The sequence below is a fragment of the Tamandua tetradactyla genome, chromosome X (genome assembly GCF_023851605.1).
Source record: "Tamandua tetradactyla isolate mTamTet1 chromosome X, mTamTet1.pri, whole genome shotgun sequence".
Taxonomy (NCBI): domain Eukaryota; kingdom Metazoa; phylum Chordata; class Mammalia; order Pilosa; family Myrmecophagidae; genus Tamandua; species Tamandua tetradactyla.
In genome coordinates this window covers 31716096-31788184 of record NC_135353.1, presented here as the reverse complement: position 1 = coordinate 31788184, position 72089 = coordinate 31716096, and the positions used below count along the sequence as shown (strand labels likewise).

The 72089-nt window shown below is 39.2% G+C and overlaps 1 protein-coding gene and 2 pseudogenes across 1 annotated transcript; 1 reads left to right on the top strand and 2 right to left on the bottom strand.

The window, feature by feature from the left end:
• The first annotated feature begins 7810 nt into the window (after positions 1 to 7810).
• LOC143671762 (olfactory receptor 11A1-like) lies at positions 7811 to 8776 on the top strand. The gene has a single exon (XM_077146942.1). The coding sequence runs from the start codon at positions 7811 to 7813 to the stop codon at positions 8774 to 8776; it is 966 nt and encodes a 321-aa protein (XP_077003057.1).
• Positions 8777 to 23519: 14743 nt separating this feature from the next.
• Positions 23520 to 24429, bottom strand: LOC143671761 (olfactory receptor 11H6-like; annotated as a pseudogene).
• Positions 24430 to 28856: 4427 nt separating this feature from the next.
• Positions 28857 to 62201, bottom strand: LOC143671760 (tetratricopeptide repeat protein 14-like; annotated as a pseudogene).
• Between the last annotated feature and the right edge of the window lie 9888 nt (positions 62202 to 72089).

The following is a 72089-nucleotide window of genomic DNA, read 5'->3' as shown; positions in this document are numbered from 1 at the left end:
GGACTAAATTAATACAGGTAAATTTCTTAAGTAGCACATTGATAGCTCAGGTAGGAACAGTGAACTTGGATGTGTAGCTTGTGAATTTTCAATAAGTTACAGACCAGTATGTGAACATGACTATACTGACAATGAAAGTGGAAGGCAAAGAGAGTCATGGAACCTTCTGTTCAATGTATTCTCAAAAAATGAATGAAGAGTGGCACAGATAATCTTGTGTGAACACAGTGAGCTGGACACTAATGGTCTCTTATGACCCCATCTACCACCAGGACTTTAAGGTTCTAAAATGCCTTACGCCAGCACTAATTCTTCAAATATGTTTCTTAAGAACTTCCTTCCCTCTTTCCTTCTTTCCTTCCTTTACTCCTTATATTCTTTATATTTCTTCCTTCTCAAAATATTTACTAAGTGCACACTAAATATCTAGATGCTGTTTTGGAAAACCGCATGATCAATATAGACATGGTTCCTACTCTCATGGAATTGATGATTTATGATGTTATGTTGGGTACCCAACCTGATGACAGGAAAATATAGTTTCTCAGCTGTGCTTAAGCTTTATTTTATCTATATAAAATTCCTTCTGAATGAGTTTTTCTCCTCTTTCTTTAACTTGAGGGATTTAAGATATTACACGAAAGGAGCATTTTTAACTGGAGCCAATCAGGTTGAAGGAGCAGACAATGGAGACAAGGGTAGGAATGGGGCTGCTGACTTCTTGACTCTGAGAAAACCTTGTAATTTAAGAAGCTCCAGTTATCTCCTGCTTCCTATGCTCACTTAAGTTATAAAGAGGAGGCAAGATGCGTAGAATTAAAACAAACAAACAGAATCACCCCAAACCAAAGAAAGGCACAAAAGACAATAAAACAAACACACAAAACTCTTCTTTCTAGCTGGTGTTCCAGAAGTTTTCTTTATTTGGTTTTGAAGAACTCAGCCCATTTTTCTTTTAGTCACCTGATCTGGGGTTGAGATTTCAGTATTAATACACAGTGAGCACATGCGATGGTCAACCTACTTGATTTGTCTAAAGGAGAACTTAGGATAAGGCTGCCCAATCCCCACCAACTCCCCTCTCTAACAAAAACCATATCCCAAAGCAAACAGAAAACAATCTTGGCATCATGTAAGTGACACTGGCTTAGACAGCTCCATGGTGCTTTCAGTCCCTAAAAAGCTTGTTAAATTCCCTCTTCCCCTTCCAGAGAAATAGAGGACAAAGCCAGGTGCTCTGTCAGTGTAGACTGGGAGAAAAGCCAAGATCCCAAGACTCGTGATGTTGAAACCAGGGAACAGGACTTGGGAGCTCAAGGGCATCATGCTTAGGAAAAAAATAAAATTTGTGACGGATTTTCATCCACTTATTCATGAGTACATGAAAAGGTATTAAGAACTGATTTGTACTGAGAATAAAAGAGCAAACCCTAAACTTCTTCTTTCACTTTTCCAGACTTAACAAACATCATTTCCATGTGCTAACAACCTCAGAAGGGGACAATGGCATCAGTCAAGTAAACGATAATGTTGAGAGCCGAAGTACAAATCTACTGGTATTGTATTTTTCCTATTCTTTAAAGAGCTTCTCAGTTGATTAGTTTTCTTTTTTCCCAGAGAAGAGAAAACCTATGTGTGTGGGTGGAATAGGACCATGATATCTCTTTTCAATTATTTAAAAGGCTACATACAGAAAGAAAATGTGGTATATAGAATCAGTGAGAAGACCAAGGACAAATGGGTAGAATTTAAAGGGGTTATGAGTTTTGTTCATTCTTAATAATTAGAACTGATGAACTGCGAAATATGTGGTCTTGGGAGCTTATAATAACAACAATAATATTGATATTTGGTATTATTATAATTTATTTTATACAGCCTTTAAATAACCTTTAAAAACATTGTGTCTTATGTAACCCTCAATATTAATTTTGCGTATCAGTCAAGGAAGATGACATTAACCCTACTTTACAGATAAAAAAAACCCCTGAGGCTCAGAGAAGTTAAGAATATTACTCAAGGTCACACAGCTGAGATGAGCTGGAATACAAATCAATACCGTGATGATTGTTCTTGAGAGAGTGTGTAAGGAGATTTCCTTTCTTGGCTTGGTTCAAAGTATAAAGTAATTGTTGCCACACAGAAAGAATCAAATGGCAGCTCAGCCTTCCAGTGAGGCAAGACATTTATACCAGGTCAGAGTCCACTGTCGAAATATACTCTACAAAGTAATCTAGAACACAGTGAAATATTTTGCTTACTGTCATTTCTGTTTTAAAGTTGTGTTCTCTGATTTCAGTGTGAAAATGTGATCTGGGCAGGTAGATAGCATCAAGCACGCCCTTTGCTCATCACAGCTGCAATCCTGCCAGTCCCTGTGTGTCAAGTATGTTTACATATGCATATGAAATCATTTCTCTGTGCCTGTAAGCACACAGGTTTCACAATTTGCCTGAAGCAGAAAAGGTTGTATTCAGAAAAAGAAGCAGGTTTTTCCCTTGCCTGCCTAAAAACAAACAACCGAATCAATTCACTTGACTTGTCAATTTGCCCAGTAGTTTTCTTGGCATGGGGAAGACAACGTTTTTATGAGTGCTGCCTGTGTATGTGTGAGAGAGACAGTGAGGCCACCCTAGAGCACTGTTTTAATTTTTTTCTTTTCTTTTAATATGTTTTTTAAAGTTCTGCTTGATAATTATGAGTCATAAGCAAGTTGTAAGAGTCCAGGAGACCTGCAGTGATGACTAAGAGAGTGATTATTTGATAAAATGGGGAAAAATAGGTATTGGTTTGAAAGGAAGGCTGGAGGAGCCTGAAGAACTTCTTGAACAGGGGAAATAAAACCACTTGGAAGTTAGCTGGCAGAATGAGTGGGGACTGGAGAAAACCAGTCTTGTGTAGTAGGGCTCGCTGCTGCATTTTAATCACATCTCTATGTGACTTTTTTTTTCCTCTTTCTGCTTCTTCATTGAGAGAAAAAGGATACAGAGGGGGATTCAGAGAAAAAGGATACAGAGGGGGATTCAGAGAAAAAAGATACAGAGGGGGACTCAGCAGTAACCTAGCTCTTCAAACTTTGTACCATACTTATTCCCTTGCACATTTAAAAATTGCTATCTAGAAAATTTTCATCATAATTTCAAATAGGTGCCAATGGTACATTTTCTATCACCTTGTAAATATTAACAATTTAAAATTAAATTCCTACATCGCTCTTTTAATTTCTTCAATGAATTCTAAATATGATAGTATTTTGAGGTCCACTCTCACTCATTAAAATATAGTCAAGCTGTTAAACATTCAGACAGCTAATGTCATTTATTTTTCCTCTTAGACTTGCATTTCCATTCACTTTACCCACAGGATTTTATCCTAATGTCATACATATTTTATAATTAAAAGCCTTTTCTTGACCATCTTATCATACATTTTAACAATGAGATTTTAAACTAAAGAAAAAGTAACATTAGTAAATAAATAGGTAAATAAATAAAATCCTTCCCAAAGATATACAGCTAGTAAGTGACTGAGGGATGATTAGAACCTATGTCTAAACGCAAAGTTCAAGATCTTATCCATTCTTCTCTACTGTACTCTAGGATCTCAAAGAAGAAATTGATTCCTACTAGCATACAATTCTAAATGCCTAAGAGGTTGGCCTTTCTCTCATAAAGTGGGAGAAGGGTAATTGTGAAAGGAGAGGTGAAAAAGGAGACCCATAATGACATTGCAACTTCAAGCACATTCACAGCAGATCAAGTGTAGCACACAATCCATATATAAATTCGAAATTAATTGTCTTAAAATCTACCTATCTGGCAGAATTCTCTCCTGCCATGCCAGAGACCCAGGTTCAATTCCTGGTTTCTGCTCTTGCAAAAAAACAAAACAAAAAAAACTACCTATCTGAACTCCTTGGGAAGTCATTATGTACCACCTCTCAGCACGGTTTCTCAACAGCACCACTGTTGACATTTGGGACCAGATCATTCTTTGTTGTAGAGGGCTGTCCTGTGCATTGGAGGATGTTTAGCAGCATCCCTCACTTCTACTCAGTAGATGCCAGGAGTAGGCACCCTTCCAGTTATGACAACTAGATATGTTTCCAGACATTGCCACGTATCTCCTGGGGGGGTAAGATTGCTTATCTAGCATACAAGGAACGTGAAAAAAAAGGCCCAAATTAGTCAAATGTGTTATTTGTGCTTTATTCATGGAACAAGAAAAAAATCTGGTTGTTTGCATTTGATTTCTCTTCCTAGAAGTGTGGGCACTTATTGAGCCAATGGAAAGAAAGGGTTGTTGAATCCATCACAAAGGTTATCGGGCTTAATCAAGCATTGGCTCTTGAGAGAGCTAAAATTAGGTGAGGATAAGCTATTTTTAAGGCCAGGGAAGGGGAAGAATGGAGAGAAAGAAAGAAGTCACTAACAACAGCTCTCATAATGAAAGATGCTATTTATTTTCTGCCAATCACTATGCTAAGTGCTTTATCTGGATTATCTTGTTGAATAATCATGATAACCCAGGAGGTATTTATAATCATCGTTAAATTCGGCTGTGGAAACAAAAAGACCAAAAAGATTCAGTGATAGTCAAAATACAAGTGTATTTATCTCTAAGAAAAAAAAATGAATAGGCTGTTTAGGGTTACTCTGGCAGTGGCCATATACCATGTTGATGCTGCAAGATGCTTCTGTGTTGTTGCTCTAATATCTTCAATACCCACCTTCTATCTCATGGTCCCAGATGGCAGTTCCAGATTCCGCTGTCTGTTCTGCATTCCAGCTAATGGGAAGGGTGAAAAGGGAAAGGCAAGGATATAGGCTTTTATTTTAAGGGCACAATCCAAAAGTTACTTGCATCATTTCCACTCACACACCATTGACTTAACCTAGATGCAAGGGAAATGTGGGCCTTAGTTCGTCAGCCATGTATGAAGTTGCAAGGGTTAGCAAACTACAGTCTAAGGAGTAAAGGCCTTTTTTGGTAAATGAAGTTGTATTGAAACCTAGCCACTCCCATTCATTTACATATTTTGTGCTGTTTTCTAGTTACAAAGGCAGCACTGACAATTGTAACAGTAACCTCATGGCCCACAAAGCTTAAAATAGGTATTATCTAATCCTTTACAGGAAAATATTGGCAACCCTTGCTCTAGAATAAGGATAGAATGGATATTTTGGTACAACTAACAGGCTCTGCTGCAATTTTTATTTAACAGATGAAGAAATTGAAGCTTGTAGAGGTCAAATGAATTGCCCAAGTTCACATACTAATAAGTGGCAGAGTTGAGCTCTGAACATGATTGCTTGACTCCAAAGGCAAAGAACTTTCCACTATACCATACGGCCTCTCTAATGCATTCAACAAGTACTTATTGTTTACTATGTGCCAGGTAATGCTCTGGGGGGTGGGGAGTCAGTGATGAACAAACGAGAGGAAATCCCTGCTCTCGTGGAGCCTACATTAAAGAAGACAGACTATTAGAAATAATTAAGTGAAATGTAAGTTAAAAATGATGTGTTATAAATAAAAATAAATCAGGAAACAAAGGAAGGCCAGGATAGTATAGGGATGGGAATTTTTCATTAAAAAGGAACGGTTAAGGATGACTTCGATAGTGAAGAAAACAAGGGGGGGATGAGTCTGAACCAAAGCTCTCGAGGAAGAGGTAGGAGACTAAGGCTGAGGAAACCCAACAAAAAACTTGAGTTTCCCTGGGAAGGTGCAGGACCTCTAAAAGAAGGCAGAATGAAGGGTCAGAAATGGGCAGGAACTGGAGCCAAAGGAACAAAGAAAATAGTATATATGGGTACTCATGGTTTGTTTGTTGTGAGTAACTAGTTCAAGGGAGCTGTGTAGAGAACAAGCTTTCTTAAAGGGACATTAACATGGGAAGTTTTCCTTTATTTTATATTGAATTATAAATGTCCCTTACGTGTTAATAAAGATGAACATACATGTATGTACGTACATGCATTTTAACAATAGCAGGTAGTGAGTCAGCTTGGTGTGGTGGAAAGATCATGGGTGTTGGAATCACACCAAAGGGTTTGGATCTCAGCTCTACCATGTGCTTATTTGATGACTTTGGGCAAATTGTGGTTAGTACTATTATCAGCCATGATTTAGTGAGCATTTTCTATGTGACAGACACTTTATACACAAGATTTTATGTAATGCTTACACAACCCTATAGATAGGTGATAATGTCATCGTAAATTATCTTTAAGTTAAATAAAGTGGTGAAATTAAGTGCTAATAGGTAACAGTTACAAAGTAATGAGAAATGTACCATTTCCCTCATAGGCATTTTTACTACTTTATCTTATTATTATTTGCATGGGCAGGCACTGGGAATCGAGCCTGGGTCTCCAGCAAGGCAGGCCAGAATTCTGCCACTGAGCCACCGTCTCACTGTCCTACTTTATTTTATTCACGTATAGTGATTAGTAATGTTGGTTCATGCTTCTGTGAATCTGTTTTTATTGTTTAATTTTGTAAACAAAAATCTTTAATACTTTTATGCCTTACTACGTGTCAATCATGTCAAGCACTGTTCTAATTACTATAAATGTATTTATTCCTCAAAACAGCACTGTGAGGAGAAACTAACTATTATCCTAATTTTTTAGATGAGAAAATGCAGGCATAGAGAATTTAACTAATTTGCTCAAGTTGACACAGAGAGTAAACGGTGAGGCTGGGCTTTGCCTCTGGCTCTTTTGGCCCTAGTGTTCATGTGTTTAATTATTACACAAAACAGACTAATTACAACATTGATTGAGAAAGCATGCTATTTTCTTTCCCATTGCTGGTAATATATGTGGAAATCTGGTTATTTGGACTTTGCCATCCAACCCAAGGCTACTACCTCTCTAATGGCAGTGTATCAGAATTACAGGCAAAGTCCCATGGAGTAAATAAGACACTTCTAGAAGACTTCCCTGGGAAACCCAAAGTAAAAAAATGATGACAAAGATGATAACATATTTGCCCTTTGTCTATATATGTGTGACTACCTAAACCTGACTATGCATAGTTACATGGATGTGTGTGTGTGTGCTTGTATATGTTCAGATGTGTGCATATGAGGCTAACCTACAGTTCCAGATGTCAACTGCTGGGTTTTTTCTTTGGAGAAGCCTATAATCCAGCTTTTTGTGGGAACAGATTTTAAAAGAAATCCTTATTTTGTTTTAGGATGTACAACCGGTTTTCCAGAATATGCTCATACACCAGAGGCTGCTGTCCTGCTATCTCAGGGATACAGTTATCAAACAAACTTGGAAGCCCTGGTAATATCAGTGGAATAAGTCTCTTCTTCGGTTTTTGCATTTCAACCTCCATTACATGTGCTGATAACAGGAGGTCATAAATAAAACTTGTTATCTGGTGTGTCATTTCTTTGAAAAGTCTTAATATTAACAAGGATATTCTTGGGGATTTCTTTTGTTCAAAACAACCAAAAGGATTCCAAGCATGTGCTCTATGTTTCTTTAAATGTGAATTTGGAGGTCTACACTTGCCACCAGTAGGACTGTATCTGTACTGTATCCTTAGGGTTGGGGGTAGATTTTCACTGAGATATGTTCCCTTTTCCACTTAGTCTCCTCATCCCCACCTCACACACTGAACAGATGACAGGTTCAACTGGTTTCTATAAAACAGTTTTTCTGAGGAAAATTTTAACTTCCTGTGATGAGGACCAATATGAGGAAATGTCCTCATCAGAACAGAGCTTTAACAACTGATAGAACTGGACTATGCGGGAAATCTAGATGGTAGCGTGATTTGACATAGAAGTATGGGGAATCTGACACTTCCTCTGGAACGTCTAACTTCTGTGGGAACAGGAAATGCCACCATGATGGTAAATGAATTTATCATGCTAGGATTTGGAGATCTTAAGGAATTTGGTCCCTTGCTCTTTTTAGTGTTTGGTGTTCTTTACCTAGCAACCATCTTTGGTAATCTCCTCCTTGTGGTCCTGGTGAGCACTCAACGGCGACTACAGACCCCAATGTACTTCCTTCTGGCAAACCTCGCATGCCTGGAGGTCTGTTATACATCCAACATTATACCAAGGATGTTGGTGGACTTGTTAAGGGAGAACAAAGTAATCTCCATGGTAGGTTGTATTATTCAGCTATATTTCTTTGGGGCCCTGGGTAGCACTGAATGTTATCTTCTGGCAGTGATGTCATATGATCGATACCTGGCTGTCTGCTGGCCCTTGCACTACCCAACACTGATGCATGGGACTCTGTGTGCAGGGCTAATAATTGGCTCATGGGCTAGTGGCTTCACAGTTGCAGCTGCATTCCAGGCTGCTATGGTGTCCAGCTTGACCTTCTGTGGTAGCAACGAGATTGACCACTTCTTCTGTGACTTGAACCCCCTAAAGAAGCTCTCCTGCTCAGATCCTCATCTGGTCAACCTTGTCTGCATGAATTTAACGTCACTGGTGACCCTGGCCCCATTTGGACTAACTTTAGCCTCCTACTTGAGGATTCTTTCTACAGTTTTGCGTATACCTTCCGTGACTGGTAGACAGAAAGCCTTCACCACGTGTTCTTCTCACTTAGTGGTTGTGACCTTGTTTTATGGAACCTTGATCCTGGTTTATGCTGTGCCCTTGGCTGGCCAGGTGCCAGCTCTAAACAAAACCTTCTCCTTGCTCTATACTGTTGTCACACCCATGTGTAATCCACTTATCTACAGCCTCAAAAACAAAGATGTCAAGGAGGTCCTGAGGAAGCTGAGGAATTAATTGTAAAATGATGAGCTCCATTCAATCCACAAAATGATGGCAGTCTGAAGGCAAAGGCACCATCTCCAACCTCAAAGACTTCCAGTCTGATTAGGAAAACACAGAATAGATATTTTTTACAACCTCAAATATTGGCTAATCCCCAAATAATCTATTTTTGCTGATTTGGGGAAAGAGTTGGTCTATTTGTCTAGGCCAGGGTCTCCTTGAATTGATGTGATTTTCCTTGAGCATATTTACACTGTGGGAAGAGAGGTCTTCACAGTTGATGAGAGATGAGTCATTTTGTGAGAGACAATAAATAATTGCAACATACAGCCTCTAAGAAGCTCGGCAAGAGTTGGCAGGTATGCATTAGTTGTGTTCAATTTTCTCTCTGTTTTTTTTTTGTTTTGTTTTTTTTAATAAATCAAGCAGGAAGAAACTGGGGTTGGAACAGAAGTGATAACTGTCACTAAAGAATAAGATAAGGGAATTCTCTGAATAAAGGGGCCACATTTCTTTCCTTCAAAACACAGGCTTGAATTGCTGCTTCAAAGCTAATAATACTGCTATTTGGATTGGGATTTAGAAGTTTAAGATGGAATCTGATAGAATATTTGGAAACTCACTACAAGACTAGTTTTTGAGAAATGTACATTAAACACTTGTAGAAATTTTTTAGACGTGTGGATTGCTCAGGGCACTCTTTTTCTATAGAGTTTTCTCCAGCATTTACAGTTACCCACTGTGCTTTTATTTCTTTATTTCCATTCCCCTCCCAGATCCTCCTTGTACTGTACATCTGTGTTTGCTTTGCTGAACTTCACCCTTGTACTTTTTTTTTTTTACTAACTGTTACCAGCTACCTAACATTATCAACTGGTATATTTGAGCTACTCTCCAAGAGAAGCCAAATAAAACCCTGTTATGATAGGGGAGAGTATACATATATTCAACCAAAAATATTTATTGAGATCCTAACATTATCTATATATTGTGCTATGTGCTAGGGATAGAATAGTGAACAATGTAGTTACAGCCTCCAACTGCAATGTATTCACAGTCTGGTAGCCTTGGTTTTCAAATTGTTCAAAAAATAAAATTTTACATTGTATATAGAATATGCAGATTTTGAAGGACTACCTATGAAAAGAATCTCTGCATGTAAAATTCTAATGTTCTTACTTAGCATGATTTTAAGAGTAATTATATAATTAATGTGAAACAATGTACACATCTAATAAAGTTTTTAGTAGGACATATGAAGAAACACAGTTGCTCAGAATGTTCCTTGCTTTGTTAAATAGACCTCCATGTTGTTCTTCATATTCCAACTCAAGTCTTACTTTCTCTTGGAATGCACATAGACTGTCATGCTTATGTCATTTCTCCTCTCTGGAAGTACTTTATTCCACTTCAGTTGACATGTAGTATGCAAGTTCATGCCCTTTTTTGCATGTATTTCTATCCTCCCAGCAAGATTGCAAACTCTTGAAGGACAGAGACTGAAATTCATTTCTCTTTGCACCCTCAAGTACCTAGGATAATAGTCTGCACCCAGAAGTCATATGAAACCCATCTCCACAGGATAAAGTCCAAGCTCCAATTCATGATTTTCAAGGAATTCCATGTTGCTTCTCCTATTTTCTTCTTCAATCTCATCTTCGACCAGTGTCCATCTCACAATTTACCATATCACATTGTATGTCCTTAAATCCTTGGCCTGGAAAACGTGTCAATATCTGTTTTTCATCTGGTGACTGCCTCTTCATTTTTCAGTACTCAGATACATTATCTTCTTCTTATTTCTCCCATACAGTACATTGAACCAAGTAATGTTGCTCTTTTTCTCCATAGGATTCACCATGGATCTGCTTTTAATTAGTTATCACATCATCTGGTCATTTACCACTGTATATTAAGTGCCCAGAGGAGTGTTTGGCATATAGTTAGTGTTCTAGTTTGCTAGCTGCCAGAATGCAATATACCAGAAACAGAATGGCTTTTAAAAAGGGAAATTTAATAAATTGTTAGTTTACAGTTTTTAGGTTGAGAAAATGTCCCAATTAAAACAAGTCTATAGAAATGTACAATCAGAGGTATCCATCCAGGGAAAGATACTTTGGTTCAAAAAGGCCAATGAAGTTCACGGTTTCTCTCTCAAGTGGAAGGACACATGGCAAACACAGTCATAGTTTATCTCTCATCTGAAAAACATATGGTGAACATGGTCAGGGTTCCTCTCTCATCTGGAAGGGCACATGGCAAACACAGCATCATCTGCTAGCTTCTTCTCCTGGCTTCCTGTTTCATGAAGCTCCCCGGGAGGCATTTTGCTTCTACATCTCCAAAGGTTGCTGGCTGGTGGACTCTGCTTCTCGTGGCTATTTCATTCTGCTCTGCTCTCTCTGAATCGTTCTCATTCTCCAAAATGTTTCCTCTTTAATAGGACTTCAGAAAATAATCAAGACCCATCCAAATGGGTGGAGACATGCTTCCAGCTAATCCAGTTTGACAACCACTCTTGATTAAATCACATCTCCAGGGAGATGATCTAATTACAGTTTCAAGCATACAATACTGAATAGGGATTAGAAGAAATGGCTGTCTTTACAAAATGGGATTAGGATTAAAACATGGCTTTTCTAGGGTACATATGTCATTTCAAACCAGCACAGTTAGCATTTGTTGAATATTTGTTGAGTAAATGGTGATGTGTGATATGTCTTTCTCCTTTACTGAACTGTAATTATTTCCTGGCTTCAAGTTTCACCTGTATATTGATGATTCTTCAATAATAATTACTGTGGTAAATGCTATGAAGGAAAAGTACAGGCTGCAAGGAAGGCATAAAACATGGTTACTTAATTTGGATTTGGTTGGGAGTACAAGAGACGTTTTTTCTAAGAATGTCAAATTTGAATAGAGACATGAAAGATTAATAGGAGGACTAAGCCAGGCAATGATAGGTTATTAGGTGGGATGGAGTAAGGGAGGATTTCAGCAGAAGGATTAGCTGGAAGCAAGGTTCTTCAGTGGTAAAGATCTTGGAGTGTTTGGGGAATACAGAAATGCTAGTGTGGAATGTAGTGATCAAGGAAGGCAGTGTGGTCAGTAGGGCTGAGAGGGTAGGTAGAAATAATTCAGGGCTTCACTGGATTTAATTATAAGTGAGATTGGAACTCACAGAATGGTTTTAGTAGAATTACATGATCAAAAGTGTAAAAATCATAGCTGCTAGGTATTCAATGATTTTTGATGGGAATGGAGGGCTACTGTAAATTAGGATGCCAGTTGGAACACTAGAACAGTACTTCTGGTGAGAGATGATGGGTGGTGTAGACTAGGAGAGAAGTGGAAGAGATGGCAAGAAATGAATGACTTAGACAAATTCAGGGACACAATTGATATGGTTGGTGGTGTGTTTGCAGAGGGAGGAAGGTTAATGTTTTATGGATTGAATATGTGCCTGTGCTACTCATTGACGTAGGAAAACCCTGGAATAGGCCAAGTTTGAGGGTGAGAAAGAGAAATAATGTGATTAATTTTGCACAAGAAGATTCTGGTATGCCAGCAGATTTCAAGAAGGTAGTTAAATATCATGATCTGTAAATCAAAAGCAATATCTTCCCTAGAAATATAAATTTAGAAACCATCAACCTGTGGGTAGCATTTAAAACCATGGATGTGGGTGAGGTCATATAGAGAACCAGTTTAGAGGAAGAAGAGGAGAGAGCCCAAAATGGAGTTCTGGGTTTTCCACAATTCAAAAGTCATGTAGGGGAAGAATATCTAGTAAATGAGACTGAGGATGGATAGAAAGGGAGAAGGGAAACCATGAGTGCATAGGCCCATAAAGTGGACAGAAGAGAATGTTTTAAGGAAGTAAACCTAGAAATCTATGTTTAAGGCTGCTTAAGGCTGTGGGAAGGAGCAAATTGAAGAGAGAGAAGAGTCTGCTGTACCTGAAAACATGGAAGACATTGATGATCTCAGTAAAGCACTTTTGGTAGAGCACTGGTCCCAGAAGCCATATTGGAGGGAGATAAGGAATTGAATAAAAGTTGAGAAAGAGAAGACACCACGTATGTATAATTCTTTGGAGAAGTCTGGCTCTGACAGAACATAGATTTGGTGAGCGCTGGAGAGTGTGTTTAAGTGAAGAGGTGTCTTTTTACAATGTAAATATGTTTTGATACTCTTAGAATCAAATCAAAATCTTAGAAGGATTCATTAGAAAGAAAAATGATGAAGATGCAGGAGACAGGAGGGATATGGTATTGTATGGTCCCTGAGAAGGCATAAGGGTCCAGGAGCCAGAGTACATTCAAAAGCTTTGGCCTCTGATCAAAGGCGTAACACTTTTTCTACTGTGTCAAATATGTACTGAATACCTATTATGTGCTTGGTTTTATGTCTAGTACTGAGGATACAACAATTAATAAATCATGGTCCCTTCACTCACAGAGCTCACAGCCTTGTGGGAGAGACCAAAAAGTAAACAGACAATGTATAATCAGTTTGATTAATGTTATGATAGTTATGGGATCCTAGGAAATCATTGAGGAGAGGCACACAAACCATTCAGGGGGTCGTAGCCAGGTTAAGGGGAGATGGAAAAGTTCCCAGAGGAGATGATATGTGAGATGAGTGAAGAAAAATAAGCAGGATTACATGGGTGGTGCCTGGTGAGGCCTTCCATGTAAGGTGACCATTTTCTGTAATAACTTGGAAGTGAAAGAGACCATGCCTATCAAATCTGTTACAAGTAATTAAGTTTGGTTGGTTATAGACTATATGGGCAATAGCGGCAATAACTGAAACTTGAAAAACGTGACCACTTATGATGGGGTTTCTATTTCATGCCAAGGAATTTGGACATTATCCTGCAGCCAAGTAGGTGACCATTAATATTCATTCCCCTCGCTAACCACATTTTTCCTAGAAGCTTCTTTTAATTCTTGCATGCATTCCTCACAGAATTGTGAACAAAAACTTGTTTGATGGTCTCCTCCAATACACTGCAAACTTCTTGAGGGTAGAGGCTATGCTGTGTTTACTTACATATGGCTAGTTCTTAGCAAGTAGCTGGCAAATAGTATGTCCTCAATAAATGGCCACCTGGTGTGCTCCAAGGGACAGCATTGAGACTTTCTGACTCTCTTTGGACTGACAATCCAGGATGCTTCATGTTTTGATTTTACCCTTTGCTCCATTTCCTCCCTCTCACTGATGACCCATTATTCTGCACACTTGGGGTCTCAGCTCACATCTTCACTTGATTTTACCTGTGAACCAAGATTTCTGGGAATGTGTGTATGCTCTGTTCCACCCAAAAGCAGGTGTCCTCACTTCATGCAGCCTCACATGCATCCAAGTTCTTCCTGTCGCTAAGGAAGCCTAGTTCACACCATGCAAAGCCTTGCAGGCCAGTCCTGTCACCTTGCTTCTGCTCCTTATACTGCCAGGACAGTGCTAAGTTAAGCAGGGTCATTAGGTCAGTTTCAAGGAAGTATTTCTGGCCAAAATGGGCCAAAGAACAGGTGCCAGCTATAGCAAGAAGATGGAAGTTCAGGCCAAAGGATGGGGCAATGGACTTGCTAGGCTCAACAAATAAGGCAGGATCAGATAATCTGAGCAATCTCCAACTGAGCCAAATTTGACTGATTGAATCCCCTTGAAGAAGGAAAAACAGGGTATTGGAACAGGAAACCAGTAAGAACGAAGGTGCAGGCAAGATGCTGGGCAGAAACAATATGTTTGCATTAGGTTGAATTCATTAAAAATGTATATCCATTCACAACTGCCCATTTCTACATGCATAAATACACACCAACTTGAACATGTACACACGCACACACACACCACAGACACAAAATGCTGACGCACAAACCTATCCCCACACTGGCAAAACATAGTATGCCATGCCTTTGTTGGTGGATACCGTTACACTTCATCTGTTTGGTGCTAGCCAGGAAGGAGGTAATCTATATAAGTCCACGTCCCAAGTAATAGAATTCCTTGAAATGACCAAGTCCTTTTCATCTTAATTGTTTCAAGTTGATAGCTTTCTGTCCCATACCAAGAGAACCTGATAAAATCTAACTCATTCTGGATGATATCAGTCCATCTTTATGACCACCGGTCTGGACTGAGATACAGGTTACCCTTAGGAGCTATCCTGGGGTATATTGAACTCTTTAACTGCCCCCACCCCATAAATAGCCCCAGTGTAAATTTCCCATTTATGTAGGGACACCTATTACCCATATTTAACCACAAAATTTTATATGACTATAGCCCCCAGGACAAATACACACCATCTTTCATACAAATTATCAATATAAGATTCACACACAAATCATAATTGTGTAGATACACACATATTCCAGTTGCAATCTACCTGTGCACTTCCTGCCGGTAGGGATATAAGTGGGGGATATAAGTGACTCACTTTATTATAGCCAATTGTCTGTGTCTTTCATCATTTTCCTTCTTTCCTTGCACACTAATTGTTGGGAGTAAAAAGTTAGCATCCCATTCACTGTAGACCTGATGGTTTTAATTGGTTGCACTTTTCATAGCTAAAGCATGCATTTTAACTACAAAGACGTTTACCTGGGAATGGACTCAGGGGAAGTTATTAAAAGCAAGTACGTAACAACTCCTTGAGAGACCATTATTTTGTGCTTCTCCCCCCGAGAGGGTCATCATAGTTATATTTATTATTGGGAACAAGGTGAAAGAAAATTCCCCAACTTCATTAGAAACCTGGAAAAATAACTTCCTTGCCAATACTTCCTTTCTTGCTGAAACACATTACTTCTGGAAGGTACTATGGAAAAATGGCCCGCCCCAAGTATCTCTTTTGTCTAAAGGGCAGATTTAATAAACTCCATGGAGCTTCAGGGATCATCCTTGGAGAACACTTGACACCCCCCCACACCCACACCCACACCCACATATGCAACAAAACAGCCACCTCATTAATTCAAAGTGGGGAATAACTCAAAAACCACCTAAACTGGTAATATTCCCGTGTGTGTTACTTCAGGAGGTAGAAAGAAAGTTTCACAGACATTTGCCTAACATCTAACTTCTGTTTTCTATATACATATAAACAATGAGTTCATCGCAAATACTTATCTGTTCATTGAAGCCAGACTGGCAGAACCTAGTATGACATGCCTTGTTTGGTAGACACCATAACACCTGATCTGTTTGGTATTGGCTGAGAATGAAGTATTTTCAAGCACATGTCCCAAATAATAGAAGCATCTTTTGAAGTGGCCAAGTGCTTTTCACTGCAGCTGTTTCAAATGTCTCTGTCTTTTTATACAAAGTGACCCAACACAATTTGGCCTTTCAGGTTGATTCCTGGCTATCTTTATGGATGCTAATCATTAAGTTGGTTTGGGATATAGGGGTTTTCTTAGGAGATACTTGGGGTATATCAGACTGTTTAATCCTCCACTAAATGGCCCAGGAATTTTATTTTTAGAAGTATCCTGTCTTCTTTCTAAAGTCTTTCTTGCTGATAACATTGTTTATGTCTCTAGTAGTCCTTTGACATTTTTTATTCCACTCTAGACTCAGAAACCAAGCTGAGTTATAGTACTGTATAAAGTAGGATTGAGGGCTTTAGGGATTTCTCTATGAATACTCTGCATGAGTTTTGGTGCATAGAGTTTGTATCAATGCTTTCTGCTGCTCTAAGATTTTTAAAGGTTAATTCTTAGCTTCTGCTTCTGTAATCCTAAACAATTAAGGTTTCCAGAAAGGGAACCTTCAGATAAGTGACATATCTTTGTAGTTAAGGCTAATATAGATAAAATAAATTAACCTCACTGATTTGGACTTCAGTAGTTCAGAATGTAGGATCGACTTGTTTATGGATGAAGATTTGGAGTTTATCATTTCACTAGTTATAAAAAGAAAGAATATGTTTGGTAAACTAATACCTTAAACAAAATTATAAGGGAAATGTAGGTTTCATTTCCATGAGAAACATTGATGTACTTGTCTATTTATTAATATGCATCCCATCAAGACATCTACTTGGTATTGCAATTCTCTGTATATAGTTGGGTGTACTAACACAAGCAATAATATCCCAATTAATAAACTGATTGAGAACAAAGCTTATTTGAATAAAGTTAGCCTGGGTGCATAGAGGATTAATGGAAGTTCTTAATCCTTAGAGAACGGCACTAGCAGCTGAGGAGAAAGAGAAACAACACCTTTTTTGTGGGAAAGCTCCATGTCTGTGGTGTCTTTAGCTCAGAATTAACTGGGTATGGGTACCATGTCCCAAGGAAACAGAAATATATCCCACAAGTCTGAGAGTTCTAGAGCCACAGCCTCCCCTTGGAGCCAGGCTAGAATGGAATATTATTTCGGGCATTATTCTGTGAAGGCAATTTTTGAGCAAAAACAGTTGATATTAACAGCTGTGCTACCTTACAGCTATGAAAAAATTTCTGATTTTTCATTAATTGAGACTAGTATTCCTACCAATTAATAGTACTAATAAAAATACTAACATATATTGAGAGCTCAGTGTGTGCCATGTACCATGCTCAGAGTGTTACACTCATTATCTCATTTAAGCCTCATGAACCTTGCAAGTTGGATGTTATTTCCATCATATACGTAATGAAGCAGTAGTACAGTGAAGTGATTTACTTGACTAAGTTAGTGATAGATTTGGGTTTCAAATCCAGTTCTAATTCCAGAGCTTATCATCTTAAGCAATACCGTATCCTGTAATTACTCAAGTGATCAGAAATGCCAAATGTTCTAGCATGTTATAGCAGGTACATGTCAGCAACTAAGAAGAGTCTCAGACTGACAGGTCTTCCCAAATCCTAGCTCCCTATCCCCAAATCCCTGTGGCAATAGCCCTCATCTAGGTCTGGTTGGGAAGATGATTACAAAATCCATGAAAAACAAAGAATAACATTAGAGTCTTAATTTTTAAAATAATCATCCTTGAGGCTATAGCTACCCAGCCAAAAGGGAATATATTATTCAATGTTTGGAACAGTGACCAAGGCCAAAATGGTAACATGCTTTAACTTTCAGGAACAAAACTTTCAAAGTCAGCCAACCAGTCTTACGCTTGCCAGCATTGGTGATGAAGTGCATGTCATTTTCATGCCATCTTAAAAATGAGTGTTTATTATTTAGAGAAAAGAATCAATATGGAAAATGGTATCAAATGAATTTTCAAGTGAGATACTCTATGTGTTGAGATGTGTATAAGGGGATGAATAATGTCAAGAGCAAGAATTGGGACTGCCATGAAAGGTTTAGGAAAGGTATCATGATAATGCATGAATTGGTCATCTAGTAATTCATAGACCAATGGAAATATTGAAAAGGTCAGAGATTTGCTTTATTAAATGTCTTAATATCTGGCAACTGTAAGAACGATGGTTGAAGAATCCAATTTGCTTAAAGCAGCTGACTTGCTCTGAGAGAAACTCTAAACACAAGCAAAGAGTCTGTAAAGATGTCAATGCATTTTGAGTGATGAATGAAAACAGGCAGCACTTGACATTTGTTTTGAACTTTCAAGGGAAACTGGACAAAACAAGGTGCTCTTGAGCAGAATAGTAACCAGAGTAAAAAATGTTTTTACTAATATGATCAAGAAACAAGAGTGCTAAGATTGTCAGAGGCAAAGTTCAGCATGCATGAGGCCCAGGAATGGGTGCAAAACCCTACTACAGAGAATAATGGAGTTGTTCTGCCTTGCTAAAAATGATGGTGCCACCCAATCAGGCTAATAGGATAGATATTTTGAAGCACTGGAGCAAGGTGGTTGGTTTCTTTGCACATGGCACCATGGTTCACAATTACTTCTGCAATTTTAATTGTGTATGGGGCCACTCAACAACCCCTGTGGGTTCAGCTTTGCCCTAGACTCTTAGAACAACTCCCAACTGTAAGCAAGGGTAACACCAGAAAATTTGGCTTACTCTGACCTTGCCACTCCATAACTTTGTTTGGGTCCCTACTTTATTTCTTGTAACTCTCTTCTAGAACCCAAATCTTTTATTTGGTTCCCCAACTGATATTCCAATCCCCTCTGAGATTAAGGCTTTGATTTGCTCCACTGTAGGCCTTTCAAATCCCTACTTTGACACTATACCTCTATCTGTTTCTGTGACTTCTCTACCTATTTCTTGCCTTGCCCTCCACTATTGCCCCTGCCAGGATTTCCTGACATTTTGGTCACCTGTTTGAACTTGCTCCATAATACTTAGGCTTATCTTAGAGCTTATCTCAGGCCTGTTGGTTTGTCTGACCTTCAGATTTTGGTCACTCTTGATTTGGCTGAAGGGCCTGGACAACATTTCATAGCTCATATATGTAAAAATGATGGTTAAAGAATCCAATTTAGGGCAGGTAATGTTTACCCAGTGGCAGAGTTCTCGCCTGCTATGCTGGAAACCCGGGTTTGATTACTTATTCGAATGGCATCACTCAGCTTAATCTGCAATGTTACCAATCAGGCCAAGTCCAGAAAGACTTTTGGCCATTTCTAGAATGCAAATTTATTCTCAAAAGATGAAAGTTAACCTCAGCTGAGGAGATCCAAAAGAATGTAGCTAAAGTTATATAGAAAATATTCAAAAAAGAGTTTCCAATAATTTTGTTTTTAGCTTCAATTGAATAAGTACACAGCTTCCCAAGGAATTGTATAAAGAGGACAGCTCTCATTTAGATATCTAAATTCTGATGAGTTTATCACATAATCAATCCTATCTACTTTAATATTACTGTGAAACAGTTTGATATCGGTTTTGTTAAATCCCAATCTTGACCAGCTAGATGAGTATATAAGATCAGACACCATATCCCCACATTATATTTGAGTCTTCATAGTTATTTCAGCAATGAGTTTGCACTACAGATGAAATTGGGGGCAGCGATGAATTGGAGAAAAGTGTAGAGCTTGGGAAGAGGAAGAAGCACGAAAGGGTTAAAGTTTAGAAATCTTAGGGCCCTTTCCAGGATGCCTTGAATATAGTTTACTGCTATTCTTGGTTTGTACTACAATTAACTTCTGAACCTCTCTCTGAACCCTGATCTGTTTTGCTGTCTCTTGGTTGTCCCCTCTTACTGGGGCCTGGACTCTGTCCCTAGTTCTTCTCTGGAGTTCTACCTCCGAACACATTGGTCTAGAACAAAATGATAGCCTTTCACTTGAAAATGAGTAGTGCCACTGCCCTGAGATCCCTGTTGCCTTCTGCATCTCCCAGTCTGCCCCTTTGATTAACTCATTTTATTTCTTCTTGCCCCAGAAATGCCCATTCCAGGTTTTCTCTCCATCTTTCCTGAGCAGCCACTGAAAGTACTAGTAAACCATCTGGCCAGAACAGAAGGGGTCAAAGTGCAAATTGAAGCTGGAGCTCTTTTACTCTAGTATAACAGTTTGCACTGATAAGGTTAATGGGGATAATTTCTCTTTGTCTTGTACAGAGGCATGAAAATTTAATCTGATTTGTTATTAATTACTCTGTTCAATCATTAACACAATGTTTCACTCAATAGAGAATATCTATTCAAATTGTAAAGGCAATTGTCATTAACTGAAGCATAACAATAGAAAAGTGTTGGCTGTTATGCTCAGCAGGGAGTTGTACTACCACTGTGAGCAGGACATGCATTTTGACACTTTTCTCAAAGTAGGGATAGGGTGCTCTGATCCATACACTCTACTCTAGTTCCCTCAGGAAAATTTCACACTATTGTGAGATGATTGGCAAGGGGGACTGGGAGCAACTGCGATTTGGGGGACAGAGTGAATCCAATTGACCCACAAGAAAATTAAATAACGAGATTTTGAATGAAAACCACATAATGCTTTATCAAATAAATGAAATTATTTTAGATGGCTCTTTTTAATTCTTTTATTAATAAATATTTATTGAGAAAGCACTCAGTGTTAAGTGGTGAGTGCTAGAGATATGGTGTTCAAGCAAAACAGACCCAGATTCTGCCTTTTTGGAGTTCATAGTCCAGATACAAGAGATAAACATAAAATATATAATCACTCAGATAATTATTTAATTACAATAGGGAAAAATTTATAAAGAAAGAGTCGGGGTACTCTGACATGCTATCATAGGGGTATAGATAGGACTCATAGAATTAGCCAGGTGAAAAGTGGGATGGAGGAAGAGGAGAAAAAACTGCACATGTGAAAAATCTGGAATAGAAGGGGCCGAATCAGTGGGTTTGAGGCATTTAAATCCAAGGAGGTAGGAGTTCAGAGAGCAAGAAAGAGGCAGAGATGAGACTGGAGATTTAGACAAAGGTTAGATCATTGTAGGCCATGCAGGATGGGCCCTGCATGGGCTACATGTCCTTGGATGTTGTGATAGGTAATACTGGTCACTTCCATGAGGCATTTGCACTTTCTCCTAAGAATAAGCAGTAAGAAGTTGTTGAAGGTTTCTAAGTTGAGTTGATTCTGCGCCAGCAGAGTTTTAAAAACTTCCCCATGGTTGATCAACAATACCATCCTGACCAAAAGAGAGGAAAGAAGTGTAACTAATAAAGTATCAGTGGCAGAGAGAGTTCAAATAGAGTCAAAAGGTGACTCTGGAGGTTGCTCTTACACAAGTTTCAGTTAGACATTGCTACCTGTCATAACCTGCCAACCCCAAGCAGGACCATTCCAGCCAATCCTAAAGAACACCAAGGGCAATATGTAATATTGCACAAGGGTACCATGTACTAGAGTAACTTTCTGGAGACCTACAATCTCCAGATGGGTCCCTGGTCCAGATAAACCTTGAAACCTAGCCCAGCCTCTCCAGAACATCAGCTAGTTCTATCTCCCTATCCCTTATAATTGACACCCCCTGCCAACATGAAAAAGTGAGAATGGGCATAGCCCAAATATACCTAAAGAGCGGGAGAAAGATCAAAGATGATGGTGGAGTTATACAGAGAAGGTAGGGTTTAACAAATGAATATGGTTGCTGAATCATTGAATTGATATTTCTTTTAGTCTCCAGTATCTTAGAGCAGCTAGAAGTACAAACCTAAAATTGTGGAATTGTCACCCATACCAAACTCTGAAATCTGTTCTATACCTAATTGTCATACTGTGTGTTGAAATTTATTGCTTTTTTGTACATATGTTATTTTTCACAAAAAAAGAGATAAAAATATATGTATTCCTTCTAGCCTCCAATGTTCTGGAGCAGCTAGAAGGAAAAATTGAAGATGATGATATGATATCCCATGAGAAATTGTGGGATCTGTTCTGTAACTACTTGTTAAAGAGTGCTCTGAAAACTATAGCTTTTTTCTTTCTTTCCTTTGTATATATGTTATATTATACAATAAAAAAGTAAAACAAAATTCCCCAATGACCAACATACTAAACAAATCCCTTAGCCTTCCTTAGAAATTGAATTTTTTTATTTAAAGTCATGGATGGATGGAACTGATGTGGCATTTCTACTTAGCATCTGCACAGAAGGCTAGGCAGAACCCCTGAGAGGCTGAAAACTAGTTATACTTGTACTCTGGATTCATGTCTTAACCACTAGGAGTATGTTCTGCAGACTATATTTCATAATTGAGGGTAATTACAAGAAGTTAAAAGGAGATTACAGCCAATTAGATCCTATACAAAAGGGAGCTCCGTGTGTGATCAGGAAGGGAGTAGGGAGAACCAGCAGGGAAAGTGTTTCCCAAACTACCTGGCGTTCTTTGACTCACATGATAAGGGTGGAGGTTTTAGGGGAGTCTGTCTGTGCTCCTGATGTTTCTTTGTGGCTGTAGAGGATAGGTAGGTGAAATGAGGTAAAAAAGAAACACATCACTGACAACCAATCAATGTTATGTTTTCCCTCAAGCCAAAGTACTTTGTAAGTCAGAAATCAATAGATGGAGAGAAAGAGGAGAGGAAGGTGAGAGTTGCATTCCAATTCAGTTGAAGATGTCTTATTTGAGCAAGTAGAGTTCTGTGCTGTTCTGGATCTAGATACTGTGGGGGAAAATATAGCAAACATATAATCTTTGCCTTTAAGAGCTTCCAAGCCTAGTTAAAGATGACTTATTTCACACATTTTTTCCATCAAACATCAGTTTATTTTATTTGTAATTGATTTATTTAATTAACAAACAATTAGTTTCCATCTACTCTCTGTAGAGTGCCAACCATGCTAGGGGACACTAAAATGCACAAGGTGATATTATTTTAGTCTTCAAGGAGCTTGATTGCCTGTTAGAGTGGAACAGTGACTAGCTTTCTTAGGACTTGAGAGATTCTTCTGATAATTGGAGAGACAGATGATCTAAGGAATAATAGAAAGCAATGTATAGTAGCAGGAAGGTGCACAACCCCCAAGGAGAGGTATAGTGAAGGCATTGCTAGGCAGAAAATGAGGCCTATGAGTATATGTGCATGCATATCACAAAGACTGTGATGACATGAAGCTGTCAGTGCAAGCCTGCATCTTTCCAATTTTCCCCTAAAAGGCATTTACATATGGTAGTATAGCCTGAGAGAGTCACATTTATCTTGCAAAACGTAATCTTATCATACAGGGATTAATCTGGATGTCCCAAGAGCATTAGGTTGTAAGATCTGCCCTGCATTGCTGGCTATTACAGTGAATGGAGAGAAGAGAAATGGTCTGAACACCCATTAACTCAGCCTGGTCACCTGGCCTCCTTCACAGAAGCCCAAGTTGCTCTGAGAAAAGGGACTCCTTAGGGATGGTAAGGACCATTAGATCCTCTTCACATATGCTGACCAACTTGTAAGACTTCTCACTGCTATTTTAACATTCCTGCTTCTCAAGAAGGTTTTTGATGGGCTTGATCACAGGGTGACTACAGTGTAGCATAGGGAAAAAATCTTGTTAAGTGGAGAAGCCTGTGCTGTTGTGAGAATGGCACACACTGTCCCCAGTGTTCCATAGTACAGGGTGACCACAATGAGGTGGGAGGAGTAGGTGGAGAAGGCTTTCCTGCAGCTGATGGGATCCTGAGGACACCAACAACAATGTGGGTATAGGAGGCAACAGCAAGGAAGAAGGGCCCCATGGTGACAAAGGAGATCAGCTGGAAAGTGGTTCTTCCCACTGTCTTAGAGTCATAGCAGGCCAGCTTCAGCATGGGGACTAGATCACAGAAGAAGTGGTCAACTTCATAGGCTGCATAGAAAGGCATTTGGAAAGTCATGGTGACCATGATTACAAGGGTTATGAACCCACCCAGACAAGAACCACCTGCAAGCAGGATACATGTGTGAAGCTTTATGAGAGTTGGGTACCAGAGAGGGCTGCAGCGAGCAAGGTAGCAGTCATAAGATATGGCTGCCAGCAGAAGGCATTCAACTACTGCCATGGAACAGAAAAAGTAAAACTGGGCCACACAGCCCATAAAGGAAATCATCTCAGGGCCTGAGAGGAAAGTTTGCAGCATCGTGGGGGCAATGGAAGTGGTATACCAGATCTCAGGGTAGGAGACATTGAACAAAAATAAATACATGGAGGTTTGGAGGCTATCATTGATGGAAATCACTGTAAGAATGAGAATGTTCACAAGCAAGGTCACTGTATAGATTCCCAGAAAGATCCCCCCGCAAAAAAACAAAACCATAACTCATGGAGTTCCCCAAATTCCAGGAGAATTTTTTTTTTTGGTAGTGTTCATATTATCCATAATTGTGAGAGTCAGGTATCAGACCTGAGAAAAAGAAAGAATATGGCCAATTGGAGAGAGAATCATGTTGCTGGAGGAGAGCAATAGTACCAAAATTCCATACAGTAATCAATCCAAAGGTCCTGTCTTTTCTCTTCTGTAATGCATTTTTGGTTTTGTTCTACTAGGTGTATTTACTATCTGCTGATAGTTGTAGCAGAATCATGACTATGCACTGCAGAATGAACAGAGAGAGTGCCTTCTCTGCTATTTTCTACTCTTTCTCTCGACATATGGGTAATGAATCCACCTGTGGGAGCTTCACAGTGGGTAGCAGGCACATTCAAACTGTGGACATGACCCAGAAGCTTCTCTGAACTTAATATTCTCTGAACTTCTGAAATTCAGCTTTTCGGAGTCAATTGAAATGGGAAATCCAAATCCTAAAATGACACTGGAATTCAGACCATTCTATGTCCCACTGAATCTCCAAATCAGAATGGGTTTCACCAGGAAAGTTATTGGAGGACAATTCAGAGCTATTGATCTTAAAGTACCTTAAGACAAATAAGAGTTTCTGCCAGATTCTGGGGATGAGTAGTTGATTGTTTCCAAGGCATCAAATTCCTATGGAAATGGGGGGAAATGTATGTAAAGTTATTCACTTGAAATGTTAGAGAAAAATAATGTTCCATCCTTCATAAATGAAAATGACATTCCTGACTCAGAGGCAGTAGGATGTGCATTTAGAGTTATTTTTTTCCAACAGCAGAGATGGGTTTAGCAGTGAGTCATAGACGCATCTCCCCCTTCACCTCAAGCCCCCTGTGGTGCTTAAGGACTGATATTTGTGAGATATCTGGTCTTAGTGCCTGGGCTGTGATCGGATTAGTAATCAATCTGGTTTGTGGTCTAAATTGAGTTTAAGCCTGAGGGAAGAGTTAGGAGCTTGGCTCAGTTGGTGTTCTAGGTAAAAGGCTCAGTCTGTGGCTAAGGAATAAAGCTATCTTTGCTGCTTTGCTTTAGGTAATAGCAATGTGTCTCTAAAAAGCGACAGTTAAGGCATATTTTTTAAAATGAAATCTTATTTTAAATCCACACAGGTAACTGGCTATTCAAAGGAATCTTACTGAGAATGTGTTTGTGAAGTGAAAGAATGCCTCCATAATTATCCTTTGTGCCAATCTGACCTTGTGTAAAGGAAGGCCTACCTTGAATGGATATTTGGGGTGTCTAAGGGGGTATTGAATATGATTACAGTATATAAGTAAAATCAATCAGAAACCAGGGCTGTCCCTGGGTGTGACAGCTGCATCCTAATTGGGGGATTAAACTGCAGTGTCCTATTATCATTTTACCTTGTCTTTTGAGACTGCCAGCTAGCATTCAGAATTGACATTATCATTAGATATTTATCATTCAATCCCAAGTCTCATTAATTAATAATGGAATAAAATTGATTTTCCCTTTTGGCCTACACACATTCTCCTTGAAACTTCCAAATTCAGATGCACACCAACCTCCCTAAATCTTCTTTCATCTTCTCTTTTCATGTGGGAAGTAGAGATTCATGCTGACTCAAAATGGAGGCTTCAGCTTCGGGCTCCATTCATTTATTCATTGGCTGAATATTTTTGGATACCTACTATATGTCATATATTGGACTAGGCAGACATAAAGGATAAAACCAAGCACAGGAAAGACATGGGCTCAAAGTTCCCACAGCTTACACTATAGTGGTGGAGATAGACATTAAGCAGATGGTTTTACAAATAACTTTAAAATTACTATTGTGATAATCGCTGCCAAGGAGAAACTAGGGTCCTGATTCAAAGAATACATATGAGGAGAAGCAACATAATTAGGCAAGATCTCTCTGTAGAGGACATATTTAAGCTGAGATATGGTGGAAAAAGAGTAGCATCTATGAGAAGAATCAAGAAGGAGGTATAGACAGACAGCATATACAAAGGCCCTGAATGGGACAAACACCTGGATCACTGCAAGAACGAAAAAAAGCAAGCAAACAATAAAAAAACAAACAGTGTGGTTGGAAGGGAGCAGGTGAGGGAGATGAGGGGAAGGTAAGGCAGTAGAAGTTGACATGCTCTGATTTAAAATGTGGGAAGATCGCTCAGGCTTCTAGAAGAAGAACGGATTGTAAAGAGCTAAGAGGGAAAGCAGTAAAACCAGACTAGAGATGGTGGATTGGATCAAGTCGGGATGGAGTAAAGCGGAGGCATTTTGGATTTTTTTTTTTACATAGTAGAATTGACATATCTTTGTGCACTTTTTCTGTATGCATATTGCACTTCAAGAAAAAAGTTTTATTTAATATAATGGCATATGCTACAGATGAATGGCTTTGGAAGAGGGCATGATTGAAAGGAAGAAATTAAAGACAAATCCCAGGTTTTTGCTTGCTTCCTTCCTTCCTCTTGCCTTTCTTTTTGTCATATCCAGTAGATTACAATCCATTACTGGGATGACTATTTCAGTCCTCACATGAATCTGCAACCTGGTAACAAACAGAACCCCAGTCATGAAAGACAGAGTTTTCGCTGTGACCACAGAACATGCTCTTAAGCACAGTCTCACAAATTCTTGCCCTTGGTCTCAAAAGGGAAAAGGGAAAGAGAGTCTTACAGTTTGTGTAACCTTCACTTACCCTGTAGCAAATGTTCAAACCCCAGTCTTAGCAACACATATCAGGAACATCTTTATTGTTACAAAGCACAAGAAAGCACAATTAGATGGGGACTGTTATATTCACTTCAAGGTGAGTAAGAGCCTCTGCAAAACCTTCATTAATGGCAGTTGAACTACCCAGAGCTTTATATTGTCTGAGATTCATCTTTATTCTGTTTTGCTCCATTTTGCGTTTGTGTGAGAGAGACAGATGGCATTAAAATGAGCTCAGTCAAGAAAACAATTTTCAGGGGATGTCCTGGGGTCCAAATACATTCAGTCCTACACTTTGTCTCTTCTCCATCTTTATTTATAGCTCTGGCCAATCAGAACTAATGCTCCGAATGATGGCCTGAGGCTCTGAAAGATCCTCAATCAGTAACGAGTGGTTCAAGTGCATCATTATACTTGATTTACTAAGTTGGGACAGTGGACTCAGATATCTTAACAGGTTTTTTAAAGCAATAACAGTGGAAAAGAGCTTTGTTCTTAACCTCCAGTTACCAGCAAATCTAATTAACCATATCCCCCTCTACTCTTTTCCCCTCGTATTCCCTTAATCAGGATTTGCCTTGATGTTAATTCTCCTATGTTATTGTAATCACCAAAAGGTGTTCATTAGCATGGAAAGCTGTTTGATGGAGACTGTAAAATAAAACCCCAAAATCCCACCTCCCCCCACAACATCCAAGGTGTTACTGAAGCAAAAGCACAACCATAAAACTGAAAGTGTAGCAGCGTAAGTAGAGAGTGAGTGACTAGTCACAGAAGCCCACACTTATCTATTCTATATTCAATCTAGGGAAATTTCTTGGAAAAGGGGGAAGTAAGGAGGAATCAGAAGAGCAGCTGAAGATTGATTGCTGGAAGGAGACGTGCACACCTTGATAAGGAGAACCATGATCTGGTTGTACTGATCAGGAACCCAGGGCTTTCCCTACCAATCCTCACTCTAACCATTCAAAAAGTAACAACACATAACACTCAAATCTGCTCTTAGATCATTATTTCCCCCAAAGTACAAACGGTTGATATCAGGGATAATTGTTTCATGATAGAAATCAGAGGTAGCTGGTGATGACAGAAATTCATCTTGGTACCCAAAGTCTCACTATTTAAATCATATCTTGTTCTTGCTCTAAAAAAAATATTAGCCTGCTCCTGGAAGTGATTACTGAGAGAGGCCAACCTGGTGAGCAAGAAAATTACTCAGAGACAGGCTCTTTGAAAGGGCAAAGAAGAAAATAAACTCTTATTTTGTGCTATATTAGTTCTTCTATCAGTTGAATTTTATTATTAACTTTAAGAATAGTGCTTTTTTTTTACAAGTGCTCAATTAACAAATTTTATAACCAGCAGGAAGGATAAGGTAGATATAGAAATTCTCATACATCATTATACAGTGAAGAAACAATACTTTCAGAGAATTCTCTTCAGGTAAATCAACAGTTGGGGTAAGAAATACTGTTCATAAACACACGTATGGATAGTAAAAAAAATCAGGCTGTGAAAAAGGGATGTACAACAGAAATAATTGGAGATCAGCAAAAAGGCATTTGCTCTCTGCAATCTCAACAAAAAATAATTTTAGGAGTAGAGACTTTTGAACTTGACTATTGCTATCTAAGACACAATTTTTAATAATTGTCCTTAGCGTAATGGTGTTGATATCCTTGGCATATTAATTTTTGGCTTATTTCCTTTTCCTTTCTCAAATTTAGCAAATTTTGAGTTAAAATTTTTTAACCCCAATTTCTGATTGCTCTTTGTTGTTTAGTTCATCTTCTACTGTAACATCTGTTTTAATATCCTTCCCATAATTGTCTTCCATTTCATAGTCTCCTTGATTTGTGTTTAGTTGATATCTTTGCTCATGTCTACAAAAATCATGTGATCCAGAGTAAGTATATATTTCATATTTATCAACTGAATTCCAAGGGTAGCTTGAGTGTGTTGGTGAAATGTACTGCCTAAGTGAAACTTGCTCCCACCTCCTATAGTGGTCTTGTTTTTTTAATAAAGTAAACAGATAGAAAGTGTTTTGAATACACATTGAGAGAACACTGTCCGGAGGACATAGAAGAGGATAGCAATGGACAAAGCAGGAAGCAAAAGTAAAAGTATGAGGCCAAGCCCCCCAGTCAATAACCATGACTGGGAGTAAAATAAAACCTCAAAATTCCACCTCCCCCCACAACATCCAAGATGTTGGATGGGAGTCCTGGCTCATGAAAACATTATTGGAATTTGGTTTCCAGGTTCTTGGCCATGCCACGGGAAAGAATTCAAGGGCACAGCACAGCATAAAGCAAGCAGATAGAAAGTTTATTGAATACGCATGTGAGAGAACATGTGGGCACTCTCACAAAGACAGAGGTGAGAAAGGCGAGAGGCCCTGTATATCATTTGCAAGTCTTCTATAATCATAAATTTTTATCTTGGCATCTGAATTCCTACAGAAAGAATCTGAGGAATCTTTTACTGGAAAAATGCCTTTCTGATTTATATGGCTTTCTGTTTTGCTACCACGTACCTGAGTTTTATAGCTATTGTAAAAATCTCTTGGATCATCAGATCTACCTCCAAAATTGTCTGGAATTTCAAGTGAAGATGAAAAGACAGGATATCTTTCTTTCTCTTTTACTTGTGTTTTTTGATATGATAACTGATCTTGCTTTTCCAAAAATTTTTCCACTACTCGATTTTGGTGAAGAAAAGATGCTTAAGAATTGATTGGAAGTGGATAATACTCATCTTTTCTACTCTAATCTATCTGATTTGAAGATGCTGTAGACAAATGCCTTCTGTAACTGTGAGAAGACTGAATGGTTTCTCTACCATAATGTATGTCTTCTGTGATCAGTAGAGGATGATGAAGGAGAAACTGATTTATCAGTAGAAGAAACGCTTGAAGAGGAAGAAGATGATTTTTTCTTTTCTTTTTTAACCTCTTCTCTTTTAAGAGCATATGCAACTTTATTCCACTTGTTTCTATTTTAATTTCTTCTTTTCTTCTTTTTCAGCTTGCTTCTTAATTGCAAAGATTTCTGCCTATATTTGTGAAGTTTCTACAAAGCATCCTCTGCATCTTTAAAGGTCTTATCCAAAACCACAACTTCCTTATAGTAACTTTCAGCATTTAAAAATGTTTCTGCTTCTTCTAGCTGCCTGCTTCTTTCTACAGGTGTCCGGCAGAGGTATTTTCTTGCATTCCTGTGTCTTGGACAGAACCAACTTCCAATGCAAGCTCAAAATCTTTTATTGCTTTGTTCAGACTTCCTTTTGTTGCATATAATGCTCCACGAGCTACAAAGCTTCCACATTTTATCTATTTCCAGAGCCTTATTGTATTCATTCATTGCATCCACAAGGTGTCCAACCTTAAAACAATGACGTCCAGTCTTCGCACATTTTAAAGTTGAAGATGTAGATTGTTGCTTTTTTAATGCAGAAGCAAAGTCATCTTCAGAAAAAGTTTTGCTTTATAGGCCTCTTATCAAAGAGGTGAATTAGATTAATATATTCCTAGGTTTCCAGAAGGAATTCAACTAATGCTGGAGTAACAAATCCCAAAGAACTCTGCATGATCTTTTCATAGAACTCCAAAAAATTGCTATAGTTCTATATTCCTCCTGTGGTACAAAGGAAGCTCCTCAGAACTAATTACACCTAACCTAATCCAAGACATCTGTGGCAGAAGAGATGAGCCTCATAAAGATACAGCAAGCTTTTTATGATATCTGTCAATATCCTTGATTCCAGCTCAAATGATGTCACTAACTTGGTAATACAATAAAGTATCCCCGTGGTCAATGTGAGAAGGCATGTCTCTGAATGGGTAAAGAGCTATGATTTCTCAGTAGGATATATCTCTGATGATGCCATTGCCTAAGCAGATTAATACCATGAAAAACCCAAATTCCTGAATGGAACGAATTCTTCCAATCACTATATCACCTGCTTAATATCTCAGAAAAACAGCTCTTCTAGGCCAAACTAGGGTATCTCTGTGAAGTGCTCTAAAGGTGGCATGCTAGTATAATGATTTTCATTGTCTTCATTAACTTCAGAACTTGCAGGTGCATCTGATTTCCAGGAAAGTGCAAAGACCAGATCCGCTATTTTTGGAAATGAACTCTGTATCTAAATATTGTCAACTTAGAGACAAAATCTGCCCTATAACTGCTGCTGGGACAGTGGGCCCTGGAAAGGCTAGGCCAGAGACTCCAGCAGGCTTAGGAAATGAAGATTGTCCTGCTGTTCCCTTCGTAGCAGGGACAGCAGTGATGGCCCATGGCAACTCAGCAACTTCAGCAGAAGGTCCTGGTCCAGTGGCTAGAAGATGCTAGACCTGAGGACCAGTTGGCTGCTAACTCATCCGTTTTGCATCCACTACTTCAGCCTGTTGTTCCCATAGGCTGAAAAACAGCCTGGAGGCCTCTGGAAGCACATAGCACCGTCTTATCTGGTTGCCTCCTGCAAGTGTTCCTAAAAGCTGCGCTTTTCTTGAATAATTCAAGTTTGTGACTTGCAGAAGAAAAATTTAGAAAATTGCTTCCTTTTCCATTGAACACAACTTGTGAAACATTGTGGACAGCTCATCTTTCAAAGGAACTATACACTGATGCAAAAAAACCCCTTGGTGTCCAGGGAAAGATTTTGTTATTTGTTTTTTGCACCTTGAGACTTGAGACAGACATTATTGAAACCTGGAGACAGGCATTACTGAGATGACTGAGACAGACATTACCGAGACTCAGAAACAGACTAGGAGATAGGCATTATTGAGACCTGGTGGCAGATATTTCTAATTCAACTATATTCTTTGTTACCAAATACTTATTTTTCCTGTTCTGCTTCATTTGTTAACATGCCAGGCAGTGAAACAGGCCAGGGAGTGCCTTGGGCCAAATGATATGTGATGTGTCATTATGTGAAATACCTAGCCTACACGTGAAGGCAATAATTATGCAGATAAGTCACGCAAAGAATAACACACTCATGTCTAGATATTTTATATAAAAAGTTTGGAGTCTAAATAATCTGGATAAGTATTCAAACTTCATCATTTACTCTACAAATATAGACTCCAATTATGGGCTATAATTTATAGAAAAAATGTGAAATTGATTGAATTTTTAAAAATGCAGTCAATAAACTGTTCTGGAGAAAACAAATTACCTACACAATGTCAAATACCTGGTTTATTGAGGAGTTTAATTTTAACCTGTTATATTTTCCTAATTGGCTTCTTATGTTCATGTTGTCCTCTGAGTCAAGAAATAGTATTTGCTAGACTCTATATGTTCTCTCCATTTCCTTACATCCATGAAAACTGAAATATCCTGAGCCAGCATTCTAATACTTATCTATTCAGTCTTATGGTGCTAGTTAGACTTCTGAATATGGGGGGGGGACTTACTTTCTTGTATCTTTCCATCTCCAGGTGCTTGGTCTGATGATGGAGAAAACCTTACCGCCACCACATGCTGCTCTTTAATCTTCACCCTGTTGCATTCAAGGACTCTATCTGTCATCAATCATATTTTCTTTCTGAAACATTTTGCTCCTAGATAACACTTCTTCCCTGATGGTGACAAATTTACAGCTGTGTGGAAGCTGCAATAATCACAGTAACTAGGGTTAATGGTATCTTTGGTCTGTAGAGGATTTATCATGTTATGGGAAAGTAGTAAATTGCAGTGGTAAAGAGTATGGACTTTAGTATCAGACAGACATGAGTACGAGTTCTGACCCCACCACATTCTATCTATGTGTCCCTGAGCAAGTAACTTAATCTCTTTGTGCTTCAGTTTGTTAAATTGTAAAATAGATAATAATTATAATAATATAGCTACTTATTGTGCTACGAAGAGGACTGAATGAGATAATTCATATAAATCGTTGGCAAGGTACAGAGCATTCTGTAAATGCTCAATCTCACTCCTGTTTTACAAAGTTGTGTTTGTATACCTTTACTCTTAAGTTGTTTCATGTTTAGGCTCACTCATGAGATTGTATGTTTGGAAAGAAGGTGCAATTTTGTAATTCTTCTATTTCTCTCAAATATCTTCCGCATAGCAAGTACAAGAAATGAATGCCCAGTTAAATCTTAGTGAATGTTTATTGACATACTTGTTTTTCCCATTCCAGCTAAAATATGAAAGTTCTTTTTTGGATTAGTGCTGGTAGAGATTCAGTTAGATTTTTTTCCCTTTCATTACCTGTTTCCTCCCCAAAAGGTCTGATCACCACTACCCCATGGCCTGGATGCTTTGTTCATCCTGACAGAAACTAAGGTTCTGCCTTCAAGAATGTTCTTATTCTAACTGCGCAACTTAATATCCTGCCTTAGCTTCCTCCCATTAGGGAGTCAGGTCCTATCTGCTCAATACATTGTTACGAAAATTAATTCCCTTAAGCCTGTCTCCCAAGGGTAATATTTTCTTCCTCTTGTGGGAATTGTTAAATAATAAAATGATAGAGAACATCTAGGATGTCTCTCCCCAAGAAATTTCTCACTAAACCCTGAGCTCTGGAGTTTGCAAGTTCAGAGGAGCTGATTAAAACTCTAAAAGCCAAACTTCTTTGTTGTGATAAGCAGAGTCAGCCAACAGCAACACTGGGGTATTGGGAAAAGTTTGTCTGCAATTACATTTTCTCTGTCATTTTGCATCCCATTCCACCTTAGGTGATCCCAGTTTCTTATTGTCTCTGAAAACTTTTCCTCTCTCTTTGTTTTAGTTTCACAGAGTGCTCAAGCAAATACTGTGTAATGAGTTGGGTAAAACAATGGGAATTTATTCACTCATGGTTTTGAAGTTAAAAGAAAGTTTAAGTCAAGGCATCATTAAGGCCATGCTTTCCTTCCAAGGACTGTGGTGGTCTATGGCTCACTGCCAATGATACTTGGTTTTTGGCTCTTCTGTCACATGGAAATGTATATGGTGGACTTTCCTTGCCTCTCTGTTCTCTTCTGGGTTCCACTGAATTTCAGCTTCTTCTTCTGTGGCTTTCTCTCTGTCTTTTTTCTGTTTGAGTTTCTTTCTGCCTACAAATGATTCCCGTAATAGGATATAGGTTCATTCTGATTAAGACAGGCCACACCTTAACTGAAATAACCTCATCAAAAGGTCCTACTTAAAGTGGAGTCACATGCACAGAATTGAATTAGATTTAAAAACATGCTTTTCTGGGAGTGCATCCAGCTTCAAACTACCACACTCTTTAATTTGTAGTTCAACACACGATCATTTTTAAGAAGCTCACTTATTTAAAAATTGAATATACACCTGTGGTGGAAATCATTGCATATATTAGGTGCTTAATATTTGTTGAATAAATAAAATAAAAATCCAAATATATAATTTTTTCTTCTTGAATATGTTCAGTAATGAATCAACAGCTAAAAATAGTGATTCCAAACTCTCATCTCCCCACTACCATACTTAGTTCAATACTCCTAGGAGTCCCTTCTAAAATGTCAGCCTTGTATTTCAGGCTTTGATTTGTAGTTAAATTTCTTGAACTCAGTATGAATTTGGGATCTTTTGAATGAGGAGCTACTGCACTGAGTATTAAGGAAGAGTTTACTGAACAAATTACTACTGTAAACAAAGTTGCAGGTGTTGTGCTTAATCTCCACATGAGAACTGAACATACCTATCTGACTCAATATTGTTGATTACAAATAATTCATGTGTACTTATTAAAGCAAATACCTCACATTTTTTACAAGCTTTTAAAGCTGTAACTTCAGTTTATTGAATACACCGAAGAGGAAAAAAACTGTATTTTAGATTTCAGTCAGAAAATATTATTGAATACCTGCTCTCTATATAATGTTACACTATGGATATATCTTGAATGTATAATAGGTGAGAGTCTTCAAAAAGCCTTTATCTTTTCACTTTTGTGAAAATGTATAAGGGGAGCTTTCTAATCAAAGAAGACCTGTAGCAAAGTTTGGAAGAGAGGAATATTTGTAATATGACTACTTGTATGGTTCCTAATGTCTCTGTTTGCTAAATTTAGATTTTTTTTTAGTAGATTTTCTCAAAGTGAGTACACCTTTAGTTTATACTGGCTTTTTGTTCCCAACTATTATAATTTGATGACATGGGACCTTAGATTTCAATGGGCTTCAGATAGCAGGCATCAGGGAAACATCTACTACTACACCTCTAAAATTGCTTAGGTAAAAAAAAAATCAAAGAATATACTTTTTTCCAGTACAGTGTAGCTTCTTTCTCTAAGCAAGGCATTAAGATCAAAAGTTGGTTTCATTCATTCTATAATGCATCCTTGGGGAAACTCACTAGACGCATTTTTTTCAGAGCCTTTCTCGTCTCTTTGTTCCTTTGATTGAGAGGATTCAATCTGGGGGTGATCACAGGGTAGAGAAGACAAAACGTGAGGGTCCCAGAGATAATGCCTACACCGAGGACTCAAGAGTAAATAGGGCAGGTAGAGAAAGCACGCTGACTCTCAGTGGTGCTGGGGCATCTCATGATGGGAGTGACAGTGTGGACACTTGATACTAGAGTCTACAGGAAAGGGCTCATGCCCACAGTGCAAGTGGTAAGAAAAAAGGAGGCACCTGGAGTAGAGGCATTGGTTTACACAGGGGTTGGAGCGCAGTGGAATGGAAAGAGTAATTACTTTCAACCTGGAGAGAGGCCTCAAATCCCAGCTTGGCCTTTTAGTAGTTGGGTGGCTTGCGCAAGTTGCTTAAGCTCAATACAGTTCAGCTACCTCATCTGTAAAATGGGAACAGTAATTATAAGGATGCCATGTAGTTGAAATGCAGGTGCTTTGTATGCAAAGTGTCTACTAAAATAAGTGCTCAAAAATAGTTAGATCCTTCCCTCTCCCCTCTCTTTTCTGGTTGTTTTGATGAAAAATGAAAAAAAAAAAGATGATGGACTTTATTTAATGCAAAGAAAGGCAGCTGGAGTGCAAGAGTGATGATGAGGATAGGAGTCAGGGGCTGAGATAACCAAGATTTCTCAGCAAGTGGCATGTAAAGCTGAAATTTCATAAAAACCCCACTTAGTAGGCTGTACATTCCTTGGGAGCAAAGTGTCAACCATATCTTATTTATCTCTGTATTTACACAGTTTGCTGAATGGTCTAATATTCTGAGGACACCAGATAAGCTTATAGGCGATCCCACAGTTGTCATTACTTTGTGTTTAGCACGAATTTAAAAAGTTTGGGTTAGGCAATCTTCAAGAGCCAAAGACTGTTATTGATTTATAGTGGTGCTTTGGTTTACTACTGCCGCCAGAATGCAATATACCAGAAATGGATTGACTTTTACAAAGGGATCTATTAAGTCACAAGTTACAGTTCTAACGCCATGAAAATGCCTAAATTAAGGCATCATGAAGAAGATACTTCATTCAAGAAAGGCTGATCACTTCCAGGGTTTCCCTGTTACATGGGAAGACAAATAGTGATGTCTGCTGGCCCTTTGCTCCCGAGTTTCATTGCTTTCAACTCCTGGTTCCAGCGGCCTCCTCTCTGAGTTTCTGTCTGTCTCCAAGCATCTGAACTCTCTGCTCCCTATGCTGGCTCTGTGCTCTCTGTCCATGAGCTTTTATCAGGACTCCAGTAAACTAATTAAGACCCACTTGAATGGGCAGGGTCACATCTCCATGGAAATAATTTAATAAAAAGGTCCCACCCTCAATTGGGTGGCTCACATTTCCACAGACAAATAAAAAAAATCCCACCCAAACAATAGATCTGCCCCCACAAGACTGGATTAGGATCGAAAGAACATGGCTTTTCTGGGGTACATAACAGTTTTCAACCAGCACAAGTGGTGATTAGTATCTGGGCAGGCTAGTAAGTGCCATTACATAAAGGAGTCTAATTTCCTGCTCTGTATTTTTATCACAGCTTTTAGATGGAGAATTGGATCATAAGTTTAATGAACCCCACTTATAAGAATTTGTAATAGATAGGAGGTGGTTTTCATCAAAGCCTAAAGTAGTGAAGACAAAGGGACAAAATCTGAGGTTGTCATAGGAACCTCTTTCCTTTAAAAGGCCATCAAGAGGATTAGATAATGACCATAAGACACACTGACAAGACTAAGGACCAAGTAGCCAGGAGAATATGATGTAAAAGAAAATGTGTGGGAGTAAGAAACAGGGAAAAAGAAAAATAAAAGAAAGAAGAGGTTGCTAGTGCCACCATTAGCAACTTTAGTCAGCCTATCATCGTGGGTTGCTGATCTCTGAGTTCTCTCCAGCTTCTCTTCTTGCCATTTGAACATGTATTTTTTAGACATAGTCAGTCAAGATACATTAACTGAGTGCCTATTCTGTATCAGGTATTATTTGGTAAGTACTGTGGGTGATATAAACAACACAGCTAGAATGGAATGGAGCTTTCAGTTTGGCACAGAAAATAGAGATTTTTATTCCAAGGTAGGATGAAAAATGCCAAGAGAGGGGTCCAAGAAAATTACTAGAGCTAGAGGAAGCTGCAAAGGTTTCCCAGAGTGGGTACTGTTTGGGTTGGGCCTTGAAGAGTACAAAGGACTACAGTAGGTGAAGGATGGGAGAGGACATTCAAGGTAGAATGAATGGATTGAGCAAAGGGACAGAGGAGGCAGGTATCATTTTAATTAAATGATAGCAAATTCACTCTCTCTTTTTCTCTCTCTCTTTCATTTTCTACATGTCAGGCCCATGTTAAACATTCTATATACATTATCTCATGCAATCCTTATAGCAGCCCTATGAGGCAGTATTCCATTATTATCCCAGTTTTAGAGAGGAGCAACTGAAGTCACAAAGTCTACATAATTTGTCCAATATCACTCAACTATTTGGTGTCAGAACTGAGTGTCTAACTCAAGCCAATATGAATCCATATTCCATATATGCAATGAATGCCTACACTATTTTATGTCAGTTCATGGGAACAAGAGAAAACATAATGTGGCTGGATCACAGCGTATGTGGAAAGGAGGAATGAGAGAGGAAGTTGGAAAAGCAGCTGCAGCCAAAATGTGAAGAATCTTTACCTGGCAGCCAAAGGAGGGAGGTTTCAATCCTGTAAACAACAGGAAACCATTGGATGTTTTAAAGTAGAGGTGTGACAGTCAAAGTGGTGCATTAAGAAGATTAATCTGTCAGCAGTGTGTAGGATAGATGGGAGAGAGGAGACTGGAAGTAGTTAAGAAACTATTGCAATATAATAGTTCAGGAATAAGGTAGTATATTAAGCACTTGAACTAAGAAAACTAATGCCAAAATGGACACAGGAGAGACATTGTGAAGAGAAAATAAATGGAAATCTGTGAATAATTGGATGTAGGGAGTGAGAGAGATAAGGGACATTGACCTTTAGAGCCTTTGTGAATAGATGAATGGTGATGCTAGTGAAAGTGTCGTGGGACTGCTACCTGGACAGATGTTTGGGCTTAAGATAGAAATTGGGAGAAATCTCTCAAAAGTGATCCATGCACCCATGAGATCAACTTGGTGAGAGAGGAAGGCCAAGGGCAAAAGCCTGGAGGATGTCTCCATTGAGTTGATATGACAAGGAGGAAAATAAGTAATGGTGATAGGTAAGAGAGACCAGAGAGGGAGGGAACAGGAATTTGTGAAAAAGGGATTTTAGGAAGTTTGAATGATCAACATCATAAGTGTGGTGGAAGGGTCAAAGGGAAAGAAGGATGAGAAAATACTATTGATTTGGTGATGAAAAGTATCTTTAGTAATCTGCAAATAGAAGTTCTAGCACAGAGCCAAATTTCAGGGGGTGAATAAGGGAAACAGCATAGATAACAAATTGGAGAAAGGGAATGTAGAGAATTTTTGTGGTGAAATTAAAGGGGCAGAAGAGACATGTAAAGAGTTCTAGTGCTGTTGAAAGATCTTCTTAGGATAGGGATGACCTTAGCACAGTTGTAAACTGAAGGGAAGAGCAAGGATGTAAGGATTAAAGATGTGGGATGAGTACAGAGGTGATAGTCACTAGAACAATGCTGTGACAAAGATGAGAAGGGGTAATATCAAGAGCTACATGGAATGTTTGCTTTGGTAAATGTGGGGTGGTCTCTTCTTTGGATAGTGAAAAGAGAGTAAAGAGGCATTTGGAAGACCAGAAACATTTGGAGATGGAGATAAGGGTATGAAACTAGAAACATCTGAATTTTCAATGAAAGAAGTTCATGGGCCATGCACTGACAGTTTTTGGTGTTGCCAGTAGATTATCTGCAGAAAAGAAGAGGAATGGGCATGAGACTGAGAGTTTTAAGAGTTTGCGTCCTCAGCGTCCGGCACAATGTCTTGCATTTGGGAGGTGCTCAATAAGTACTGTTTGAATAATCAAGTTTAGTCTGGCTCCACAATCAATGATCTTTCTCTTTCATAAGTAGTAGATGGTGTTTTCATGCTTTGAAGTTTTTTTGCTTTATAAAAGAAGTCGAATTACAGAACAATCATGTATAATGTACAGTTTTCCTATACACCAACACACCACCAACACCCTGCATTGCTGGGAAACATTTGTTAAAATTGATACCAGCACATTTTTATAATTGTACTATTAATTAAAGTCAATGGCTTAATTTAGGGTTCATGGTGCAGTGTAGCTCCACAGATTTTTTTAAAATGTTTTATTCTGTTACCATATATACAATCTAACATTCTCCCCTTTTAATCACATTCATATATATATTCCATTGCCACTAATTACATATACATTGTCATGTTACCATCTTCACCATCCATTACCAAAACATTTCCATCATTGCAAATAGGAACCCTGTACATTTTAAGGCTAAACTTTCCATTCCCTATACCTACCTTGTCCTCTGTTAACTTATTACTAGATTCTGACTCTGTGAGTTTGCTTATTCTAATTGTTTCAAATCAGTGAGATCATACAATATTTGCCCGTTTATGACTTTCTTATTTTATACAGCATGATGATGTCCTCAAGCTTCATCCATGTCGTCCATTATATCAGTACTTCATTTCATTTTATGGCTGAATAATATTCCATTGTATGTGTATATCATATTTATCTGTTCAGTTGATGGAAACTTGGCTTGCTTCCATCTTTTGGCATTTGTGAGAAATGTCACTATAAAAATCAGTGTGCAAATGTCTGTTCAAATTCCTATTTTCAGTCCTTTGGGGCATATATCAAGCAGTGAGCTGCCTGGGTCAGATGGCATTTCGGTACTTCTCTTTCTGAGACAGCCAAATTGTCTTTCACCGTGGCTGCCCCATTTTCCATACCCACCAGCAGTGAATGAGTGTTCCTAAATCTCTGCATCCTCTCACACTTGTTATTCCTTTTATTTAAAAAAAAATAGCGGCCACTCTAATTTTTGTGAAATGGTATCTTACTGCGGTTTTGATTTGCATTTCTTGGTGGCTAATGATGTTGAGCATGTTTTCTGGACATTTGTATATCTTCCTTGTAGAGATGTCTGTTCAAATCTTTTACCATTTTTAATTCAATTGTCTGTCTTTTTGTTGTTAAGTTGAAGGATTTCTTTATGTATTCTGGATTTTGAAACTTTGCCAGATATATGGTTTCCAAATATTTTCTCTCATTGTGGAGGTTGGCATTTTACTTTCATGATAAAAATCTTCCAGTGCCAAAAGGTGTTAACTTTCATGAGGTCCCATGTATCAATTTTTCTCATTTTCTACTTGTGTTTTGGGAGCTAAGTCTAAGAAACTATCACCTAATAAAAGGTCCTGAAGATGCTTCCCTATGTTTTCTTTTAAGATATTGATATTTGTAGATCATATATTTAGGTATTTAATTCACGTTAAGTTGAATTTTTGTATATGGAGTGAGGTAGGGGTCCTTTTTCTTCTACTTCTTCTTCTTTTTTCTTTGCAATGCAGGTCCTATCTTCCTAGCACCATTTCTTGAAGCAACTGTTCTTTCCCAATTGAGTAGCATTTGCCCCTTTTGAAAAATCAGTTGGCCATATATGTGAGTACTGATTTCTGATCTCTCAATTTTATTCCATTGTTCTGTATGTCTGTCCTTGTGCCAGTACCAGGATGTTTTGATAACTCAGGCTTTATAATAAGTTTTAAGAATGAGACATGTGAGTCCTCCAATTTCATTCTTCTCTTTCAAGATTGCTTGGGCTAGATTTAGTCCTAGATATTTGTTTCTTTCATTTACTATTGAGAATGAAATTTTTTTCGTGATTTCTTGTTCCAATTGTTCTTGGCTTGTGTATAAAAACATTATTTCTTTTTGGGCACTGATGTTGTACCCTGCCACTTTGCTGAATTCATTTATTAGCTCAAGCTTTGCTGTGGATTTTCTAAGATTTTCTGTATATAGGGTCATGGCACCATGGGATCAACAATTCCATCCTGACCAAAAAGTGGAAAAGAATTGTAACTGATAAAGTACCTGTGGCAGAGAGAGCTCAAATAGAGTCAAGAGGCTACTCTAGAGGTTGCTCTTACTCAAGCTTCAGTTAGACATTGCTACCTATCATAATTTGCCAAATTTCAACCAGGATGATTCCAGCCAATCCTAAAGAACACCTACAGCAATATGTAAGATTCCCAAGGGTTCCATGCACTAGAGTAACTTTCCAGAAGCCTACAATCTCCAGATGGGTCCCTGGACTAGATAAGTCCTGAAACTTAGAGGGCCCCTCTCCAGAACATCAGATAGTTCCATCTCTTTACTCCATATTATTGACAGACTCTTCCCACATGAAAAGTTTAGCTTGGCCATAGCCCAAACACCCTTAAAGAGAGTGATAGAAAATCAGAGATGATGGTGGAGTTATACAGAGAAGATAGTATTTAACAAATGAATATGATTGCTGAATCACTAAATTGATAACTCTTTTAGTCTCCAGTATCTTAGAGCAGCTAGAAGTAAAAAACCTAAAATTGTGGAATTATAACCCATGTAAAATTCTGAAATATGTTTTACAACTAATTGTGGTGCTGTGCATTGAAATTTATTGCTTTTTGTATATATGTTATTTTTCACAAAAAAAGAAAAAAGGCAATTTTGATGATAAAAAAATTTTTATGCCTTCTAGCCTCCTGTATTCTGGAAAAGCTAGAAGGAAAAATCTGAGAGGATCATATGCAGCCCATGAGAAACTCTGGGATCTGTCCTGTAACTATTTGTTGAAGAGTGCTTTGAAAACTGTTGCTTTTTTATTTCTTTGCTTTGTATTTATGTTATATTATACAATACAAATGCTAAAAAAAACACTAATTCTTTTTGGGTGTTGATCTTGTACCCTGCCACTTTGATGAATTCATTTGTTAGCTTACACTTTGCTGTGCATTTTTCAAGATTTTCTGTTTATAGGGTCATATCATCTGCAAATAGAGAAATTTCACTTCTCCTTTTTCAACTTGAATGCCTTTTATTACTTTTTCTTGCTTAATTGATCTGGCAATAACTTCTAGTACAAACTTGAATAACAGTGGTGACAGTGGGCATCCTTTTCTTATACCTGATTTTAGAGGGAAAACTTTCAGTCTTTCACCATTGAGTAGAATTTCAGCTGTGGGCTTTTCAAATATGCCCTTTATCATATTGAGGAAGTTTCCTTCTATTTCTAGTGTCCCAAGTGGTATTAAAAAGCAGAGGTACTGGATTTTGTCAAAGGCATTTTCTGAATCAATTGAGGTTGTCATCTGTGTTTATGTTCCTTCATTAATTGATTTTATTATATTGAACCATCCTTGCATACCAGGGATAAATCCCGCTTGATAATGGTGTATAATTCTTTTAATATGCTGTTGTATTTGGTTTATTAGCATTTTGGTGAGGATTTTTGTATCTATACTCATAAGAGATATTAATCTATAGCTTTCTTTTCTTGTGGTACTTTTATCTGTTTTTGGGATGAGGGTTATGTTGAGCTTGTAGAATTACTTAGAGTGTACCCTACTCTTCACTAGTTTGGAAGAATTTGAACAGAATTGGAGTTTAGTTCTCTAAAGATTTAGTAGAATTCACTTGGGAAGATGTGCCAGTTTGAAGGTTTGTGTACCCCGGAAAAGCCATGTCATTTAATCCTTATCAACATTGTAGGGTGGAAATCCTTTTGATTAGATTATCCCCACAGAGGTAGCCCTCTCAGCTGTGGGTCTGGGTTTTTAATGAGATAATCTCCATGAAGATGTGGCATGCCTGATTGTGGGTGTGGTTTTTTGTTTAGATGGAGATGTGATTCTGCCCATTCAGGGTGGGCTTTGATTAGTTTTCTGGAGTCATTTACAAAAGGAAATATTTTGGGAGAAGCTCAGAGCAGATGCAGATGCTTGGAGAACAGTTGACTCAGAGCTGACAAAGACATGAATGTTTGGAGGTGGTTGGGGTGCCAACAGAGAGCGTGGATACCCAGACATGGGCAAAGCCCAGCAGACATTGCCATATGTCTTTCCATGAGATGTTAAGCAAACCGGAACCCAGATTTGTGCTCTAGAGGAGCTAAGTAAAGGCCCACAGACACTTAGAGGGGAAACAAGAGGAAACAGAGGCTGAAAACAATGAAGCCCAGGGGCAAGGTGCCAGCAGATGCCAGCCATGTGCCTTTCCAGTTGGCAGAGGATTTCCTGACCAATCGACCTTCTTGAGCCAAGGTAGCTTCTCATGGATGCCTTAGTTTGGACGTTTTTATAGCCCTAGAACTGTGAACTTGCAACTTAATAAATTCCTTTTTTAAAAGCCATTCCATTTCTAGTATATTCCATTCTGCTAGTTTAAGAAATGATACAGAAGCCACTTGGTCATGGGCTTTTATTTTTGGGGGGGAGGTTTTTATTACTGAGTCAATGTCTTTAATAGTAATTGGCTTGTTGAGATTTCTGATTTCTTCTTTAGTTAATGAAGCTCATTTGTGTAGTTCTAAGAATTTTTCCTTTTCACCTGGCTTATCTACTATATTGGCATGCAATTTTTCATTGTATCATCTTACAGTCCTTTTTATTTCAACAGGATTAGTAGTAATGTCCCACTTTTGATTTCCTATTTTAATTATTTGTATAGTCTTTATTTCTTCATCAGTCTAGCTAAAGGTTTGTCAAATTTATTGACCTTTTCAGCAAACCAACTTTTGGTTTTTTTTATTCTTTCTATTATTATTTTCTATTTCATTTATTTATGCTTTAATTTTTGTTATTTCTTTCCTTCTCTTCACATTTAGCTTTTTTGTTCCTCTTTTCTACTTCTTACAGTTTTGAGCTCAGGTTTCTGATTTGAAGTCTTACTCCTTTTTTAATATAAACATTGAGAGCTATAAATTTCCATCTCAGCAGTGCCTGCACAACATCTGGTAACATCAAGATGTTTTTTCATTTCTTTTCTGATTTTCTCTTCGGCCAATTTGTTGTTTAAGAGTAGTTGAAAATTATAGGAAGATGGCCGACTACAGTACCTTAAGAATAGCCCTGCTCTATGGAAAAGTTAGAGAAGGAACAGGAGGGCGACTGAATTGGCAATTCGGGAGTGTGGCTGACCTGGGAGAGCTTTCTGCACCACACGTGGCAGCTCTGTTTGCAGAGGCTGAGGAACTGATAGGCAGAAAACTGGAGCTTGGTGGGGAGGCATGGAGGTGCAGCACCCATGGGAGTGCACGGACAGGAACATGGGACTAAGAAGTAAGTCAGGCCATGTTCCTTGGGCACACCACCCTCACTAGTGCAGACTCGTGACCGGCGACTCACCCCACACCCCCCACACTTGAATCCTGTCACCCATTCCTATTCCCCACACTTCAGGCACCTCCAACCCTCCAGCCCCTAGTGCATGTACCTGCCCCATACCTCCACCTCAAGCAAAGCCCAACTCACCCCTCCTGCAACCCTCCTAAGCACTACCTCCCCCTCCCTGTTCCCTGCAGGCTGTTGCCAGTTCATAAAGGTTGTGGGCACTAATCTCCATACCTAAGCTACCCCTGCTCCCTGTCCATAGTGTACAGCCTTACCCCATGGTCCCTAAGGTCAGCACATAGGTTTAGGGCACTCCCAGGCCCATGCATGCACACAGCCCTCCAAACAAGTCATTCAGCTCTGGGAACCACACTTTACAGCAGTCCTAGAACCACGCATGAGTCCAACCCTCAGCTTCACTTTCCAGCTCTGAGAAAGTGCTGACCTGTGCAGCTAGGTCACATCTGCCCCCAATTCATGAAGGTGTAATGCCAACCTATTGCCACAGCTCTATGTATGTGAACAAAGGGCCCCGTGCCTTAGAACAGTGCACAAGAGCCCCAAGACCAGTGCACCTGCATAGCTACATCCTCCCTGGCTACTGGGTGCCCACGTTCATAAACATTAGTATAACATCCCCAACCTTGTCCTGAAACAAATCACCATACTGAGTGTTCTACCCTGGGCCCTTCACCCTGCTGTACAACCATCATGCAAACACAAGGCCTTAGACTACTGAAAGAAATTATCTCTGAAAGTAAATCAATAAGATATTTACATGCCATGAAGACAGCAAAAGATCACTAAGCATATCACAATTCAGACAGATATAGCCCTGCCTAATGACCAAATTAAAATACCAGAGGAGACACAGATGTTGGAACAACTAATCAAAGGTGTTTATACAACTCTACTTAATAAAATAAATGGGATATCAATTGACATAAAGGAGATAAAGAAGAGTAGAAGAGTACAAGGTGGAATTTGAAAGAATAAATAGAAAAATAGCAGAAATCACAGAGATTAAAGACTCTGTTGAGCAAATAAAGCATACTAGAGGCCCACAACACCAGATTTGAAGAGACAGAAAAAAGAATAAATGATATAGGGGAAAGGATCATTGACCTCGAAGACTCAAAACAGCAAATGGCAAAAAAGATGGAAAAATTTGAATGAGAACACAAGCAAATGATAGACAAAGCAAAATACCCAAATATAAGAATCATTGGTGTCTCAGAAGGAGAAGAGAGGAGTAAGGGGCTAGGAAGAGTAGTTGAGGATATAACGGGGGAAAACTTCTCAACCCTCATTATGGACATAAATATGCATGTTAAAGAAGCCCAAAGAACTCCAAAGATTATAAATCCAAATAAGCCTTCCCCAAGGCACATGCTAATCAGTCTGTCAAATGTTGAAGATAAGTATAAAATCCTGAAAGCAGCAAGAGAAAAACAATTTACCACATACAAGGGAAATCAAATAAGACTGAGTTCAGACTATTCAACTAGCACCCTGGAGGTGAGAAGGCAGTGGTATGATATATACAAGATTCTGAAAAAAAAAGACTTCCAGTCAAGAATTCTGTACCCAGCCAAATTGTCCTTCAAAACTGAGGGAGAGATTAAAGTTTTACAGACAAAGAAGTGCTGAAAGAATTTGTCAACAAGAAACAGGCCCTACAAGAAATACTAAAAGGAGTTCTGCCAGCTGAAAAAAAGGACAGGAGAGGGAGGTCTGGAGGAGGACACAGAATTGAAGAGTACCACTAAGGTTAATTTAAATATTACAAAGAGAAAGAGAGAAAAGAATATATATATACCTGACAAATAAAATAAAAAAGAAAAGATGGTGGAATCAAGAAATGCCTTTTCCATAATAACGTTGAATATTAATGGACTAAACGTAACAATTAAAAGACACAGATTTGCAGAACAGATTAAGAAACATGATCCAGCTATATGCTGCTTACAAGAGTGTAATCTCAGACACAAGGATGCAAATAGATTGAAAGTGAAAGGATGGAAAAGATTTTCTATGCAAGCTGTAACCAAAAGAAAGAAAGAGTAGTTATATTAATATCAGACAAAATAAACTTTAAATGTAAAGACATTATGAGAGACAAAGAAGGACAGTATATACTAATTAATGGGTCAACTCACCAAGAAGATATAACAATCATAAATGTTTATGCTCCCAATGAAGGAGCTCCAAAGTACATGAGACAGACATTGGCAAAACTGAATGGAGCTATAGATGTTTCAACGATAATGGTAGGACACTTCAAAACACCACTCTCCTCTATAGATAGAACAACCAGACAGGGGATCAACAAAGAAATAGAAAAATTAAATGACTTGATAAAAGAACAAACAATTCAATTATAAAATGGGCTAAAGATATGACTAGGCAGTTTTCTGAAGAGCCAATACAGATGGCTGAAAAGCACATGAAGAGATGCTCATTTTCACTGGCTATAAGGGAAATGCAGATCAAGATTTCAATGAGATACCACCTCACACCTATAAGAATGACTGCCCTTAAACAAACAGGAAACTATAAATGTTGGAGAGGATGTGGAGAAACTGGGACACTCATGCACTGTTGGTGGGAATGTGTAATGGTGCAGCCACTATGGAAGATTGTTTCACGGTTCCTTAGGAAACTAAATATCGAGTTGTCCTAAGATCCAGCAATAGTGCTACTTGGTATATACCCAGAAGCACTGAAAGCAATGACACAAACAGAGAATTGCACACCGATGTTTATAGCAGCATTATTCACAATTGCCAAAAGATGGAAACAAGCCAAATGCTCATCAACAGAAGAGTGGATCAACAAAATGTGGTATATACATATGATGGAACATTATATAGAAGTAAGACAAAATGACATACTGAAGCACATGACAAGATGGATGAGGCTTGAGGACATAATGCTGAGGGAAATTAGCCAGACACAAAAGGACAGATACTGTATGATTCCAGCTTTATGACCAGCATAAAGGTATAATCAGAGTCTTATAATACAGAATACAGGGGACTTAGAGATACATGGAAGCTAGACATGGATGAACTATTAGCTAATGAGGGTGAACTCTAATGTAAGGGAATAGATAAGAGCAAAGGTGGTTCTCTAGTGGGTCTAGAAGTAATAGTACCATATTGAAGATGAATAAGATTGAAAGGAGTTGTACAGACTTATGTGTCCCACATATTCACACTAGAAATATGAATGAGTTCCTGTGAGAATCACTTCAAAGAGATAATTCTTGTATAAAGAGTGTTTAAGTCTAGGGTACAGGGGGGAAAATTGCTATTGCATGCTATGAGCTATGTTCAAAAGGAAACCATCAGCACTACCGCAGCAAGAGCAGAGGTAAATAATGGGATAAGGAGCAAGAGTTAAGAAGAAGTTTTAAATTTCTTATTTGGTAAAGGTGTGTTTATTGATTTTCTATCTCTTGGGAACAATAAAATTATCTAAAATTGAGAATGTTGATGGGCTATGGACTTTGGGCCTTCTACATGATGCCTGATGAATGCAGGTGGCTGAAGGATGCACTGATCAAGAAGTAGCTTGGTGAATGATGGTGTATACTTATGAATGAAGGTTGTGATGCTACAAAAAAGAACAATGTCGTGAGGCATGCATCGATGTGAATGAACATTTGGGACATTTGGTGAGACAAAATAAGCCAGAAACAGAAAAATGACAATGGTATGGTCACCTTTAGAAAATGCTTAGAAGAAAACAGGGACCTAGATGGTAAGCTTTTACAGCGGACACTTTAAGTCTGGAGTGGTGATTATTATCTCACGATTTTGCGTGGCTGTTTTATATATATAACCTGATATTTAGAGGTAAGAATGAAGCTGAACAGGTTAGGGTTAAATAATTCAGAACATAGGGGTAAGGAAGACAGTGTCTATATTTTAGAACCACACATACACTTTGAGACCAATGGAAGAAAGGTTTATTTGATCTGGAACTGAAATTGTCTGTACTGCATAATCTAATTCAACGTATCTATATAGCTCATTTGAACAACTGAAACGGAGGAAGCACAGAATAAGAAAAAGGTCCTTTAATCCTGTATAGATTTTTGTAAGGCCTGGAAGCATCCTAGAGTATATTAAGCAGATAATCAAAAAGCGTTGGCAAAGTTCCCTGAGGGAGGGGAGAAAGGCTATGGAATACCATCAGGGAATCGCCTGATTCTGTGTCAAACTTTAGGGATACTCAAATCAATAGCCCATGCCCTCGATCATGAGGCTTACTCTTGTGAAGCTTATGTAGGTAGCAGAGAAGTTTAGTCTACCTATAGGCATGCCTAAGAGTTACCTCTGGAGGATCTCTGTTGTTGCTCAGATGTGGTCTCAGTCTCTCTAAGTCCAACTCTGCAAGTGAAATCATTGCCCTCCTCCTTATGTGGGACATGACATCCAGGGATGAAAGTCTCCTTGGCCACATGGGAGAGGACTCCCAGGGATGAATCCAGACCTGGTACCATGAGATCAACAATTCCATCCTGACCAAAAAGGGGAAAGAAGTGTAATTAATAAAATATCAGTGGCAGAGAGAGTACAAAAAGAGTTGAGAGGCTACTCTGGAGGTTGCTGCTATGCAAGCTTCAGGCAGACCTTGCTACTTATCATAACCTGCCAACCCCCAACCAGGACCATTCCAGTCAATCCTAAAGAACACCTAGGGCAATGTATAAGATTCCCCAGGGGTTCCAGGCACTAGAGTAACTTTCCAGAAATCTACAACCTCCAGATGGGTCCCTGGTGCAGAGAAATCCTGAAACCTAGCCCAGTCTCTCCAGAACATCAGATAGCTCCACCTCCATACCCCATATTAGTGACAGATCCTTTCAATATCAAAAATTCAGGATTGCCATAGTCCAAGCAACTTCAAAGAGAAGTATGGAATGATCAATGTTGATGGTGGAATTATATGTAGAAAATAGGACTTAACAAATGCGTATGAGTGTTGAATCATTAAATTGATATCTCTTTTAGTCTTCAGTATTTTAGAATAGCTAGAAGTAAAAACCTAAAATTGTGAAATCGTAACCCATGTCAAAGTCTGAAATATGATCTACAAATAATTGTGGTGCTGTGCTTTGAAATTTATAGCTTTTTTGTATATATACTATTGTTCACAAAAGAAGGAGGAAAAAAGTTGATTGTGATGATAAAAAAGTATTTAAACCCTCTAGCCTCCTATATTCTGGAGCAGCTAGAAGGAAAAATAGGAGAAGATCACGTGGTAGTCCATGACAAACTCTGGGATCTATTCTGTAGTCACTTTTTAAGAGTGCTTTGAGAACTATTGCTTTTTTCTTTCTTTGATTTGTATATATATTATACTGTATGATAAAAAAATTAAAAGAAAAAAATGAGTATGTTGTTTCATTTCCACATATTTGTTAATTTTCCATTTCTCACTCCATTAAGCTTCACTCCCTTACGGCCAGAGAATATATATTGTATGATTTCAATATTTCTGAATATATTGAGCATTGTGTTTTGAACTAACATATGGTCTCTCTTTGAAAATGATTAGTGTTCACTTGAGAAGAATATGTATTCTGTTTTTGCTGAGTGAAGTGTTCTATATATGTCTGTCAGGTCTAATTGGTTAAGAGTGTCGTTCAAGTCTTGCATTTCCTCATTTATCTTCTGACTGCATTTTTTGTCCGTTACTGAGAGTGCTGTATTAAACTCTTAATTATTAATGTAGAACCATCAATTTCTCCTTTTTCATTTGTCAATCTTTGCTTCACTTATTTTGGGGCTCTGCTGTTAGATGCTGTGTTTGTAAGGGTTCTCAAGAGAAACAGAACCAACAGGAGAGACCTGCAAATATGAGGTTATAAAGGTGTCTCATTCAACAGTGGGAAGAGAAGGGTCCAAAATCCACAGGGCATGTTGTGAAAGGCCTGGAAGAACGTCACTGGAGAGGCTCACTGTCTAAATAAGAAGTGAAAGAATCTCTGTCCTTCCTTATAAGCCTTCAGTTGATTGGATTATCTCATTGCTGGGAGTCATGATTTGTTGATCCCAGATGTAATCAGACACAGATGCAAGCAACTGACTGATGACAATGCATCTGCCTTCCAGTTTATCAACCAGCCATGAAATAGCCTTGCAGCAATGCTTAAGCCAGTGCTTGCATGATCAAATGATGGGGCGTAATCCCTTGGGCAAGTTGACATCAGAACCTAACCATCACAGTTCACTCCTTGTCGAGTTGGCAGCTATACACATCACCTTGAAACATGCTTAATTTCCAAATAGAACACAATAACAGACGTGTTTCACATAAACAATACTCAACTGTCCTGCTGAAAACCAGAAATGCACCAAATCTGTCCAGAATATGGTGCAAGTCCTTAGGTAATACTCACTCTGAAACTTCATATCCTATAACTTATATACTATAACATGAACATTACAACTTATGTCATATGAAAGAGAAAAACAAGATATTTCCTTATGTACAATTGCCAACATACTCGTAACAAAACATGTAATTCATGCAATCACAGTCCTTGTTTCTGTACCTGGTCATGTGGTCATAGTTCATATTTATCACTGCTTTCTTCTACTATCCAGTCTATGTTCCCTTTACTCTCAACAAGCACTTCAGCTGGCCATGGTTCTTTGCCAGTGGCCTTCGTTCCTGAAGTTTCTGGGCCATTGGTAACCCTGCCTGGATTGGGTTGTTCCGGATTTCAAATTGACTTTAGTCACAGAAAATGGCAGTATGAAGAGAACCCCTAGGGTATCTCTTGTACTCCAGGAAAACTCTTCTCTATCTTCATTTTGTAGTTGTAGTCCTATGTCCCTTTGATAGTCAGGATCAATAGTCTCAGACAGAAGAGTAATCCCCTTTTGAGCCTGTTGAGTCAGTGGCACAAGAAGTACAAAATGGCCAGGTGGCAGTTTTATCCTCAGTTATAGAATCATTGCTGTGCCTCCTGGTAGGAACACTCCTTCTTTTGGAACTAAGACCTGTAGACCAACAGAGCTTAAGGATTCAGGGACACAAAACAAAAATTTTCCTAGTGGAACACTAGGGGTGATAGTGAGTAATGCCACTCCCATATCCACCCATTGATTCCTGGACCCATAAATTCCAGCTATGGGAGAAACAGTACCATAGAGTGAATGTAATTATGTTAAAACATTGAATGAAGCTGCATGTGAGCTATAGGTTTTTTTCTTTTTTTCCTCTCTCTATTATCGTTTTATTTCTTATTCTGTTGTCTTTTTATTTCTTTTTCTAAATCGATGCAAATGTACTAAGAAATGATGAATATGTAACTATGTGATGATATTAAGAATTACTGATTGCATATGTAGAATGGACTGATTTCTAAATGTTCTGTTAATTTTTTTAATTAATAAAAAAAAAAAAGCCAGGTGGCAGTTTTATCCTCAGTTCAATAGAATCATTGCTGTGCCTCCTGGTAGGAACACTCCTTATTTTGGAACTAAGACCTGTAGACCAACAGAGCTTAAGGATTCAGGGACACAAAACAAAAATTTTCCTAGTGGAACACTAGGGGTGATAGTGAGTGATGCCACTCCCATATCCACTCATTGATTCCTGGACCCATAAATTCCAGCTATGGGAGAAACAGTACCATAGAATGAATGCTGATTCAGAGCATATACAACCTCCTGGAGAACATTCTTCCAGCTCTGCAAGGTATTGTCACCTAGTTGGCACTGTAATTGGGTATTCTAAAGGCCATTCCACCATTCTATCAACCCAGTTGCCTATGGATGATGGAGGACATGGTAAGACCAGAGAATTTCATGAGCATGTACCCAATGCCACACTTCATTTGCCATGAAGTGGGTTTCTTGATGAAAAGCAATGCTGTGTGGAATATCATGATGGTGGATAAGATATTCCATGAGACCACAGATTGTAGACAATTCAGAAGCAAGGAATGAAAACCCATATCCAGAGTATGTGTCCATTCCAGTTAGAACAAATTGCTTCCTCTTCCATGATGGAAGTGATCCAGTGGAATCAGCCTGTGTAGTAGCAGGCTGATTACCTTGGGGAATGGTGCCATTGTGGGGAACGAGTGTGGGTCTCTGCTGCTGGCAAATTAAACATGCAGCCGTGGCTGCAGCCAGGTCAGCCTTGGTGAGTGGAAGTCCATGTTGCTGAGTCCATGCTTAACTTCCATCCCTACCACCATGACCACTTTGTTCATAAACCCATTGGGCAATGACAGGAGTGGCTGAGGAAAGAGGATGACTTGTATCCACAGAATGGGTCATCTTATCCACTTGATTACTAAAATTTTCTTCTGCTGTAGTCACCCTCTCATTGGGGATTCACATGGGACACACATATTTTCATGTTCTTTGCCCACTCTGAAAGGTACATCCACATACCTCTTCCTCAGACCTCTTTGTCACCAATTTTCCAATCATGCTCCTTCCAAGTCCCTGACCATCCAGCCAAACCATTAGCAACAGCCCACGATCAGTATACAAATGCAAGTTTTGGTAGTTCTCCTACCAAGCAAAATGAACAACCAGATGCTCTGCTTGACTTCCGATCACCACTATCCTTTAAGGTCATCCCAGAATCAGAATGTAGTGCTTGCAGCTGCCCACTTCTGAGTGGCATATAATGCAGAACCATCAGTAAATCAGGCCCGAGTTTGCGCTTCCTCAGTCAACTGACTATAAGAAACTCCCAAGAGTCCAAAGCTCTGCTCTGGGAAAGAGAAGGTAATGTGGCAAGAGTGGGGGTCATGGGTATTTGGGCCTTTACTTTATGTAACTTACTAGTGCCTTCAGTACCTGCTCAAGCCCTATCTCATTTATACCATTTCCATTTTATGATGGAGTGCTGCTGTGCACACCAAAATTTATGACTTGGTGGGACAGACAACAACAAGCTCATGATAGGCAACTCAGGTTTCTGGTGGTCTTTACTGATAGCTATTGAGAAAAAAACCAGATCAATAGCTGTATACCAGGTACCACGCTATGTGTTGATTTTCTCAAACAATCATACCACATCTGGAATAGCAGCTGCAATTGGAGTCATGACCTAGCTAAATTTGCAATAATCCACTGTTATTCTCCAAGTGCCATCTGATTTCTGCACTGGCCAAATAGGAGAATTGAATGGGGATGTGGTGGGAATCATCATCCCTGCATCCTTTAAGTCCTTAATTTCTACAATTCCTCCAGTAATACAGTACTGCTTCTGATTCACTATCTTGCTAGGGAAGGCCAGTTCTAGTGGCTTCCAGTTGGCCTTTCCTACCATAATAGTCCTCACTCCACGGGTCAATGAACCAATGTGAGGATTCTGCCAGTTGCTGAGCATGTCAATTCCAATTATGCATTCTGGATCTGAACCCACTGTGGGATGGATTTGAGCTAAAACTCCATCAATCACCTGACCTCCACAAGCCCTTATGCTGATTGGTGGACCAGAGTGACATTTTGGGTCTACTGGAATTAGTGTCACTTTTGAGTCAGTGTTCAATAACCCCTGAAATATCTGATCATTTCCTTTTCCGCAGTGCACAGTCACCCTGGTAAAAGGCTGTAAGTCTCCTTGGGGAAGGCTGGGAGGAAGGTTAACAGGGAAAATTTTGTGCAGTGTAAAAAGGATCCTTTCCTAAGGTAACCTGGCCCTCTCCTCATTCGAGGGTCTCTAGGTCTCTAAACTGTCTCAAGTCTGTAAATTGATTAAGGGGCCATGACTCTCAGTTTTTGTAATCCAAGTTAGACTTCTGTTTATTTTACCATGAATTCTTCTGCCCACACAGCTCAAGTAAGAATTTAGTAGACTGACCATCATATTTTTTTGAGGGGGGTGCATAGTCTGGGATTCAAACCCAGGTCTCCCGCATGGAAGGTGGGCATTCTAACCACTAAACTACCCATGCACCCAGACCATTATATTTCACTTCTAGGTACCCTATGATCTACTGGCTTACACCACAATCTTTGTGCATCAGAATATTTTGACTGCTGCTTTGAGTCTGCTGTCCATTATGGTGGCCATGCCCACCTTGTTTATGGTGATTAACTGTTACCACATGGCTTCTGCCAACAGGGGATCCAATCATCCCCATTGTGTTTAAGGATTCCAACTCAGTGACAACAGTTTACACTGTCTGACCTACAGTGAAGGATGATTACAGAGATATTCAGAGATGATGGAGCTAATCTCACGAGTTTGTTTCTCAAGGTTCTGGTTAAAGATGTGTCCTCTGAATATTCCAGAGTGTATGAGAAAGTCTTCCATGATAAACCCACTCTAACATCCCCATATCTCTAAACCCCTGGATCCCTTCATCTACGTTATACCAGGGAAGTTCTGACATTTTGACCTCAGGTAATGTCAGCCACCTTTGGATCCATGTTTCATCCAATGATCCAAACAAACTGTTACTGCCCTTTCTAACCCCTTGAACTACAATATTGAATGCAGAATCTCTGCTTAGTGGGCCCATGTCAATTAATTCAGCTTGATCCTACTTTATATTCCTTCCACCATAGAAGTGTCTCTCAAGCCAATTACCTTAGGACATTCTGTTGCAGTTTCATCTGGTGAAGCAGGATTAGTCACTCCATAGAGAGGAGTGAGGGCTGTTTACCCAGAGGAGGTGGTTACAGTATTAGTAGGCACTGAAGGGTCATTCTCATTAGGTGGAGGTTGGATGGCAGACTCCTCCGGGGAGACTTGAGGACAGGAACCTTTTTCCTTTTGGCACTCCATTACAGGTCTGTCTTGCAAAGGCTTAGCAGATTCCAGGGATCCTGACTCCCCATTCCATCATTATTAAGTCACATATCACCACCCCACATTTCAGGGTTCTATTCATTTTCAATCAAATCACTTACTAAAATAGCAGACATCCTGCAAGGTTGAGATTTTAATTTATATTTTAAATCTGCTACTCATATAATGAGGCTTTGTGTCTGATTTTCAGGGCTCTCAAGTCTGTGATGACAGGAAATAAGATTTTCTTTCAGGGCACACATAGAAAATTTTACATTGTTCATATGATGCTTAAGGTACAAATTTGAAATTTTCAGCTCATCCCTTTCCCTCATGACTGTATCCAGCATGTCTAACAACAATCAGCCAACATCATTATACCTCTTAATTCCACAAAACCTAGTAAAAGTGTCAAAAACATTCTCACCCAGAGCCTTGCCTCAAGTAAGTATACAATTAGCAGAATCTAATGATGATATTTTGAGTACCTTTTTTGTCAACTCACCCCCATGGACTTTCAGTGCTACCTCGATTATTGGGAACAGAGTCATTAGTGCCTCTAAGGCTAGTCAGAGTAGAAAAATAATTCTAAAAAGACATTTTTAAGATTCTGCTTCTCAAGTACCATTCCCAATACCAAGTTGTATTAGTCAGGGTTCTCTAGACAAACAGAACCAACAGAAGAGATCTGTAAATATGATATAAAGATATCTCACCCAACTGTAGGAATGGAAAAGTCCAAAATCTCCAGGGCAGGCTATGAAGCTGGTGTCTCCAAGAAGGATCTGAACAAACTCCACAGGAGAGTCTCACTAACTGAGGAAGAAAGAAGTGAAAGAATCTCGCTTCTTCTTTAAAGCCTTCAGCTGATTGGATTATCTCATTAGTGGGAGGCATGCTTCAGTTGATAACAGATATAATTAGCCACAGATGCTAATCATCATCAACTGACTGATGATTTATTACACCCCCCTTTTACTTTATCAACCAGCCATTAAAACTGGGTATAATCACTTGGCCAAGTGACACCTGGAACTACCCATCAGAGATGCATATGTATATTTATAATTTTACAACTTCTTGGTGAATTGGCTATGTTATCATTCTATAATGAACATTTTTGTCTAGTAACTGTTTTGTATTAAAGTCTATTTTATTTGATAGGATATCTACTCCAGTTCTCTTTTGATTACTACTTTCATGATATATTTTCCTCCATCATTTCACTTTCAATCTAGTTGTCACCTTAAGTTTCAGGTCTCTTGCAGACAGCATATATTTGGGTCATTTTTTAATTTATCCATTTTGCCAATCTCTGTATTTTGACAGAAGAGTTTAATCCATTTACAATTAACTTCACTACTGATAATATGGGACTTTCTCTGCCATTTTGGTATTTAGCCTTTGTGACTTATAACTTTTCTGTCTTTCATTTTAATTTATGACTACCTTTATATTTATTTGATTTTTTGTGCTGTACCATTTTGAGTGTCTTCTCATTTCTATCTGGATATATTTTCATCTCTTTTCCTTTTGACTACCATAGGTTAAAATTTGATATCTTAATTACATAGCAGTCATATTTGGTTTGATCCCAACTTAACTTCAATAACATACATGTTAGAAAAAATGCCATACTTGAAAGTGAACAAATGCTCACCCAATTGTGGAGAAGAAAATAATTTATTCACAATCTTGCAAGAATGGGTACCTAGCTGAACACAAAATGGTGGCTGGTGCACCAAATAATAGAATACCAGAACAGTTATACCTGTGCCTAGTTCACAGACTCTCCCCTGTTTTTCCACTGATTGGATACTCCAGAGGTTACAGCCTATCTAGATAATATAACTAATTCAATTTTTCCAGTGGAAAGTTCCTGCTTTTGATTATGCTTTACATTTCAATGACCCTGGCCATTACTTATTTAACCTTGTTTCTGCCTGTTTGGTACCAATTCTAGAGTTATGTCAGAGGTGCTCTTCTTCCCTGTATGCAAAACCAATTTGAGCTATTCTGCAACCCTTTCTTGTGCTATCTTGTGTGAAAGCTAAACTTAATTGTCTTACAAATGCCCCCTCTTTTTTTTTTTTTTTTTTTTTTTTACATGGGCAGGCACCGGGAATCGAACCTCTGGCATGGCAGGCAGGCATTCTTGCCTGTTGAGCCACCGTGGCCCACCCCCTCCTCTTTCTTTTTTGAACTTTTTACCTTTCAAATTTTAGTCTTTCTTCCAACTTGATAAGAGTTTTTTTTCACATTCTTCATTATAGAGATTTTCCTCTTTAAGGGGGTTCTTGATGAGTCTTTGAACTAACCCTCAGGCACATGGGTTAATGTAGCAACTAAGTGCTGTGAGTACCCCAGCTACGATGGTTAAGGAAGTTAGCATGGACCATGTCACCCCTTTCCATCCCCAAACCAGTTTCTAACCATTTCATGAGGGAGTCATCAATGCTTGAATTTTTTTTGTCAATTCATCAGATAAGGCCCTCAGACCTTGTAAAGCTTTGGTGATAGTTCCATTTGGGGCTGTACTATTTGGGATAAATATATAACAACTATCCTTGACCATAATGTTAATGCCTCCCTTTTTGGCTCACATCATGTCTAGGGCCATCCTATTCTCCCTTGTCATTTGGCTAGTAGCATCCAACTCTTCTCCTCTTCCCTTAACTTCATCCTTGGTGTAAATATCAGGTCCCTCCCCAACAAGCTACTCCTGGCTTCCAGAATGTACAAGTGGCTTATAATTTGGTTATTTTCCCAATAGATATCAGTAGGTTTGAAAATTGGGACTTTAAATCTTTCCCCTTTTACTCCTGAAACTGTGAGGGAGCTACCAAGAATTTGATCTCCATTACGATATGGGTCACAGAAGATCAAGCTGCCCTAGTGTCCACCAAAAATGTAATTTCTCCCTGATATGGGCTCACCTTTAGATTTACTAAAGGCTCCTGGTGGGCTCTTGAGATGAGGAGGCTTTAACCTCCCTAATTTTCAAAATTCATCAGGGGTATTTTCCGATCTTTTTTCTTTAAATTTGGGCATTCCCTTTTTAAATCACCAAGTTTCCCACAGTGATAACACTGCTAAGTCTTATGATCTCCTCACTCCTCTATTCCCTTTGGCTCAGATTGTTTCTCTATCTAGCATCTGCCTGTCTCCTCCATGCTTTATCTCTAATCCCCTTTTCACCATGTGTCAACCCTGCTCAACATGAATTCATCTTGTTGTTTCTACTTCCCTCTTCCCTTTCCACAACCCACTATAACCAATGTCATAGCAGGGGAAGCCATCCACCTAAGTGAGCTGGTTTCTGCACTTGGCAGGCAGCCTGGGGAACACCCAGCCAGTGTCTTCACTGGCCCCTCAGCCAAGCCCATCCTTGCTGGCCCATCCCTGGCACTAGTCCCTTCCTTCAAAGGGGCCAGAATCTGTGTGGTCCTGGGACCCTGGGGGTGGGCCACGCATGGCAGAAGGGTTTGGGCACTTAGAGAAGGGAACCAGGTGGGTGTCAAGTCCATGCTCTCAGCCACGTGTTTCTTCCCCTTCCCCCACCTCTGGTCTACCAGGTGGCTCTGGTTTGCCTGTGTTCCTGGGCTCAGCAGAGACTGCAGGTCCCTCCATGCAGTAGTGGCCAGCACACAGCTAATGACTATAGAGCTGCTGTGGCCGGCATTTGCCCCATGGCCACTGCAAGCAGGACCTGTTCTCAGCACCTCTTTTCTTCTTTACTCTTGAGTAAACAAGACCTCTGCTAACTGGCACTTAGTGACTATCTGATTCCCTCGCACTGCTTCTCCAGAGCAGATTCAAAGTGGAGAGCTCTGGCATGTCCTTTCAGAGCCCTGACACTGAGCAATTCTGAACACCCCCCTCTCAGCTGCTCCCCACCTTCCTTTCATACAATATCTTGGAGCAGACAAACAACAAACAAAAGCCTACACATGCACCAAAGAAGGAGCAGGTGATCACTCTTACATCTAAAATAAAATATGGAAACAAAGAAAGGAGCCCAATTGAGTCTTAAGGACCGCCATCACCAGTAAAGTTGAATACAGCAAAACATCACAGCTAAAATACACTTTGAGACTTTCTTAATAACTCTCCTAGTGGCTTACCCTTCCACCTATCTATTTTCTGGATCTTGTTCTGAATGCCAGCCCAAGACTCCTTTACATCCTTGGGTCACAGGACTATCAGGGTCCATCCCTGAATATTTCCTTACTTGCTCCCCTAACTTTTGCAGGTAAGTAGAGGGAGTTTTGTTTAAGTTAATTCCTTTAAAATATATAATACCCAATAAGATTTTGCTGGAAAAGATACATACTTAGTTCAATCAAAAATCCCTTGTGTCTCTTTAATCATCCAGCCTCTCCTTGGCTCAGCTACTTGCCTAAATAAATCAGAAAGCAGGCATCTTTTCTGCCACCTCAAATAATGCCAACATTATTGCCCAGAAGTAGTTGGTAGGTCCCGTTAGAAGACACCATAACCCTTCTAGAAGTTCAATTCCTGTATTGACACTTTCGTCAAGACTGAACTCCTACAGGAAAATGCCCCCACATCAAGATAGTTTTATTCACCCATTTGCTTTACTCTTATTAGTAGCAAGTCTGCAATTCCTGCATTTGGCAAAGGGATTTATTATAGAGAAACCAAGACTCTGCATCAAGTGGTCACATACCACTTTGAAATAGTTCTATTGAAACAGAGACAAAACTAGAAAATTGCTAGAATATCACTAACTCTGGGTAGCTTCTTCGAGTCCCTTTTAAGGACTAAAAAATAGTGGATAAGATGTCTTTTCCTTAAGCCAGCTCAAAGGCTTTAAGTTCTTAGATTTGGGTACAGCCAATTTCGTCCCCTGTAGGGTAAGGCCTTAAAGATCTCACATAAAGCCAATCTTCATCTGCCCCATACTTTGGCCAGAATACATCGGGGTGGCACAATGTTTTCTTTTTTTCCAAATGTACATTTTTCTCTCCTTTGGTCTGTCAATGTTCCAATGGTCTCTCTATGGACTACCCAGGAGAATGTTCCTGGGGACCCTATAGGGACCCCCTCCCTTTTACCCCAGTCAGTCTACTGCCTCTATCCATTCTGAGTCATTCCTTTGTCTCAATGCCCTTTCACTTCATCCAACCCTAGCCCCCTCCCTTGTAGGAGAAGAGAACCATGGATTGGGACTCTGCACTTGCTTACTCATTACCAGGCTCATCAGAATTCATCCCAACCATCAAGGCAATACTTCATAGTCTTTTCTTACCTTGTCCATGCACAGAGTTGCCTGGTCACTGTAAGGAAGATTTTCCCTTCCTGTTTTCTTTTTCACAATCAGTGGATCCCAGCATTCGGTCTCAGGTCCTTCTGGCTGCCGAAGGTGGGCCCCCAGAAGCAGAGTCTGAGACCAGTCAAGCAGCAGGGCATGGCTTCCCTTTGTCCTCCCTGGAGGTCCTCCCCTGAAGCTTTGGATCCTGGATGAGTCCCCAAATTGTTAGAAAAAAAAACACCCCATACTTGAAAGTGAATAAATGCTCACCCAATTGTGGAGAAGAAAATTTTTTCACGATCTTGCAAGAAAGGGTGCCCAGCCAAAAGCAAACTGGTGGCTGGTACACCAAACAATAGAATGCCAAAACGGTTATATCTGTGCCTAGCTCACAGACCCTTCCCTGTTTCTCTGCTGATTGGATACTCCAGAGGTTACAGCCTATCCGGATAGTCTAACTAATTCAAATTTCCAGCAGAAAATTCCTACTTTTGATTACACTTTATATTTCAATGACCCTGACCATTACTTATTTAAACTTGTCTCTACCTGTTTGGCATCAATTCTAGGTTTATGTCAGAGGTGCTCTCCTTCCCTGCCTGCAAAACCGGTTTGAGTTATTCTGCAGCCCTTTCCTGTGCCATCTTGTGTGAAAGCTAAACTTAATTTTCTTACAATGCACATATACCATCCTATACCCCTGTGTCACCCCACCTATTTTTGTATTTGTTACCACTTACATCTTTGCATGTTGTCAAAAAATTCATAGATTTATCACCATAATTCAAGTATTTGCAGTTTAGCTCCCATAGGAAGTAAGAAGTGAATTTACACACCAAAAATTGCACTACAATATTACTGGCATTTATCATATCCCATATGGTTACCTTTACCACAGGTCTTCATTTCTTTATGCTGCCTTGAACCACTGTCAATTATCCTTTCCTTTCAGTCTGCTAAACTCCTTTTAGTGTTGCTTGTATGGTAGATCTACTCAGATGAACTCCCTCAGCTTTTGTTTATCTTGGAATGTCTAATGTCACCCTTATTTTTGAAAGAAAGTCTCTCTGGATAGAAAATTCTTGGCTAGTGGTTGTTTTCTCTGAGCACTTTAAGTATTAGACCTACTGCCCTCTTGCCTCCATGGTTTCTGATGAGAAATTGGCACTCAATCTAATTAGGACTGCCTTGTACACAACAGTTTGCTTTTTCTCTCGTAGCTTCCAGACTCATTCTTTGTCCTTTGGATTTGATAGTGTGATCAATATTTGATGGTTGTTTTTCTTCATGCTTACCTGTTTAGTGTTCTCTGCACATCTTGGTCGGGCATGTTCACATCTTTTGCTATGTTTGGTAAGTTTGCTGCCTTTATTGCTTTTACTACTTTTTTCTGCCCCTTTCTGTCTTTCTTCTCCTTCTAGGACTCTTATAATGTGTATGGTGGTGTAGTTGATGTGGCCTCAGAAATATCTCAACTGTTTTCAGTTTTCATCATTATTTTTTTCTTTCTGCTCCTCATCCTGACTCATATGAAGTGTTTTGTCTTTGAGTTCATTGTTTCTTTTTTCTGCTAGTTCCACTCTGCTCTTGAAAACCTCCTGGGCATTTTGCACTTTCTTTATTGTGGTCTTCAATTCCAGTAATTCTGTTTGGTTCCATTTTAAAATTCTGCTCCCTTTACCAAGAATCTCATACTGTTCATTGTTTTTTTTTTTTTTTTTTTTTTTTTTACTTGATACCCTTTAGCTCTTTCTTTGTATTTTCTTTCATTCCCTTGGCCATTTTAAGATCATTTTCCACAAGGATTCATTTGGTATGTCCCCATTCTGGTCTTCTTCACTAGTGTTTTCTGGATATCTACCTTCTTCCTTTGGATGGGTCATTATCACCTGTTTCTTTGTCTTGTACTCTTTGTAGCACTCTGTACATTTTAACATTGTAAAATGTTAACTCTGGCATTTCTCTCCTAAGATGTCTGATTCTTGATTTTGCAACCAGCTTGTGATGAGACCAAGATTTTCTTTTTAATCATTTCTACTATCAGGTAGGTCTGCCAAGGTAAATGCAGTGTGCAGAGTTTTCCCTCTCTTTCTGGGTCTGTGTCTTGTCCTGGGATTTTGCTTGTAGATTGTTTGGCATTTCCTGTTTACAGGAGTTTGTTTGTCTTTTCTGTTTCCCAGGTGACAGCCCTCCCTCCCTTGGGTGTTCATCTACTCAGACTTTGCCCCAGACTGTCTGTCTCTATACTTTATTACACTCCTTTAATTTTCTCAAGTTCCTCTTGCATGGAGGGCACATTCCTGGAGGGGAGGCACATTGGAGAGGAATTTCCCAGGTTCCATCTTTCTTAAACACCACAGGGCCAGGCACTGACAAAGGGGGTGCAGCCAACCCAAAGAGTTCTGGAGAAAGGATAAGGAAGGGCACCAAGAGCTGATCTTATGGGTCCCTAAAGTTGAGCTTTCCTGTCCTGCTTATCAAATGCAATCCTTCGGCAACTCTTCCCTGAGGAACTGCAGTGTCTTTAAGTCTCCACTGTCATGGCTCCTATACAGGGTTGAAATAACAGCTGCTGCTGTCTTTGTCCCAGAGTGTGTTGAAATGATGACTGCTCTCAGACCCCAGCCTCCAGCAATCCAAATTTGCTAATCAAAAGCCATGATCAGTAACCAGCTATCTCCACCCCTGTTCATGGGGAAGAGAATATCCATGTCCCTTTCTATCACCAGTGAGCTAGTCTGGAGCCCATAGTCTATAGGGGGTAAGGGTGCCAGTAACCCCCATGCAGAGAAAGAAATTTACTGTTCTTTATTATAATTAATCAGCCTCTTCCTCCTGCTCTTGTCTGAATGCTGTACAGGGTACTTCTGTCCACTGAAGTTTCAAAATAGTTGTTCTCAACAGTTATTTCCTTTTTAGTAGTTGTTTCGGTGGAAAGACTGAGTCATGGACCTCTCTATTCCACTATCTTCCCACAGTCCTCTTCTAGTTTTGACTAGTTTTAAGAAGGAGGGATTGTGGGTACATGCAGTTGGAAACACCGGTAGGGTTTAATGGCTTGGTCTTCACTGCCCAAAGGCAAAGACTAAAGCCACAATCAAGTAAAGTTTTCCCCATATTTTTATCTGTGATCTACTCAGAGATGTATTTACCTTATTATAAAAACATGGGGACCAAGGATAGCTCTAGGTATACCAGTGAGTAGACAACTTTTATTCTAACAATAACCACTCAACTCATTCTTCAACCCTCTCACCTATTGGAAGCAACTCTCCTATACATATATTTAGCATACACACAAGACTTCTAAAACTATTTCCTTAAAAATCTACCTCTTGGACCCAGGTTCAATTCCCAGCCAGGCACTCTCCCCACCCACCCAACCCCCACAAAAAAATTCAACAAATGGCGCTGCAATAATGGGATACTCACATAGAAAAAGAAAGAAATGTGCTCCCCTTCACAGAGCATACAAACAAAAATCCATGTCCTGGCAAGAAAAAGAAATAAAATGCATCAAAATAGTAAGGAAGTAGTAAAACTTTCATTATTTGCAGATGACATGGAAAATCCTAAGAAACTCATGACAGAGCTACTTGAGCTCATAAACCAACTCAGCAAAGTGGCAGAATACAAGATTAATGAGCAAAAATAACTAGTGTTTCTGTACACAAATAATGACCTATCTTGGAGACAATTAAGAAAAAAAGTATTCTTTTCACAACAGCAACTAAAAGGACCAAGTGTCTAGGAATAAACTAAACCAGAGAAGGAAAGGACCTATACATAGAAAACTGCAAAACATTGTTAAAAGAAGTCAAAGAAGATCTAAGTAGGTGGAAAGATATTCCTTATTTATGAATAGGAAAGGTAAATATTGTTAAGATATCAATTCTTCCCAAAATTATCTACAGATTTAGCACAATATTGATCAAAATTCCAGCAACTTACTCTAAAGACTTGGAAGAGCTAGTGATCAAATTTATTTGGAAGGGAAAGTGAACCCAAATGGCCAAAAACACATTAAAATGGGGCGGGCCACGGTGGCTCAGCAGGCAAGAATGCTTGAACAGGGATTAGAAGAAATGGCTGCCTTTACAAAATAGGATTAGAATTAAAACATGGCTTTTCTAAGGTACATACATCATTTCAAACCAGCACAATGGTCAATCAATCATTGACAAGGCCTTCAAATCCACTGAACTGTATCAGAATAGTCTCTTCAATAAGTAGAGCTGGGAGAACTGGATATCTATAGCCAAAGGAATGAAAGAGGAGCCATACCTCACATAAAAATTAACTCAAAGTGGATCAAAGACCTAAATATAAGGGCCTATACCATAAAATTTCTAGATAAAATATAAGGAACCATCTTCAAGACCTAGTAATAAGAGGTACTGTCTTAGACCTCACACATAATGCCAAGCAATGAAAGAATAAATAGATAAATGAGAACCTTTTTAACATCAAATGGTTCTGTGCCTCAAAGGGTGTTTTCAAAAGGGTGAAGAGGACCCCTGCTATACAGCATACAAAAAAAGGTGAAGAGGTAGATAACTTAATGGGAGAAAATATTTGGAAACCATTTATCTAATAAGTGCTTGCTATCCAGTATGTATAAAGAAATCATGCAACTCAACAATAAAAGAACAAACAAAAAAAGAAGAAAGGATAAAATATATATAAAAAACAAACAAACAACCCAATTACAAAGCAGACAAAAGATATGAATAGACATTTTTCTGAAGAGAAAATACAAATGACTAAACACATGAAAAGATACTCATCTTCACTAGCTATTAGGGAAATGCAGACCAAAACCACAATGAGAGATCATCTCACACCTACAAGAATGGCTGCGTTAAATAAATAGGAAACTATGGATGTTGGAGAGGATGTGGAGAGAGTAGAATATTTATTCACTGCTGGTGGGAATGCATAATAATAGTACAGCTAATGTGGAAGACCTTTCGGTGGTTCCTCAAAAAACTAAATATCAATTTGCCTTACAACCCGGTAGTACCTCTACTCAGTATATACCCAAAAGACCTTAAAGTAGTGCCATGAATAGACATTTACACACCAGTGTTCATAGTGACATTATTCACAATTTCCAAATGATGAAAACAATCCAAGTGTTCATCAATAGTTGAGTGAATAAACAAAATGTGGTATATACATATGATAGAATAGGATGTAGCAGTAAGCTGAAATGAGGCACTGAGGCATATGACAACATGGTTGAACCTTGAGGACATAATGCTGAGTGAAATGAGCCAGTCACAAAAGGATAGAGAAGGTATGATTCCACTAATATGAATCCTCTGGGAAACGTAAACTCAGAGATTTAAAATGTAGAATATAGGGGACATAGAGATAGACAGGAGCTAGAGAAGAGGGAACAGTTACCTTTTATGTACAGACTGGTTAAAGAGATGGAACCTAAAGTTATGGAAAAGGATAGAGGTGATTGTAGTTCATTAGAGGGTTTGTAATTAGTAGTGCCATATTGAAGGTGAATATGAAAGGGATTCCTTAGAGCCATGTGCCTCACTGATTAGCATTACAAATATAAATAAGTTCTACACTTGTATAAAGAGTTAATAATAGATGGTAGTCATGGTCAGGTTCATGTGTCAACTTGGCCAGGTGGTGGTGCCCAACTGGTAGGGCAAGCGCTGGCCTGTCTGTTGCTATGAGGACATTTCATGGACTTAAATCATGACCATGTTGGTGGCATCCACAGGTGACTGCATTTGCAACCAGCTAAGCGAAGTGTCTTCTGCAATGAGTGATGCTTAACCTAATCACTGCAAGGCTTTCAAGGAGGACTCAGAAGAGACAATCACTTTTCCTGCTTCAGCCAGCCAGCCTCTCCTGAGAGTTCACTGAGGACCTTCATCGGTGCTGCAAGGTTGTGGCCTGCCCTACAGATCTTAGACTCTTACATCCCCATGGTTGCCCAGCCAGCCTCTCCTGAGAGTTCACTGAGGACTTTCATTGGCCACCTTGTGGCCTGCCCTATAGACCTTAGATTCTGCAGCCCCATGGTTATGTGAGACACTTTTATAAATTTTATATTTACAGATATCTCTTGTTGATTCTGTTTCTCTAGAGAACCCCAGCTAATAACAAGAGTATATGGGAAAAACTACTTATTGATCATTATGGTCTATGTTTAACAGGAATATATCACTATTCCAGCAACAATAATAAGTGTAAATAAATGGGGGGGCAAAAGTTAAGGGGAGTTTTGAATTTTCCTTTTGGTGTGGGTGTATCTATCTGTTATTTTTCTCTTTGTAACAATGAAAATTGTCTAAAATTGAGAGTGATGAGATTGGACAACTAAGTGAGGATACTGTGAACCAGTAGCTGTTTATTTTGGAAAGATTATATGCTATATGAATATATCTCAGAAAAATATGCAGAATCAAAATAAATAAATAAGCAGAAAGCTTCAAGTGCTAGAGAAAATATGGAGAGGTAGGTATATATATTCAATGTTGGCTGGGTAGCAGAATGGAGTAGGAGCATAATATAGTGACTCCACAGGAGGCTAAATATAGGGTCACCATATAATTAGGCAATTCCATTCCTGGGAATATACTTCAAAGAACTGAAAACAGGGACTCAAATAGACATTTGCATTCTGATGTTTATGGTGACATTATTCATGACATCCAATGGATGGAGGTGGCCAAAGGGTACATTGACTGAGAAGCTGAAGTGTGAACTGTGGAGTATGCATATGATAGAGTATTGTGAGGTTACAAGAAAGGAACAAAGTCATGAGGCATGCAATGAGATGAATGAACCACGAGGAGATTATGTTGAGCAAAATAATCCAGGAACAAAGGGACAAATATTGTATGGTCTTTTTTAGATAATACTTATAAGAAAATTGGGGTCTAAATTGTAAGCTCTTATAGCAGTCACATATATTCCTGAGCTTTAAGTTGTATTTCTAAATTCTGAGATGCTGTACTTTATGTGTATAAACCAGTATTTTCTTGGAATTTTGGGTACCTTCAGTGTCTTGTGACACTCTAGAATCAGAATTGGAGTTCTGCAGCTCTGAAAATCAGCATCCCTACATACAGCAACTGTTGAAGCCAAAAAAAGAGACCAGATTTCAATTAGAGATAAGAATGAAGCTCATCTGCTTGGGACTTTGGTAAATCAGAATATAGGGTAAAGGATGATAATATCTTTATTTTAGAACTGCACCTACTATATGAGACCAAAGGAAGAGAGGTTTATTTTGTCCAAAACCTAAATTTTCTGTAGCACACAATCTAACTTAACCTGTTTTTCCAGTTCAGATAATTAACCTAAACACATGTGTGCCGGTTTGAAAATATTATGTATCTGAGAAAAGCCATATTTTAATCCTGCCTCAATCTTGTGGAGGCAGCTGTTTCCTTTAATCCTGATTCAATGCTGTAGGTTGGAATCTTTTGATTAGATTATATCCACAGTGATGTGACACACCCAATTGTGGCTGTGACCTTTTACTTAAATGGCGATGTGACTCCACCCATTCCAGGTGGGTCTTGATTAGTTTACTGAAATTATTTCAAAGAGAAAACATTTTGTAGAAATGACAGAAGCCTCAGAGTTGACAGAGGGAGCAGATGTATATGCTTGGAGAACAGTTGCTTCAGAGAACAGAGACATGATATTTGGAAATGCTTGGAACCCAGAAGATAACATCATGAGACATTAAGAAAGCCAGAACCTGGAGAGAGCCAAGGGAAGCCAAGAGATGAAGGCCATCCCTAGAGAAGCAAAGTGAGGAACCCCCACAGAAACAGCGGCTGACAGCAATGGAACCCAGGAGCAAGGTACCAGTAGATGCCAGCCACATAACTTCCCAGCTGATACAGGTGTTTCTGACCCATCAGCCTTCCTTGAATTAAGGTGTCCTTATTGGATTCTTAGTTTGGGCATTTTTGTAGGCTTAGAACTCTAAACTTGTAACTTACTAAATTCCTTTTATACAAGTCATTCCAGTTCTGGCATATCGCATTTCAGTTGCTTGCAAACTAACACAACATGAAACCTAGAATTGGGAATGCGGTCTTACCATCCTTTATAGCTGAATGTAATACCCATATACATTCCAAAGTTTGTTGGGCACATAATTAAAAATTATTGGCAACATCCCTTGAGTATCTGGAGAAAAAATATGGAACTATTAAACTTTCCCATCTGGGAAATCCTTGATACTGTCTCAAACATTAGGGACTCCCAAGTTAATAGGCCAGGCCCTTGATTTTGAGGATTGTTCTTATGAAACTTATATCTATAATGGAGAAGCTAAGCCTACCTATAATTATGCCTGACAATTACTTGCAGAGAATTGTCTGTTTTGTTGCTCTCTCTCTATAAGCCCAGTTCTGCAAGTAAAATCATTACCTTCCCAACTATGTGGAATATAATGTCCAGGGTTATAAGTCTTCCTAGCAAGATGGGACATAATTCTCAGGGATAAGTCTGATCTTGGCACTGTGGGATTGGCAATGCCTACCTAACCAAAGGGGAGGAAGGAAATGTAAAAAATAAGGTATCAGTGGCTAAAGGATTTCAAGTAGAGTCAAGAGGCTATTATGGAGGTTATGCTTATGCAAGCTTCAGCTAAATACTGCTAATTTCCATAGTATGTCAAGCCCCAGCCAACAGTATTCATGTAAACCCTAAAGAACACCTAGGTCTCTATCTGAAACTCTATATAATTTTCATTTACTAAGTTTATTCGTCAGAAACCTAAAACCTCCAGATGGTTTCTAGGCCAGATAAGCCCTTATCTTATCTGTCTTTCCAAGAGCATAAACCACTTAGATCCCCCTACCCCATAATGTTGACACCCCTTTTCAATATGAAGAAGTTAGACTGGTCATTGTCCAAATATCTGTAAGTATTGGGAGAAGGAATAAGGGAGAAGGAAGGCTTGTTGCAGAGAAGATAGGATTTAACAAATGAATATGAATGCTGAATCATTATACTGATATTTCTTTTTAGTCTCTGTTCTAGTTTGCTAGCTGCTGGAATGCAACACACCAGAGACAGATTGGATTTTAATAAAAGGGGATTTGTTTTGTTAGTTCTTCAGAGGAAAGGCAGCTAACTTTCCACTGAGGTTCTTTCTTACGTGGAAGGCACAGGATGGTCTCCGCTGGTCTTCTCTCCAGGCCCCTGGGTTACAACAACTTTCCCCGGGGTGACTTCTTTCTGCATCTCCAAAGGCTTGGGCTGAGCTGCAAGTGCTGAGATGAGGAATGCCGAGCTGCTTGGGCTGTGCTACATTGCTATGTCTCATTTAAGCACCAGCCAATTAAGTCAAACGTCACTCATTGCAGCAGACATACCTCCTAATCGACTGCAGATGTAATTAGCAACAGATGAGGTTCACGTACCATTGGCTTATGTCCGCAGCAATAAGACTAGGTATGCTCACCTGGCCAACTTGACAACTGAATCTAACTAACACATGTCCACCCCTTGTCAACTTGGCAACTTCAAGCATCACCTTAAACAGGTGTAAAAAAATTCTCTTCTTGCTGTGGACCTGTGAATCTCAAAACAAGTTATCTGATGCCAATATGCAAAGGAGGATAAACACAGGATCCATAGGGAGAAACTGGAAGGAAAACCTGCAGGCAAACACCATTGGATTTCAAAGTCTGAAAGTCATTTATCCTTCGGCTTTAGAAAGTGGCAATTCCACCCTTTCCGAGGGCCTATGCAGTGGCCCGCCTCTTTCCAAATCAACCTTGGGGAACATAGAGGAGACCACCTCTTGGCTCCACTCTCTCCAGGCATCAGGACCACCCCTGGGCTCTCTGCCATTTCTGGGGCACACGCTCAACCCCTCCACGTGGTGGCATCCAGGCTCTCCCAGTCCCCCAAGGAGCATGCTCTATCTTCTCCAAGGCCTGAGGCTGCACAACTCTTCCACTGCAACAAGATGGGAGGCTCATCCTCACTCTTCAGGGTAAACTCACCCTCTGCATGTATATGGGTGGGTCCACTCTCCTAGCTGAGGTTTCTTGGCTTCAGACCTGAGCTTCCATGGTCCTCACTCTGCAAACTCCAATCTCTTCCTTCTGTGTCCTCCTTTGTCAAGATTGGCAGTGGTTCCATTTACACCAACAGTCTCTTCACACACTCCAGGACTTCTTCATCACTCTTCACAGTTCCTCCAAAGTCTTCCCCTTAGCCATCCAAAACACCGTTCCAACAGATCTGGTATTTGCAAACTGCAGCAGTACCCCACTCTCCAGTACCAAATCTGTTCTAGTTTGCTAACTGCTAGAATGCAACGCACCAGAGAGGATTGGCTTTTAATAAAAGGGGATTTATTTAGTTAGTTCTTCAGAGGAAAGGCAGCTAACTTTCCACTGAGGTTCTTTCTTACATGGAAGGCACAGGATAGTCTCTGCTGACCTTCTCTCCAGGCCCCTGGGTTCCAACAACTTTCCCCGGGGTGACTTCTTTCTGCATCTCCAAAGGCCTGGGCTGAGCTGCAAGTGCTGAGATGAGGAATGCCGAGCTGCTTAGGCTGTGCTACATTGCGTTCTCTCATTTAAGCACCAGCTAATTAAGTCAAATGTCACTCATTGCAGCAGACACGCCTCCTAGCTGACTGCAGATGTAATTAGCAACAGATGAGGTTCATATACCATTGGCTTATGTCCACAGCAACAAGACTAGGTATGCTCACCTGGCCAAGCTGACAACTGAATCTAACTAACACAGTCCCCAATGTCTTAGAGCAGCTAAAAGGAAATACCTGAAATGGTGGAACTGTAACCCAAACCACACTTTGAAATTTGTACTAAAAACTACTTGTTAAAATGTACTTTGAAATTTATCACTTTTTTGTATATATGTTATATTTCACAATTAATAAAATGTCAAAATGTCTACCTTCTCATTGCAGAGGACTCATTAAACACATAAAGAAATGCTCATGCCCGAGGTGACTTTAGTGTCTTCAGCCATCCAGTTCAGGGATACAGATCAAGAACTTTCTCCACTCACTATGTTCCATTTGCAACTTGCTCCTCATAAAAGAGTTCAGAGATTTGTAGTCAGTAAACTCTAGTTTTTCCCCATGCAAACAATGTCAGAGTTCTCCAGTATAACCCTAACTCCCCACACTCTGATATTTGTGCCCCCAAATAATGCACTATGTGATGTGTAATCATTAGTC

What these genes read in the sequence shown, in the direction of transcription:
- LOC143671762 (XM_077146942.1), top strand. Translation starts at nt 7,811, where the DNA reads ATGGGGAATCTGACACTTCCTCTGGAACGTCTAACTTCTGTGGGAACA.